This window comes from Amblyomma americanum, chromosome 3 (genome assembly GCF_052857255.1).
Source record: "Amblyomma americanum isolate KBUSLIRL-KWMA chromosome 3, ASM5285725v1, whole genome shotgun sequence".
Lineage (NCBI taxonomy): Eukaryota > Metazoa > Arthropoda > Arachnida > Ixodida > Ixodidae > Amblyomma > Amblyomma americanum.
In genome coordinates this window covers 110,660,768-110,732,856 of record NC_135499.1, presented here as the reverse complement: position 1 = coordinate 110,732,856, position 72,089 = coordinate 110,660,768, and the positions used below count along the sequence as shown (strand labels likewise).

The 72,089-nt window shown below is 45.9% G+C and overlaps 1 protein-coding gene across 1 annotated transcript; it reads right to left on the bottom strand.

Annotated features, from left to right (window-relative positions):
- Positions 1-17,329: 17,329 nt before the first annotated feature.
- On the bottom strand, positions 17,330-62,627 carry LOC144124813 (uncharacterized). The gene is made up of 7 exons (XM_077657711.1): positions 62,610-62,627; positions 53,959-54,002; positions 34,636-34,721; positions 28,125-28,294; positions 26,372-26,439; positions 19,217-19,294; positions 17,330-17,634 (listed from the first exon to the last, which is right to left on the bottom strand). The coding sequence occupies exons 2-7, from the start codon at positions 53,981-53,983 to the stop codon at positions 17,462-17,464; spliced, it is 600 nt and encodes a 199-aa protein (XP_077513837.1). The 5' UTR covers positions 53,984-54,002; positions 62,610-62,627; the 3' UTR covers positions 17,330-17,461.
- Between the last annotated feature and the right edge of the window lie 9,462 nt (positions 62,628-72,089).

Below are 72,089 nucleotides of genomic sequence, written 5' to 3'. Positions count from 1 at the left end.
GCTTCCTTCGCACGTGTGCGCGACGGGGTGCCATTGGGGACCGGAGCAGTGCGGGGACCCTCCCACTTTCTGGAGCGCCGGTGTCTGGCCCGGGATAGAGTTTCGACGACGGCGCCCGGGGGAGGCGAGTTGGGCAGCGGAACGGCCGGATGCAGCTGAAAGCGGCCGGGCCCCTCGGACTCTCGGCAAGACAGTGGCCTTTTAGACGGCAAGGAAGAGAAACGTTTGTGCCGGGTGTTCCGTCTGACCACTCTTTGTGTATCCGTAAAGTTAATACAGTTTTGCTTGTCTGTTTGTTAAAGAATACGCCTCCGAGTCGTCACTGTTTCCTGAATTATTCACCGTCGCACGATTCGATCGCTCTCCCACACGAAGTTTTTCTCACAAAGACAACACCCCTCGAGGCCCTCGTGGACTGGTGTCCACGTAATGCGATGACGTTAGATGCGGCATCATCTCTAGAGCGGGTGGTCGGCCTGTCGTATAATCGCTGTTCGTTTCTTCGCTTACTCCTCCCCATGTGTATGCGCTCGGCCCATACACTTTTCGATAATAGACTTGTAAATTTTGAGGGCACCGTATTGCACTGTGGCCGAGCTACAATCAGAGAAGGCCGATATCTTTGATGATAGGAAAGGTGGATTAACCGTCTCACTCTCAGTGGACGCATTGCGAGGAAAACATGAAATGGAAAGTGAAAGAAGGCAGAGAAAGTGGTAGTTAGTTTCGGGCTCTGGATGAATTTCGACTATCTGGTGCTCTTCTCCGCGTATTCATATAGTACATCATAGAGGCACTTTTGGCATGTCCCTTTGATCCAAACGGCACTGTCGCGGCAAGGATGTGATCCTGATCCTATGTCCCCGCGCTTCAGCAGCCGAACGGATTATCCCCTCAGGGAGGGATGAGGGGATGGCATGCAGAAATATAAGCTTCAAGTGAAAGCTGTGCGCGAGGAGACAGATTACGAGATGCGGTTTTAGGAGACCGTCGGAAGAATCCGGAGGTAGCTTGTGTCTTGTCAGCTTTTTGGTGGCGGGCCACACGACCGGTAAGCAAAATGCCCATTTCCACACACACCCGGGCTCACACCAACGGAAATTTTCTTATATACAATGAATTTATGTGAACGGTGGATTACCGTGCATTCATTCTCCTACCGGCTTCAGATGCTATGTCTGCTCTATTTAACTAAGAAAGATTATTTTGTTGTCACACTAAAGAAATGCGCTGCAGAAACCTTACATAACCGAGAGTTATAGCATATCGTTACAGTGTTCAAGTTAACGTTTACCGTGTCACCGGACGCCGGACTTACCGGTTAGCGCTGTGCACGCCAGAAGACGTTTTAGCTTGCCGTCCCTCCCGTAAAAAGTAACCGTTAGGCAAAAAGGAGTGATGATGATGGCAGATGCCCCAGCTGTTATTACACAGATACATATGCATTGCAAGCATTGCTATGCAGCGAGATGCTACATGTACATTAATATTTTTCTCTGCATATAACGAGCAAAACGAGCGCATTTTAAAACCCGCTGAAGCGGCTTTTCAAATGCGTCCTGCGTACCTTGGTCAACAGCCAATTTTACTAAGAATAATTCAGTAAGCTTGCGTACGCAGAGCTCATGGCGCTGCGCACGGTGTACAAACCGCTACTAAGACACCTTCCGTTTGCCGTGCCTCAGCGTCGCTTCTTTGGATGTTTGGATGCATGTTCTTGACCTATATACATTGGTGCCATCTAGTGAAAATAAATCAAAGCGCGTAAACTCTGTGGTGGAGAAGCTTCTTTTATTTTCTGCACTTACGGATGAATACGGCAAGGGAACTACCGAACTTTTTTTCAATAAAGACAGTTATAAAAGCATAGGAAAATGCTAAAGCGGACACAAAGCCGAAGAACTGCATTGTTGTCTTTGCTATTTTGGCTATAGACGATACAGCACTACTTACACGATCTATAGTTAGGCTTAATTGCTGGCAAATCGTCACATTATGTCAAACATGCGCTAGTTGTTGCTCAAGCTTCGACGTAGATGTGAGAGTATGGGATTTAAAAGCGAATGCCTTCATTTATAGCGAGAAATGGCGCCGAGGAATGCGGCGTCGGTGCTGCATTTGGTACGAAGCGGCCTTGAAATGCGCCGCCAGGTTTGTTTACGATTTAACGCTAACTCTCTTCAGCGCTAAAAGATGTCACGTAATGTGCTAACGGCCCTGTAACGGTAGCGCATGCGCAGATGTCGATAACCAGGCCCGGTGAACGGCAACGTAAACACGGTAACGACATGGTATAACTCTCTAATATTTATGCCATGCGTGGTGACCTTCCGATCCCAGACAACGTATTCTCGTAAAATTTGGTTAGCATATTTGATCCTCTGACAATGCAAATTGATGCATTCCCTCAGTTTTTCTGATCGCTGTGAGATTCTTAAGCAAATTGTAATGTTTACATTGTAAAAAGAAAGCATGTGATTAACGTGATTCGAAGTTGATGGGATAGCATTCCTAATATTAGAAAAAATAACGTTTTGCAAGGCACACTGTTGGAATTTTACGAATTTTGCACGGCCTCCTTCGGACAGATGTAAGAAATTTCTTGAGACTGGATGCAAAGCTGAAAGTAAGGAGCTGCTTTTTTCCCAGCTTATCCAGTGAGAGTCACTCACAATCTCAATATACGGTCAATATCTCTCTTCGCTGGCCTGGTCAAATGGGTGCCCCGGTTCCTGTGTTCTCAGCTTTGTGCAAATATTTACTTACCTCTTCACACCAGCCAAGCTTTCAATACTCTGAGGTGGTTTAGAATAGTTACCTTTTTCAGCTTGGCTTTGGGATGGGGTGTAGCCTCAATATACATGTCTGCTAGCGCAAGCTTCATAATTAACCTACAATATAAATACAGTTGAAACAACCATATTTGTTTCCTTGCTCGCAGTAAAGCCATCGCCCGAACTTTGCTTTGCCAATGATCAGCATTTTCCGCACGTCCTCATCATAGTTTCTATCACTACCTACTTGACACTCAAAACGAACCTTCCAAACAAAGGCATAAGCGCACAGCAGCTGCATGTGGAATGGCAAGCCTGCGATGTTTCTATTTATGGAGTCAGTGAGACACGTTCAAAGTAGGCGCTTCGTATATGCATCGTCAAGGATGACCTCGTAAAGGTCGCAGCTCAGCGTACCAATAAACGCAAGAAACCTGGATAGCACAGCAGCAGCCGTTGAAACATGCCTGTATGATAGCTTTGAAGATCACATGAAGGTACTACATAGGAGCTGCGCTGAGGAAAGTGCTAAGAGATTGGTATGCCTCGTGCGTTACGATGCTACCTTAAGAATGCGATGTAGCGCGGAAATCAAGCTGTAGCACGGATTACATTCAAGTTTCTAGGGATTGAAGTGACTATAGCACATTGATTCCAGAACAAGAAGCTATTTGTCAAACTCCTTTTTATACAATTTAAATTTCGCTGTTCTGCAATGCACAGCCAGGTTATCTTTCTGGTATTTACTCATGTTCATATGCAACGAATAACACTTTTTCCCAAGGCTGAATCCTAGGTTGCAAACTAGGAAGCGCAAAATGCCGGACGTCGAACAGAGTAAGGGACACAAAAAACAGGTTCACGAGCGTTTGTGTCCCTTACTCTGTTCGTCGTCCGGTATTTTGCGCTTCCTAGTTTACAACATGCATCACCAACTAGCCCGGCAGCTTGCTCTCCTGAACTGAATCTTTGGGGTCTGTTCGTTCAAGAAATTGCGCAGAGCTTCACTATTAATCTTGACTTTAATGCTAATGATACGACCTTTTTGTGCTCGGATAAGCACGTTAACACATTTAGATGAAAATCTTCTCCATGTCGCTGGTAGCGTTGCTGAACCAGTATTTCTCAGTAGGGATCTCAAAGGCTCGCGAAGTCTTCAGAACTTGGCACTGCACTCACGTGCAAAGAGGCCGCCGTTTTACCATTTAGGATCGAAGAGCAGGGGCTTCGCATTGCTGGGAGGATGCTCTGAAACCGAATGTTTGACAATTGGCCACCACTCGTTCCTAGCATATTAACATCAAATATACAAGATTCATTGCTCATAGCAGGCGCAACCTAATATCTAATATGGCAGCTCGAGAGATGATCAAGCTGTAGTTCTAATGTGCTGCGCTGGGCAGAATAATGCTCATTAAAATGCCCGTTTAGCATTGCGATGCACTGCGCAAGAACTACGACGTGGACGGGCGGCCGTCTTAGCGGAAATAATCTCTCAGTGCAGCTATGGTGTGTGCTGTGACATGGAAATATCTATAATATGGTCCATCACCGTACATGCCCTATCCGTGAAGACATGGGTGTTATGATTGAAACAGCGCTATGGTTTTAGCAGTCAGAAGGCAAACAGTTTGGCTGTTACAAATTATGAAATACCAGGTGTGACATATACCAAGGTGACTGTTATTGCGAGAAGAACCGGGGCTGAGAAAGATGCCACGCGAGCGCGAGAAATAGGTAAATGCACTGGACAGAATGGGCACCTTGACCCAACAGGCTCCGTCATTTCAAGGCGTGTTTGCCAACAAGGCCAGGCCTATTCTGAAAAGGTGCAAGAATTACCTGTGCTGGTTGTCGAACATCAAAATTTAGGAACAAAACTTTGCAGGACTGGCACAACGGACACAACAGTGTTGGAAAACAAACCTGCAGAAACATAGATGCAGAAAACAAGTTGGGCATTAAGATAACAAGGCTGCCAGTAGACATTGATTTTAGTGCGTTCTTTGTTAAAAGCCCTCGATATGCGATTTGTTTGAGACGTCTATACAGGCGTCTAGCCTTTTCGATGAAACTGCGGCCGAGTGGCTGCTGGCTTGTTGCCAGCGACTGTTTTACGCTTAAACCATGTTCGTTGTTCCTTCTATGACAAATGCCGCGACCCCTGCTCTTAGCAGAGCGACGCCTGTGCTGCTGCGTGTATCTGAAAAAATCCTACCACCGCAGGTTGCCGAGCGTATGACAAAAGAGCCGGTATTTATTCGCTCTCCCGTCACTTTATTGATAGCCACATGAACGTGTAGACACCGTCATGGCTGTTCGCGGTATGACTTGCAGTGCTTCCCGCATGCAGTGAAGTTAAACCCAGAGCAGAATGCCATGCAGTACGAAAGAAAATTCACTGTCTGCATCTTTCTGAAGCATAGCAAGCCAAGCATAGCTGACTCATTTTTCTTGCTTTCATAAAACGTTCAAGTTCTTACTTCATGGTAGCATCACAGAACAGCTGTTGGTACTAGAGGTCTGCAGCGGAAAACTTAACACTTGCTTGACTCTCTGAAGGTCTTTTCATTACACTTTATAATCATTCTCTGTTATTTTGATCGAACTGTATAATTGCACTCAGTTGAGTGAAGTAGTCTCCTCGGCCTCTTAAATTGCCGTATATGTGTCCTCCAAAACGATATTTATGTTTTCTCTGTATTTCGCGTCTTTAGCCACACTAGAAGATCAAGAGAAGTTCCTATGTGGGCATAATTTGTATCATACATAGGAAGCAGCTTCAGTTACTGGGCACATTCCGAAATTCATTTGCCCTGTTGCACTGCTTGATTCTTGAATTCTCCCGAATGATGTGGCCGTCTCCAACCGTTACCTTCCGCTGAACCTCAATTACTGGCGCATTTCACAAACATTTTTTTCACACAGTAGTGTTGTTTTTTGGTAAAACGTGATAAATGCGTTTTGCATTCTGTAAAAGCGTGTGCTCTTTCATTTTCTGCTTCTGTCTTAAATCCGCTTCCGCCGATGTTTTGCTTTGCCTGACACAGTTACTACCAAACTTTTTGAAACAGCCCTCAGAGTTCATTTCAGCCATATCCTGCAAACCACAGTCATCCGCCTCCTTGAGCATGGCGTCAGTATTTAATTAAGAATTAGCCTAAAATTTCATGCATACTACGTACACCAAATTCAGAGCGTTTATAGGGATGTTGAACCAGAATTTTACGCCGACATTTATGCCGAAATTATAATTGTGGCACTCACAGGGCAAAAAGTAAACGCTCTAAATCAGAATTCAGACGGAAAGTAATTATCGTAAATAAAATTTTCTAAACCACTGCAACTAGCGGCTGCCTGTGAAAGCTCCGTCAAAACAGGTTGTAATGTATACTCTGCCCGTCGCACCTTATTGCCAGAGGAGACCGCATTCAAGGACGAATATGACGTGCTTTCAGTTCGTTGAACACTCCATTTCGTTCTGATTCTTCATGTCCACGCTTCATGGTACACTGCCTGTATCTCGTGATTTTATACTTGGGTGACTGCATGCCAGACACAGTCAGAAGTAATCTGGAAGCCCCATTGCCGGCATCGATTTCGAACTTTTACTAAACACCGACATCTTGATAAAATGACACCAGTAGCGCCATCTCTCGTGCAAGATTAGAACATGGGCTCACTGGTTATGAATAGGCGCGAAGTTGCGACAAGGTGCCTGACTCGCAGAAACCGCATTTATATGGCTCTACGTATGATATCGCAGATAAAGCACGGATTGTTTCTTGAAACAAATTTAGGCTTGAACAAGAGGTTATTACCATGGCACCACGGAGGGGGAATACAGTGGATCGCCAACGTTGTTGGTAATCCCCTGCATAATAAGGTTGCACATTTGCCGTGCGCACTCCGTTAGGTGGTCGCTCATCGGAGTACTAACATCCTGTTGTGCCGTCGGCCTAACTTCCACTTCACATTCCACAGCACTCGAAATCACTACACGAGATAAGGCATCGTCAGCTGCGCACTGCTACCAAGCTTGTCTACGCCGCTGCTGAGGGCAAGCGTGACGTCATGCCGCGCTGCTGGCAGCCCGGAGCGCACTGAGTGTACTCGGCAGCCGCTAACTGAACGTCAAAAATACCGTCATTCGCGCAACAATAGCCAGAATGCACATGTATTTTAGGGTCAAATGGCGAGCTTTCCTAAATATTTAGAATTTTTGTTCAGCATCCGTTTACCGGTTTTACAAGCTTCATATTGTGCACCATAGAGAAACACCAGGTGAGGCGGAGTAGCCACACAGCGTCACCGAATTCCTGAGCGAATATTCAGTCGGCTCCTTACTCCTTACTGCAAACAGTCTTGTTATGTCAACGACACATCAGCGTTACACAGGACTAGGCTCATTCGTGCGAGTGAGCGGAAGTTCGGCCGATGAGAAAAATAAATCGTTCACCCCTTAGTGGGCATGGAATACCTGCAGCAGTCTTTGCAGAACACACGATTGAGCCCTGGGAGTAAATTCTGTCCAGCTCCGCACCGAATGCTCAGCTGGAGCTGACGGAAAGCGCAAGAGCGTCTGCAAAGTTTAATGTACTCCTGGTTTTGGGGGATGGACCACCAGTGTTAGTTACAATTAAATTGTTTTCATTATCATCATCGACCAAATAACTTCTGCTTTTTCATCCAGCAGCCATCGCCGCCAGCACGTGCCTTCGCGCCTCCACGGGAGCATCGGAGCGAACATCTACAAGCTTTGTGTGTCCATTCCGGGATTCTATTCCTGCCATCGACCGAGGCCCGGCTTCTTGTCTGCTCTAAGGAGCAACACTAGAGCCGCGCAAGATTGCAGTTTTGATATCAACAAAAACATATCTGGCCTTATAAGCACCTTGTCTAAGCCGGCACCATTCATTGTGTATTAAATGGCAACACCAATGTTTGTGACTAGAACCGCTTCTGCATTTTTGCCCAAGTGGCTGCAGTTCCAGCCGTTTTCGAAAAATGATCCAAGGACGTTTACCTGCAGTTATGCTCTCGGCAAATATCCTGGTTCTGGATTGTTCTGTTCAAATCAAAAACATTCTTCGAAGCGGAGACTTCTAGCTAATAGCCTGCCATACACTGAAGTTTTATCTGCTATCTGTGCCCTTTAATCGGGCGTCACGGCGAGGGGCATGATAAACTTTTGAAATCTATACTTGAAGGTAAAAAAAACAACATAGGTCCTCGACTGTAAATTGTTTGAGTTGATGTTAGGGTTAAAAGCGCTTGAAGAAAATGCTCACGGCCATGAAAATTGCAAAGACATACCTCATTTTTAAGAATTCGTATGTACGGTGATTCGCAACGAGACAGTCGTTCTAGAATCACACTCGTCTCTCGGTCGACGCTTAGTCCCTCGACTGAACGGACGCTCGAAGGCGCCGAAGCGAGTTCCTCTGTGTCCTAATGCTTGGTTTGGTTTATGGGGGTTTAAGGTCCCAAAGGGACTCAGGCTGTGAGAGATACCGTAGTGAAGGGCTCCGGAAATTTCGACCACCTGGGGTTCTTTAATGTGCACTGATACCGCACTGCACACGGGCCTCCAGAATTTCTCATCCATCGAAACTATACCGCTGCGGCCGGGATCTAACCCGCGTCTTTCGGTTAAGCAGCCGCGCGCCGTAACCACTCAGCCACCGCGGAGGCTATGTCTCCTGCTACCAAACGCGCTCGTGATGCCTTATGTGTAAACGTTGGAATTGCCCCAAGACACAAATTCAGATGAATGAGAGCGCACAACTTTCGCATTTCCGCTCGTAAGGAGGCTTAAATGCACCTCAATTTTAATGCCAATTCACCCAACGTATGCAGGGTATGTTGCTGGGAGAGTTGGTGGTGATCGAACATCATGAAATCGCAGCGCTAGCAGACAGGGACACAGGGAGGAAACAAACACACACTTGCGCTGAGTGTCTGTTTGAGTCCTCCCTGTGTCCCTTGTCCTTGTCTCTGTCCTTGTCTGCTAGCGCTGCGATTCCATGATGTTCGATCACCCAATGTAGTACACCCGAGGGCTATGCTCCAGTTTCGCGTTTCCGCAGTAATGTTGACAACGACAGCGTGTATTGCTGTGTGCCTTGTATCTGCCGCAACGTTTCCCACGCCAATGCATGCAGCGCACATCTCTGTCACTACCGCCACGTAGGTAGCTCAAACCGCGACTACTAGATTGATAGTGGTGTTATTCGATGAATAAGATGTTGTGGAATATACAGCATGACAGCATATATGTTGCAATTTAACCCGAGTGTGTTCGGCTACGGTGACAGCTTAGTGGTCTGCCGCAAAGCCGAGCGAAATTGACCGGTTCGCACCATCGGGCTCGGAATCTCACTCGCGGATATTTACTTGATTTAAATTTGTTCGCCTCTTTTCTTTAGAACGAACCCACAAACATCGCAAGATCTTGCTGGCGGTTTAGCCATCAGCTTAGTGTTTTCGCACAATGAAACCCGACGTCCTGTTCACAAGGATTGACACCAGCATAGGTGATGTGATACATACAGAAATTCGGCTCTCCGCTAAAATGACTCATAAAGAAATCGCTCGAGAAAATACAAATTTTAAGAACATTTTCAGAATAAACTGTGCCGTCGATGCTGCCGTCCAGTAATCACAAATTTTGAAATGCTGTTTAGAGTTACAAAAAGCAGATCGAAATATTTGCTTCTCACAAAACCCTCGTTCACAAGTACAGTTTGTGTACATTGCTGAACGATATGTTTCCTTATCCTCTCTCAAGGTACGGTAAGCAAACTTTAATGGATCTTCTAAGGAATTCGCGGCTGCAGGACCCGCGTCGTCCTCGTCTCAGGCGGTCCCGGGTCCTGTCCTCGCAAGGTCGGGCCCCTATTCCAGGGCTCTGCTGAGCCGCGCTGCCTCACAAGCGTGCTGCACCAAGGTCCTTTGGACTGTGATCTCGCTGCTGACGAGCCGGCTCTCCCATTGCTCCGCACTCGGGTGTTCGTGTTGGTGGAATGTTGTTTCGCTCACACTCCCACGTGATGTGGTAGAGTGTCGGCACCGCCCCGCACCAAGAGCATGTGGCTCTGTACTGTGTTGGAAACATCTTGTTCAGTAGGTGTAAAAAAAAAAAAATTCCGCCAATCCCCTTCTTTTTGCTTGCCATTGTGTTTACCCATCTATGGATCCTGTAAGTAGAAACTGGACTGAATTATGCGAGTTAGTACATGAAGTAAAGCTGTCTTCTTAACCAGGCGATGACGATATTAAGCGCGGATATCTGGAGAACACTGGAACATTATCCGCGATATTGGTGTTAGAGATTTTTTCGCAGTCTTTGTTATGTGGCTAACTCCCGCATGAATGGAAGGTGAGAAATATGCTGTCTCTACCAGTTACAGACCTATGACATTAATAAGCATGCCTTGAAAACTACTGAGTGATGTCTAAAGTCATAACTTTTCATGAAATGAACTCTTTATTTTGCATTTAACAACACGGTGTTTGGAAGCACGATTTTTTAAAAATAATTTGATTCATATATTATAGTCTGTATTTAGCTCGCATAAGCGTCGGGTAGCTTTTGTGCGAAGCTGGGCTATCCAGGTGGTCAAAATTATTCCAGAGTCCTCCACTACGGAACATCTTTCTTTCACTCCTTCCTTTATCCCTTCCCTTACGGCGCGGTTCAGATGTCCGTCGATATGTGAGACAGATACTGCGCCATTTTATTGCCCCAAAAACCAATTTTTATTTTCTGGGCTGTCCAGCGACATTGCAAAACAACTTTACCAAAAGGCCACTGTGGCAAGTAACGCACACGTGTACTGGCAAGCTTAGAAAATAAATCTGTCTATCGCAAAGGAAGGAAGAAAATTGCACGCGTGTACTGGCAAGTTTACAAAATAAAGCTGTCTATCTCAAAGGAAGGAACAAAGACACGTATTCATCTTTCTGAGAGAACAAAGAAATAATCTAAATGAAAAGAAGACACATCAAAATTACTTTGGTTGGTATAAACATCATCGCAAAACGAGTTTAACAATGGTGATTGCGACAAAATATAAGGACCGTGCAAAGTTAACACGTGCACATAGTTCGTGTATTGAGAAAGATGTTTATCAGATAGGAGAAAAAAAAAGCATTGCGCATAATTCACTAAAAAAATTAAACAAGACACTTCAAAAAGATATTTCTCGAAATAGACATCATCGCTAAGAATCCGAAAGAAAAAATCAGTGAAAACTCAAACTTGAAAAATGGTATGTCGGCTGGTAGACGCATTCTTAGGAGGTTATCCGAACTACCAATCTCGTCTTTTTTTTTCTTCAGCATAGGGGGAATGTTGAATTGCTGATAAAAAGATCGAGTCAAATGCTTTGGGCACATATGATCGAATGATATAAGGCAATCGCCACGTGTTATTCGTTTTAAGACAAAGCTTTCTCATATTACGCAGTATAGTTCATGGGTTCTCTGGTCGGAGCTTCGACTGACTTTCGACTCTTTAGCTGTTCGTGCTAAATACTGTTCCTTTTCGCGACATAATATTTTCTATGCTGTTTATTTTACTAGATATTTCTGGAGGATTTCCTGGATAACAGCTGCTATGGCAGCTTGACAACATGCAGGAAAACACTGAAAGGCATAACATAGAGAGCAAGCACGACAGCTAAATACAAAAATATACACAAAATCGTTATTTAATAGAGCACAATAAACTCAAAAAGGAAGTACAGGAAGAAATAAAACATGCAAATAACAACTGTACAGAGAACTAGCGGTGATACAGTAATGCGGTTAAAACAAAATTAAATGATACTACAGTACTGGAAATAAAAACAAAAAAGCAGCACAGCCATCTCTACGAAAACAAGAAAATAGATGCAGAATTCATCGTCGTTACCATCATAATCAGTCTGACAGCGCCCACTGCAGGGCAAAGGCCTCTCCTAGGTCTCTCCAATTAACCCTGTCCTTCGCCAGCCGCGCCCACCGTATGCCCGAAAACTTCTGATTATCATCTGCCCACTTTTCTGCCCCCCCCCCCCCCCGCCCTGCTAAAATCACGTACAGATAAATAAAAAAGTGCATGTATAACCACTGGCAGCTTTACAAATGCCTCCACAGTTCTTTTCTGTTTTAGCGATCAGTGTGAAGAAGTTATTTAAAGTGCGCAGATGGTGATGGGTTAAAGGCAGTAATCTGCAATTGCTTCTGAAATATGGCATTGTAGATACATCCTGATCCCTTGAGTTCACCAACGTCTAGCGGTTATGTAGAGATGCCAAAGTAAATAAAAGATTTCTGAACTGGGCAGAGGCAAAATACTTTGTATGCAAAAGGTGAAATTAGTAACTAATGCCTACGCGAATAATGTTATGTGCTTGGAAGGCAGCTGTAGTTGGACACGATCTTTTAGGATTTGCCCTATAAATAACTATTCTTTTCTGTACAATAAATATTTTAATCATCTTTGTCTTAATCACTGCAGCCCTACCAAAATGAGTACCAAAAAAGTGCGAATGGATACGTGCGTATAAAATATGAACTTCTGAACTTAAATTCTAAATTCAAAATGCTTTGACATCGTGACAGTGCACCTTCAACTGACGAATGCTTTCTACAAAGGTAATTAACGTGTGCGGCGTAATTAAAGTTCGCAATAATGCACTAAAAAATGGGTCCCTTTCTAGGGATCCAAAAGGACAGCATATTCAACGGCGCTGCATTGTCCTCTCAATAAAAAAGTATGTTTTCTTTAATTCCTGAGATAGCCTATAAATAAACGGCCTTAGCACAGCTGCGGTACTCCGCGGCAGACCCTGCTGCGGGCTTCTTGCCCTCTGCACGCAGTGTTAAATGGTCAGCTTTCTTTCTAAACACTTGAGGAAAGGGCAACCCTCATTAGTGCTAGAAAAATGTTGCACCGGACTATACCTCCCCGCAAGCAGTCACTTGGAAGAGATTCCTCCCCCAATGTATGGGCAATAAATCCGTCCGTATTCATCGATCAGTCTTTGACCTGCAGTTTTAAAACTAAGCCAATAGCGTGCACTCACATGGTAACATTTTTTGCAACAGCTAGTGTATTAAACAGTTTTTAAATACGTGCAAGTTTCGGCCGGCCAAGTGCTCGGATTTCACAAAGAATATATGCAAGGGAGATGCTATAGGCATGCAGTAGATGAAAGCCATAGCTTCTGCTTGAGTGGAACATTAACTAAGCATCTAATTTTGTTTATAACGCTCAGTTATTACGTTCAAAAGACAGGATACATTCTCTACAAACTGCGTCAAAAGGGACGCTCCAAATTCCTGTAAACCAAGGCTAAAGGCTCTGTTCATAGAATAAGGAATAAACAAAAATTTTTGCCATCGAAATACTAACAGCACTTCACGTTTACAGAGTTGCAAATTTTAAATTATATCTTTCTTTCTCATATAGATGGCGCTTAATGCTATAAGGCACGCGTTCGGAACAATGCCTTTATATGAATATAAATTCAATATCTGATGTGTATGTATATGAATTATATAGAGTACTATTCGGCGGATATGCATAAATTCCTTTTAAACTTGGGGCTTAAAGATCTTTTATAGAGGAGGCATGAACGCAGTCTTAATAGGTCCCTGTACAACTAGCGTCTGTAGATTATGAATAGTTGAAAATCCGGTATGCTCCCAGTCGACTTTCCCGTATATACTGTAGTCTGATACACTCCTTATCACCTTTCATAGTCTTAGAGCCTATAGATTATGTGAAGGCGACTATTTATTAGGCGCCCAGTCAACTTTCGTAGAGTCTATTCCTCAGTCCAGGAAAGGTAAATGCCTGGCAAAGCTTCGCAAAAGAAATATGACAGTATACAAAATACACAAAATACACAAAATCAAACGCAGAAATTTCGTCGTCCACTTTTCACTTTTTCACTCTTCACATCGCAAAATCACTGAACCGAGAGCAAAGTGCAGTTTTACATCGCACGAATAACGAAAACCTCCGTTGGTATGCCGGACCTGTTTCCGCGGTTGCTCGCATCTGGCTCTTTAGGTGGCTATACGAAATATCTGCAGCTTTGAAGAATACGCTATAAACAGACGAAGCGCTGATAATCTATCTACTGACTGCCGTACATATTGTTAGTGTAAACAAAATGAAATACGTCTCCTAAGGCATCAGTCTCTAAAAGCGTATAAAAGTCTATCGGCCATTTTTACACGGGCATACGCCACTGATGTGGCGTGTCAGACTTTGAGAGTATCAAGAGATACAGCCCGCTTCTCTGCACAGAAAGCGCACCGTCTGAAATCGGCGGAACATGAAGCCCAAACAGTGGCGAAGGACGCAAAACAGCAGCTGTAAGAGAACGACGTCAGGAACAAGAAGATTGCATCTAATGCACTTGCGGAACAGTTGGAAGCCGCGACGCACAAAACAGCCAGGGAAGAAACATCAGTCATCGCAAGAGAAACGAATTGGGTGTCATGTAGATATCGTGAATCCCCAATAATCCAAACAGAAAGAACCGCTAACCACAACGCAGGCAATCTCTCGCCTACGTACGCAAGGTGCTTGGAGCGATTACAGCGACGCACTTAAGTATTGTGCTTTGGGCTTTCTGCCTAGTGATCAAAGCTCCCGTACGGAAGCCTAAACGTTTTCGTATTAACAACCTTTGGTCGGCGTTCCTTTCTTAATACATGCAGCTGGAAGAGAAAGGGCTCATGACAGCTTTCGCTCAAGCAACAAAAAAAGACAGGCAGATCGAGCATGCTGAACAGCTGAAAGACAATAGCGGCGGCACGCCCCGAAGCAAAGGAGTTGACCATTTCTATCTCTCAGCGAGTCTAAATTATGCAACTTTTTTTGAAATGGGTTGCATGCTAGCACGAACTCAACCAGAAGATGGGTAAGTATTTTCAGAGCAACTGTGCACCACCACCTCGTTGATTAGTGAGTTGAAAATAATCATGCTCTAGCTTCAAGCAATCTTGGCTGGTCTGAAAAATCACAGACGCGCTCAATGATTCATGCTGGTGAAATGAGCGAACCTCTTGGAACACATGCTGCGTTCATTAACAAGCTAGCTTACAAATATTCATACGTGACGGTCTCAATTATCATTTCTAAGGGTCGCAAGGATTACCAGTTACTCGAGGCTTTTGCACACTCTATCTTGGTCACTTCATACATACTGCTGTAGAAGTCGCCAGGAAGATATGAGGAACACTCTTGATGTATCGGCGTTTTGCATGCTAATATCTTTTAAGGTTCACCGCAAAAATTTTCACTTGCTTGAGGCCAATGTCTCTTTTTTGTTGCTCTCAACAAAAAGCCACCGCGAGAGCTAAGAGAGCACGTTGTTCGACGAATCGGTGGTTCATTGTCACATAGCTATCTGCGCGGACACAAGCAAGGACATGAAGGTAGCACAAGAAGCCCGAGTCGCGAGTTTGCGCTCGTGTTCGCTTCATGTCACTGTTTTTGGGTGCGTTGTTAGTGACATCATATTTGGCGAAAGAAGTTGAAAGAAGATACGTAAAACTTTTGTGCAAATTGAGATACAACTTTAATGTGCGGAAGGGGGAGAGGTCGGAAGGAGTAAGTCTCTGCCCTGCTACTCCATGTTGAGAGAGAAGAGAAGGGGAAAAGACAGAAACAGGTAGAAGGTGAAGATGAGAGGCGATGAGAGATGTAGGGTAGTTGCACTTGACGGGTCCTGCCCTCGGCTATCCACAAGTGTAGCTTCTATATCTGGGGAAGTGAAAACACGCCGCCATGACGCTTAGCGCCACTGAATACGTGCCAGACACTGAGTTTGCAGGCACAAGCGATGGCTTGTGCAAAACTCCAGGAACCTCTGCACGTGTCGCTTGAACGTTTGCAGTTGCCGCTTTTTGCTGCTTCCGTGACCGCCTTCTGTTCTCGGAGCCACTTCTCACTATTTTCTTGAGTATTTTCATTTCCATTGTGCACACAAGTCAATCGTACGTGGGTGCCGGCAAACACAGAGATGCTGTTCGGCTTCTGCCCACAGCGCTCCCATGGCCAAGCTTCTGACACTCGCAGCACTGCAAAAGGAGTGGCACATATCGGCATACAGTGTGCCTGACAGAGCCTATCTTGACAAAGGGCGGCATCCTTTCCCCTTCAAACACGGCCTTCACGCACCTTGTCTGTCGAAAGCGGTTGTCAGTTATGTGCGCATTGGATGAGAACTGCTTGGGTAAGTCGTCTTGTTTTGTGTTTACCCCGACGCCGGAAATCACACCTGTCATTGTGCTCTTGTCGGCTCAAAATTAACAAACAGGAATACTGCTGAAACTTGATACGGCCTTTAGGTTGTTCCAGGTTTCTAGGATCGACACATCAAAAGAGAACATATTCTTCTCGGAGCTGAGCGGACATCCTTGGCTCGCTCAGGAATGAGCTGTGCAAAAGATGCTCCAAGGGGTTATCTGTTTAGAGAATTCAAATCTTCTGTGGCCGTTACAGGCACATAGCATATCTTGTAAGAAAGTGCTTGCTCACTGCCAATGGTCGTCCTGGGATTCTCGATGACTTGAAGCTTACGCGCTGTAGAAATCCTGTGCAGGTTCCTTTTGAGCCATCAGTTCACGTCCTCAGTGAATCCACCATCGCGCTCTAGGTCTTCTGCGCCGGATGAGGTAGATGTCGTCAGGAGTCCACAGGTGAGGCTTTCTTCTCCTGGTCGCAACAACAGCATGCATGTAGAAGTCAAGCCAAATTGTGGTAGACACATTGGGGCTCAAGCGAGTTCGCTTTGAACACACATTGTATTCAGGGACAAGAAAGGTTAAAGGCTGGAGTTGAATGCAAGCGTCAGAAGTAAAGGCCGCAATGAGGCTGGAGGTTATCTCTTAGACTATATAAAATTTCTTTTCGGTGGTCCTCTGTTGAACGTTATCCAAACGGAAGCACTGCTTACTGTTTGCAGCGCTTGCTGTAGCTTAGTTTTGCTTGATTTGTTACATTCCATTTATTACTGCGCCCATGCAAGGAACATTCACTGTTATTTTGCACCATGCACGATAATTGTGAGCATAATGGCTCAGTGAGTCAAGATAAATATCTAAATACACTCTATGTGCTACTACTTCTGCATCTAGCTGCGCGGCCATCAGCGAATATTTCTACAAATCAAGGGGGCGCTTTGTCATAAATATCCAAGAAAAAAAATTATAATATCACTACTTCTGTACAGTGTATACAAACTACCAACAGAGATATCAATGACTTCAGTTATTAGCTGTGTGCATACTCATTACCAGGAGTTTAGGAATTGCCAGCCAGTGCCCCTAAGGCTAAAGGCCTGTCATGTTTTTTTTTGTGCAGCCACTCGGACACTCTCTTTCGTTGTTGCGGAAGGGAAGATATCGTCGTACTTTTTTGCGTGTTGAAAACCGTGCGCCATGTGTTTGCAGGCAAGGAAACTAGAAGCCTTTTCCGAAAAATCCCTGCAATGACGCTGACAGAGTAGCTTGTACTATGCTACTTCCCATGAACTCTCCAGATTGCATTAATAATCAATGATGTTTTGAAACTGCGTTTATTTTTTAGTGTAAATTATCCTTGTCATTGTCCTACTGTATCACTGGTGGCGCTTTTGGAACTTACAGAGAAAGAAAGCCTGCGTTGGTTTTGGTCATATTCACTGAGCTCGTGACTTAGATACACTACTAATTATTTCGCAATACGTTTCATTGTAAATTGTTATTTTCTCCTCTCCACAGGTTTCATTGTATGCCTTCTCGCAGTCCGCATTCCTGCCGTTGGTGCTTCCCTCTCGCACCCACACTTCGCAAGCAGTGCAGTTAGTGGCAGCTGGAAAGGAATAAAATCAGGTGACAGCAGCCATTTTCAGACACAATGGTTTCGAATAAGCAAGAAGTGTGCGCAGACTCACAGCCATTGAAGTACAAAGCAGTCTTCAGTGATGCGAGTGTGAGCCCTCTCACACTTTACGAAGCGAAAATTGGGAGGTGGTTCACAGATACATAAATGAGCAAATGACATTGAAGCACTCAAGAGATGGCTATATCTTATCCACATAATGCGTGAGACAAGTTAAAGCGCCATTGAAAATGAAAGCAGTTAAATTGTAAACTAATGTGAGCTGTGCTTTAAATGCTATCCCAAATGATGAGTGCAACTACAACATGACGATTGACTCAAGGATCGCTCTACATCTCAGAGTATTGAGGAAATTCGTTTATTCTAGGGAAACCCTGTACACGGCAGAGAAAACTGTACAAGGCAGAGAAATTGAAATTCAGACTAACCCAAGTGACGGGGGAGGCTGAGCCGAATTCGCTATAAAAGATAGACGTGACAGTGCCATCACCTACGCTTGCCGTGCACTGTTGAAGGTTAGAGACAACCTTCTGCTGACAGAAAGTGCTTTCCAGTCCTATGGGCGGCATTAAAGCTCAGTCTTTACAATATAAGGCACGCAAATGACAGTGTCATTTGGTTACAGTGCTCTGTGGTGGCTTGCAAACATGACACCCACCTGGCTACCTTTTAAGCTGGAGCTGGACGCTCCACGAGATTGAACTAACTGTAATTTACAGGTCTGCAAGGCTCTGGCAAAGGCTCTCTTCCACGAGAACCTGTTCACCCACCACTGCGAAAAAACTCCAACAGCCCCTTCCTGTGCCCTATCAGAGCCTGTACTTTCTCGCAGGAGGAAGTAATAGGTGTTAATTATGCAGTCTCTTTAAATAACTAAAGTAAGCGCGTTTCAGCGTGCGCAATTTCCAGACTACGGTTGTTTTTATTCCGTGTGCGTAAAGGCGTCCCCTTACAAAGAACTTCACAACAAGCATGTCTGTAGCTGCTTTTGCTTCTACATGCGTTCTGAACGATATTAAGCGCCTCACAGCGAATGAAAGGCACGCCAACCGGGATTCACTTGCGTGCTCAATAGTAGTCTTGAAAACTATTAATTTCATCGTTTTCCGCTCGCATTTTACACTTTGTGTCGACCTGCCATAAGTTTCTCCGCTTACGCAAGGCGCCCAACTGGAGCCTCTTGGCTCGCATCGAGGCCTTTCTAGCAGATCGCGGTGATTATATTTGCCCTTTCCGGTAAGAAGTCGATAACTGCGGCCACCGATAATACAGAGTTGACCTTGTTGTAACGAAGTCAAAAAGTTCAGAGTTCAGAGAAAAGGAAGCCAGAAATCGTTTCCTGTCTCATAAATTCATTCGATATTTAATGGGGACTTATTTTGTTGCCTGATCAAGGTAATGCAATCTTTTATTGTACCAGAAACCCTGCGTGAAGGATTCACGGTAAGGGGCGGATATGTATATGATTGAAAGCATGCCTGAAAAAAGCCCAGATACCTTAATGAACATGTGACATGCAAGTCGGATAACAAAAACCTGTCAAGCAAATTACCTGCGTCGTAGTTTGGCACTAATGTTACAGCGCAGCGGTCATCACTGTACACAAAAGTATAGTTGTCAGTTTCCGTCACTGAAACACAAAGAACATATATGGGCAACGTAAGAAAATTCAGGAACTTCATTTCAATGTTAGTGCACCAAGGCGCGTCGAGCATTGCTCCAGTAGCTGAACGATTTTGAACACTTTTTATACACGCCTACAGTGGCAATCGGGAGGTTTTTAAAAGCGAATGTGGCACTCTAATGACAGACTTTCTTGGCCGTTGAAGCCCAAGTTCAATAAATGCGCTCATTGCACAGGCCTATTGCTTCAGTTACCACTATAAGTAAGTTCTGCTCTCCTATCACTATAAAAGGAATTTCTTCAATTGGTGATAAGTGAGGAGCGCCTAAGGCAGACCACACCTCTTGCTTGTAGTGTGCCACAGCGGCCATTTTGTGCACCGCTTACTTCCGTAGACACAACCAGCTCAAATTGGCTGTACACGCTCAATGCTCGCCACACCCACCGTTCGCTTAGAAAAACTATTTCGATCCCAGAACCGCGCTACAGCGCTCCCCGCAAGCACAGTAGACAAATGTGTAGAAGTCTGTACAAAAACTCATGTATTGTTCCTAATTAATTATCTCTTTCAAGCCTTTCGCCCCCATTCCTCTAGGGTATCCAGCATGCGAGTTCCAGAAAATGAAGTCCAAAATTCACAATCTACGTTGGGTCTCTCCAGCTTTAAAAACCGACCAGCATCCGGCCACTGAAAGGAGCGGGTCTTTCGCCGAACCATTCCTCCTATGGTGCCTCGACAGAAGGACTATCATTGGTCTCTCTTCGGCTTTATTCTTTCAGACAACCTCATTTCATTTATGTTACCATTCCTCATGATTCCTTAACATAGCCATTTGGATCTGATGCCTCGAAGCAATAACAGCAGAAAAAAAGACGTCAGGTCTAATGGCAATTGCTTGCAGAGACTTCAAAACCAGATAGGTGAAGGGAAATTCAAAGAAAAGATCCCAAGGGCGACTGCGCTATTCCTCAGTGCGAAATTTGAGGGAAGCTCTCCTGGTGTCTGAGGCTCTGTAGGCTCATAATTTTCCTTTTATTGGTCGTAGGCACGTCTGGCGACGATAATGATGCTGATGATGTCCTCAGGATGAATGGCACGTATCCAATGCGGGGGATTGGCCAGGCTGCATTGGTGATACTAAAGCACACATGGGTAAGGAGTGGAGTAAATGAATAATTTTGTGACGAAGACCTGAATTTGGATTAAAAGAGGCTTTAAAAACGGAAATGAAAAAGCTGTGAATTCACATTTTAGCATAAAAATCTACCTGATGCAATTATATATCCACGAATAAAATCGCACACTGGTTTCAAGGCATATCCTTTGGCCCTTGCCCCAAAGGAGAGGAGGATCGGAATAGAAAGAGGTAGCCGCAGTCGAGCGAGGAGGATCTCAAAGTATGTTCTACGGAGAAAAGCGAACCACCGGCAAAAGGGGCAAAACTGATCTATTGACTCAATTTCGCCACAAGACTCACAAAGGTGTGTCAGCGATAACCCTGATCGACATAAATAGAGATTTAGTCTCGGTATTGTGTAGCGCAGGAGGGTCATGGACGCCTCACAATTAATTGAACTGCACGTCCACACACTCCAAGGAAATGCCAGGTGTTGAAAATCTGCTACAGCTAAGAGAGGCTCGTGGCTCAAGTAGTGGAGGCGCCGGAACCATCGGAAGCGAGCTGCAGTCAAGAAGACGGTATTAGGAACTAACGGGACAATAGGTGCCCCAAGGGCGAACTTAGCTAAACAATCAGCCCTCTCATTAGGAACAATCCCACAGTGTCCAGGGACCCAGTGAAAACGTAATTCTGTAATATGTCGTGGAATAAAAAACCGAAGGGAACGGCTTATAAGAGTACCCCACGATTTTTCGAGCGCTGTCAATACGAAAAGGTTGTCTGAAAATAAAAAAAACTTCAGTGATATTGCAGGGAATCCTTATTAAGGCCAACTCAATGGCCAGAAACTCGGCGATAAAAATGAAGGTGTAGTCAGGGGCCCGAAATGAATAACTCCAATCAAGAGCCATTGAGGAAATGCCAATAGCTGCCTTTTCATTTTGCTGGAGGCGTCTGTAAATACGGCAATATGGTTATGAAAATTATCCAGGCGCTCCTGAATAAGCCCATTTAATACACTGGGAGGCAGATTTTTAGCTTATATGGGAGTGTTTCATCAAAGCAGACTACAGTATCAGCGCGGCAGTGAATAACTGGTAGTATCGAATTTATTGAAAAAGAAGTTTTGACAGCAACGAATTGGCGTACACAACCTGTTAAAGCTTATACCAAGGCCAGAAAGTACAAAAGAATAGAGATGGGCTCGTTGTAAATAGGGGGTTAGCTAATCCAAGAACAGGCTCCAAAGACCTTAAAAACGTCCGCACAGTAAGAAGCTGAAACCGCAAATTTAGATCAGGTATCCGCGCCTCCAGGCACAGCACAGCATTCGCCACTGATTTAGGCAGACCTAAGCAAAGGCGCAGAGCGCGTCACTCCACATCAAACAAGGATTGAAGTTTGTACCTGGGCACCCAGAAAAGAGAAAAGAGTCGAATTCAAGTAATGGCCGAACATAGGCCTTATAAAGAAAGAGCAGAGCGTCCCGACACATACCGGATTGTTTGTTGCTGATCCTCACCAACTGGACACGGGCACGCTAAATTTTAAATGAAATGCTTCTAATCTGTTGCCGCCAGTCTAACTGCATGTCATATATTATGCCCAAGTATTTAATAGAATCAACTTGCGCGATTAGGATAGGGTGACACGACAAAGACAGGCAAAGAGGGGATGACTGTGGAAAAACAAGGGCGGCACACTTATTGACGTTTAAAGTTAACATCAGGCTGTGGAGCCAAACTTCTAGAGCATTTAAATACTCCTGGAAGAATTGATACAGGATGTGAATATTTTTGACAGAAGCGAAAAAAGAAATATCATAGCAATAGGGTTATCACGCATAGGGATGTCACGCATTAGTATGCTAAACAACAACGCGAAAAACGGAGCCTTGTGTGACACCTCTAGACTGGGCGTATGCGTTAGAATTTAACGTACCCTTAGTGCAAAAGAAAGATCGGTTCATCAAGAACTCCCTTATCCACGCGAAGAGGTACCAAGGAGGTTGTACATCAGCTAGCTTTTGAAGTAGAATGCTGCCGTCAACGCTGTCATACGCCTTAGAAAGATCTAAAGTAACCAGAGCAGATACCTCTTTTTGCTTCATAGCAACCCAAATACGGCTCTCCAAGTCTATGTGCGCGGTCCAAATGGAGCACACACTGCGGAAACCAATCTGAGCCTCATTGAAGCCTTGAAGAGACAGAACATGATTCGTGGGGCGGCTGAAGACTACGCGTTTTACAATCGTAACCAAATTTGATGTGAGAGCAATCGGCCGAATATTGTCGAGAACAAAGCCTTTTTTCTGATCTTTTAGGAATAAACTTATTTTCGCTGTTTTTCAATTTTATGGAATCCAGGCTTTCTTTTGAAGCGTCACCACATGGACTGGCGCTTTGTAAAAGGAAGAGGTGCCAGGCACGCGCCGGTCAGAACGTTAAAGGGGGAGTGGCTGAGCGGACGTGTTGCTTGCTGGCCGTCGGCGCTCATAGTAAATCAAGTCTTGGGCAATAAATGTGCGGCCGCTCTTGCGCCCACACTCCAAGTACGAATTGAAAATCTGCGCCCGGTCCGGGGCAAAGTCTTGTATTAGTATCTTCAGCATGCCAACAGTTACTCTGTCAACCCCAGGGGCAGCACACTGCAGAAAATTTACTACAGACGCTATATCAGATACACAGACCTCAGTGGAGTCTGCACTCAAATGAAATGGGTTCGAAGCAAAGGCAGCGCAAGCATGAAAACGCGCAGCAAGGCCTTGAGCTATGAACTTCAAATGGTCTTTTTCTTCCCGAGAGGGCAGCACTGTGGATTGAGTGATATGAGAAGAGGGCAGCTGGTTAGTACGTTTCGTGTATCTGTATAGAGATTTCCGGTTGACTGGATTGGACAAATAGGTGTTCAGATTTGCATTGTATTCATCCTTAGCCTTATATATGGCTCTTTTAAGAGATGCCGCAAAGAATTTATAATTTATCCAGTCCTTAGAGCACTGGTTATGCGCTAGGCATTTCCATGCGGCTTTCCTGTGACGATAGGTTTTTTCGCAGGCTTCATTCCACCAGCTCGAATGAGTCTTATTTTTAACTCTTGACTGAACCGTAAAGACTGATCGCCGAGCGGTGTCTAACGCGGAAGCTAGAACTTGAGGTCCCCGGTTAGATTTATTCGAGGGAACAACCGACCAGAAAGACCCACCTAGAAGTCTCGTGAACAGCGTATTATTGACTAATTTTTGTGTGTAACCAGTCGCCCTAAGCGGGCTGCATGCAATAGTGAAAGTTATTAGGTAGTGGTCGCTTTACGCACCGTGGTCAATTGTAGACCACGAAGATACTCCAATATAATTGAGAGCTAAAGTTAAATCAATAGCAGGCCGAGAATTCGCCCTCATGTAAGTTATGGAGCGACTTTTGTAACAGCACACACCATTTGCTGACATCCAAGACCAAAATAACTGCCCGCTGTAGTCTGTGCTGAAACCCCGTAAAACATGATGCCAATTGAAGTCCCCAGCAAGAACTACATTTTGCTGTTGCGCAGTAAAGCATCTAGTCCATCCGTGCTACGGACACCGGCAGGGATGTTGATATTCGCTACTGCAACAGGAGCACACTGCGGCACAAGGATGTGAACTGCAAGAATCTCACAATCAGGTTGCACTAATTTATGAGACACTTTAGGACAATGGAAACGTTTTGTTGAAATCAATGTTACCAAGCCCCACCTCTGCCGTTTGGGCGATCAGCTCTAAAAATCGAGCCGATTTGAATTGTAAAAGGACAATTTGGAGAGAGCCACGATTCTTGTAGTAAAATATTGTCTGGTGAAAATTTAAGAATACGCTCCTGTAAATCGAGGAAAGAAAGTGCGACAGAGCGACAATTCCACTGGAGAACAGAAATGCCTGTCATGATTACTGCTTTAAAAATGAGGCAGCAACAGCCTCTCAAAACACGTCCGATTTCTTTGCAGTTCCTGGCGAACCTTTCTTGGGCTTGACATGTGGACGGTCTCATTTAGAAGGAGAAGAGGAAGCACGACGCTTCTGATATTGAGTCGTCATTTCAACACCTGACTCACAAGCGATAGAGAGTGTGGACTGGGTCAGAGACATATACACTCACAGGCGAGGAGGCAGAAGGAGTTGTTGGTTGAATATTGTCAACAGATACATAGGAGGAAGAAGCGGTAGACGAGGTCAGGTTACCTAATGCCGATGAAGCAGCCTGCGCGGCAATTGCTTGAGATAATGCATCACTGAACGTACTCATCATGCGGTCAAGTACATCAGCAACAGCATTCTCCACCGCAGCGACGACCCACTTTGCTATGTTTGTCTTCACATCGGCAGTGGTCGTGCGGGCAACATCTGAGTACAAGCTCTGTCGTCTGTCAAGAAGGGCATAAGCATCCGCGCGTGAACATCGCGCTGAATAATGCCCAAGACAGACTGTTCATCGGTGCGCTTCGGTAGGTGGGGCCGTCAGCTGTGTGATCAGAGTGGCAAAGGCAACAACTAAACGACTCACAAATGCGGACGTCTGAAGCATGATCACCGCCGCAAACGCGGAAGCGCGTTGCCGACTTGCAAGATTTCCTACTGTGACCAACACGCCAGCAGTTCTTACATTGTAATGGTCGGGGCTGCAGTGGGTAAACACGGTGTACAATGAGCCAGACTTTTATTTCACATGGGCAAGAGGCCCCCGAAAATATCGCTATAATTGACTCAGTTGGAATACGAGAGCCTCTTGCCTCTCTGTTGCAGCGGTAAACAGAGAGGACGCCAACACCAGCATCATGGAGATCTGCAAGGATTTCTTCTGGCTTAACGGAGGGGTCCACACCGCGAATTATTCCTTTTACGCAGGCAAGCTGCTCAGGAATAGACGCTTTCACCGGGAGGCGAAAGAAGTGCACTGCAGCAAGTCTGCAACACAATCCAAATCAGGTGATTTGCACAAATGTCCTCTTTTGCCAAATGGTCGAACCTCAGCAAACTCAAGATAGTGGCTGGTCGCCGCCTTCAGCTGCTTCTGAATCAGACGCGAGTTTTTGATCGTAATGAAATCATCTCCTACAGGGCCCAGCGCCACAGGAATGTGCTTGACACCGTTTTGGTTAAAACACATTAGCGGCAAGTTTTCAGCCGGCAAACTGGCGAACCAGGTTACCGGACCTGTGCCCGAGGCAGACATAGCCATTGCCCTAAGCCTAATGAGACATGACGCCTGCATCCAAAAAAGGAAAAACCTGGCCAAATCCCCCACTCGCGGAACGGCGTCACCTGGAGTTGACGACAGGCCAAAAGAGAGAATCAGCAGCACGAAGACACACTTCAGCACCAAGGCTTCTTTGAAGAACCCAGGAACCACCAGAGCGTTGCACAACCGACTCAATCGCCGCTTCCTTTTTTCTCGGTTGGCGACGATATTAGATAGTAGTTTTAGTTGGTGGCTACCATGATGTACAATTCACAGCGCGAGAGCATGTCGCAGTTTAACACGAGACGTGATCGGCTGCGGCGATAGCTATAGTGCTCTCATGCAGTGGCGAGCGCAGCTGATCTGTTCGCGGCGCCGCGAGATCAAACCCGAGTTCCGGCAAATTTCAGTTTAGTACAAAAGCACAAATATGCTCACAAACACTGAGCATGAATGTTGTCGTCTTTGAATTTTGTGCTGATCTTTGGATCTCGTGCCGTTGCTTAACAACAGCGATGCAACGTTAAGTTAAAAAGAAATCAAATTAATTTGCACTACTGGGAGTCAACCCGCGGCGGCACGAACTGATCAAGATTCTCTTGATTTTGCGTTCTCTGCCTCTTCTTCGCTACTTCTTCACAAATGCTAAATTTCGCAGCTCCAAAAATTAATAATATTTATCGGATAAAGGCTTTTAACAAACTTAGCGAAAGCACTAGCAAACAATACAAGTACTAAATTGGTCTCACTATTTCCGTAGGTGTGCGTCGCTGATAGGACTTCTCCGCTCGTTATATACGAAGAGGTGATTGTGTACCTGCAAGAATTTAGGCAAAAACGCAAAGCGAGCATTTTGCAAAGAGTAATGCGCCGGATAGCACAACTTCAAAAATCTCTGAGTGGGGTAAGTGCTTTATAAGAACAATTACATGTGCGGATTCCCTCTGCTTCACTTTTCGTCCAGCGTGACACAGACGTCACGATTCCCGCAGGATTTAAGATCATGAAGAGGTGTGTGTTAGAAAAACGTAATATTTGGGGTGATTCTGTCGAATGTCCATAAGAGTCATGAATAGATATGTGAAATGAAAGCAGTGCCAGACAGCAGAGCTGCCAAAATTATTAAGAGCGATGTAAGTGATGCAGGGAAGACCGCTGAGAAGAGAGCACAGGGAAAGTATGTAACCTGTAACGAGAAAACTGATCACGCTAGATGAAACTACATATCCGCAATAAATGGCAATGAAGGTAATGTGATGAGCAGCTTGCGTATAAAGGCAAACTAGGACTGAAATTACTATGAATTTTTGCAGCAGAAGAATTATAGAGGTCAATATTTATGGCAAATATTGGCTGATAGGAAATCAAGATTTCGGCGGTGGCGACAGGAAATATATTGACAGCCTGTAATATATAGCGGACAAAAGTGACTGGTGAAGTTCGTATTACTTCGCATCTCTTCAAGAATGGCGGCGTGGCGCTAGGAAAGCCTGTATCCTTGCATACAAAACTCTAGTAATTGAACTGTTTGTAGAAAGATGTAGAAATGCTTAAGCAATACAAATTCATAACAAACGTAGTGTTAAACAACTGAAAAAAGTGGTAGGGCTTCAACGCTGTTAAACGAAGTGGAGGTGTTAAAGTATTTCTTTAAACTGCTACGCTTATGGGTTTGCTTTGCTCGGTCGTAGGCATGACTGGCGCCGATATTAGTTCGATAGTAGTATTAGTGGATGAATATGACGATGCGCAATCCCCAGCGCGAGAGTCCGTTGCAGTTTAACACGAGGCGTGATCGGCTCTGATGAAAGCGTAATGCTCTCGTGCAGTGGCCAGCGAAGCTGGTCTGTTCATGCCGCTGCGTGTTCAAATCTCTGCCACCACAATATTTATTCAATTCATTAATTTATGGTTTGCCCGAACTCACCCTCAAGGTCAAGGTTCGCGCAGACTCGGTGAGGTGGTTAGACCTGGTTAAGTAGTGTTTTATCCACTGCAATATGCATCATTTGTGTTTTTGCCCGTTTTTAGGTGTTAAGTCATTACTAATACTTGCAGAATGGGAGCGCAAAGTTAACATCTATTTTAATTAATTTAGAGGGAAGGCTGGTTCAGTCAAAACATGTAGAAAAAACTTCGTGGACGCAGTAATTCAAGTTCTATAGAAGTGTAAGAAAACGGAGAAATATATATAGCTGGCGAGACGCCAGTTATTCAGTTGAAACATGATGCAGCCATGCATCCATAGCGTTAAAAAGGGGTAAAAACCATATATAGATACGCTTTAACATAGTTGCTGATATTAAACAGCTACCTTACCCTTCCATGATGAAAGTTGGCTAACACAACGAAAGAGAATATCGACAACCTGGGGCTTGCAATCAACTTCGCAGCCTTCTAAAAGGTATATATTGTAACTACATTAGGTGCCAGAAGTTCTTGACAAGCTCGCCTGTTTAAGAAACAAATGCGTCACATAGTAATTTAAAGCCCATAACTTACGTTTTGTTCGCTGTAACATTGTACCACGTTGTTCCGTACATAGCGGTTTGCGTGCTCTCATTCAGGCACATTTTCGTGGCCACGGTACATTTAATGTTATCGCGCTTTTGAGAGTCGGTCATAAAATTTCGATGCAGTAAATACATGTTGGTTCCATTTCCTGAAATGAACTAAATAAATAGAGGAAAATACATAATTGAGCCGGATAATTCTTCAGCATACTTCTCTCGACTCTCGTTGACTGGAAGTAAAGGCGGAACGTGGAATTCTTAAAATGTGTAGAGATTGAAAGAAGAGAAAAAATTTGCGTGCATCTCATATCTAAGGGATCAAACCGTCGTTTCGTATAAGCAGACAGTTCATATTAGGCCAGTTCGCATTATTCACCCAACTGTATCATCTGTTCCTTGGAAGCGAAGGCAGGTGTTACAGATCAGATAGGAATAACACTTAGCGTTGTCGAAAAAAGCCGCATAGCTTTTCATAGAAAATGACGAGACCAAGGAATTCAACGGTATGACTCCAAGAACTCTTTGATTTCAGAGTTTCAAACGAATGCAATGAATAATGAGAATAGAGGCCGAGTGTAAGTAAAAATAAACCGCGTTAATGCTTCCTAGATTTAATTTCGTAATGAGCGAAAACAGAACACACATAAAACCGCTACCTGGCTGCAAATTACTGCCCGATATTTTTGAATGCAGAACAATTAACGGTAGGTTTCGGTACCGACTTGTGGCATTACTGTTGGTTTCGTTATTAATCGTTAAAATATATAAAGGCGTGAAAATTTACTGTCGACCTTACAAAATTTTAAAGCATTTTTGTTAAAGTTATCTCGTGGCTGTGTTTGGACTCGGTTAAACTAGAACGGTTTCGAAACAAGGTTACTAATTCGTGCATGTCGTAGGTGTAAATTGTAGCGGCAGGAAGTGCTGCGATATGGAACAGGCGGCACCGTGACGAAACATGTCAATCGGGAGCCTGCGGCTGTTGTAACAACAGGAAGCACACCTTGTCCTGCTATTTTCGGGTCCGGTTTAGGAAGCTGATGCACCTATGAATGCTGAATTTTTGCTGTGGCTTGTATTTCGTTCTCGAAATTCGAGGCTGTTCGCCTATATTAATCAAGGTTGTTAACGTTGTAGGCACCCTGTCGTGCTTGCGACAGGCCGTTCCTCTATGGCTTAGCTTGGAAGCGATGGCCTGCGCTGCCTTTAACATTCGTGCCGGCAGTTTCACACAACTGGGCTGACATTTTGTAGTGATAGCTACATGACGGTAGTATTCCGAGCCTTCAGCGTGGAGGTGGCACGTGACTGTGGCGGCGCAGCCTCGGCGTGGCGGTGGCACGTGACGGTGGCAGGCCCCGTGGTTGGTCAGGTGACCAGCCATGTGGTGCGGAGCAGCTGCTGATGCCGGCGAAACCGAGCTGCAACAGCTGTGCACATGCGCCGTGTCAAGTGGGACGATGATAAAGAAGGAACGCCCAGCGAAACTGAGCACTGAAAGACTGACTTTGCAATTCAACTGAGCAACTTAGCCAGTTGCAGCTATCGCGTCACTCCAGGTCTAACCAGAGCTAAACCACCGCCAATTTTTTAAAAGTTCAAGCAGCACACAGGTGTACAGAACTGCAAGTAAATGGCACACTTGCTGAACAAGCACGGCTATATTTACAAACGCAGTCCCATTACACGAAGTGTATTGCTACATGATTTCTATTTATCTCCTCTCAAAGTGCGATATAATGATTTGAAACATATTTTAGTGTGATTACAAGCAACCGATCCAATTTGTTGCAGTACGTTACCTCCTATGCATTTCTCTCTTTCCAAGGTTTGAAAATAGGCCGCAAATCATGAATACCAGCAACTTGTTCAGAAATATATAAGAATACAGTACAGCCCTCATAGGCGTGTCTTGGAAGAACGAAGCCCGCTCTTGCCTGTGAGCAAGCCACAAGCTGGCTTGATCAGCGTAACCTCTCCGGTGTGCATACGCAACCTTAATTCGATTAATAAAATCTTCTTTGGCTGCATCTAAAAGACTGCCATCATATATTATCATAAAAAGCCTCCGTACACTGCTGGAAAAACGCCTCTTCAATGGACCTAATTGCCCGCCATTCCGCCAGCTGCGTCCACTTTATCCCTCATAACTTGCTAATCTCATACACGCGGTGGACAAAATTATTCTCTTCTATGTATAAACCAATAACCGTCGCATATGCCTTGGCTAAACTGCTTGTGTTCTGTCGAAACCATACGCATGGCGTCTTTAGCATTAAAGCGCGCTGCATGAGGACCACTGCAATTTTGTTCATTAAAAAAAAGAGAGCTACAATTTATAGCTTTAGAAGCGCGCCTTTTGTAGAGTTGAGAGGTGCGTTGCCCTCGAGTGCCCCGTCCAACGGCAGTTAGTGCCTCGGTCACCTTCGACGTGCGGACATCGCTCAACACGCGCCCTTCCTTTTAGCACTTCCGTGCCCAAGTCGACCGGGCGAAATGCATTTTAGTGATGAGTGCAACCCGCAATGACCATCACTAAAGCAGTAAAGCTCGTGGTGTGAAGCAGATAGGACAGGGTCCGATCCCAGCCGGGCCACAAATTACAAAGTTATGTCGCCTCTGTATATGAAAAAGCATATACTTGCTAAACAAGAGGCGGCTAACATGTTGAAGCACGTTTGGCATGAACGATCTAATTAAGAGATCACGCAGTTTTGAGCAGCACTTTCGTGCAGTATTGCGAAAAAGCAAGCAAATCGCTAGTCAGTTCTCGCGAAAGCCTGAAAATGAGAAATGAAAATATGAAAATGCAAAATGAAGATATATCCGATGCATACGTGTACGTCCTATCTGGGAATGCACGTCTTCCTTTTCCTCTTAAGTATACACGCATCAAAAGTCAAAGCAGGAATGTTACCTCCAGCGTGGGCTGTGTTTCATAAGGAAGAGTAAACGCGTTCTGCAGCCGTTCGTGTGTGCATTTTGCTAAGAAAAAAAGCTGCCCACAATGAAGAGCGCGGGCATCGTCAACACCATTCTTGTTTATAACAGAAAATATACGTTACCAGGCAATCAACTTATTGGCGGGAATTCCCTGTACGCTGAAAAAACCTCACGCGCGTTTTGAGGGAGAAAAAAGCCTGGGAGTTAATTATCTGAACAATGCTCCTTTAACCCAAGTCTTGCTTTCTTCATTTGCGCGTTGCAGGTCACAAGGCTGGTCTAGGTCCAACTCAGTGCTCTAGTTAAGGTTTGGTTAAGTTAGCTTAGTTGAAAGAATATTCAAAGAGTAAAGATGTGGCAGAACCTGACGCACATGAAGGCAAGCGAAATTTTTACAGTTTAGGAGAAAACTCGAAAATTCAGTTTGAGATTCGGAAACGTTTACAGTTTGACAGAATGGGGGCCAACAAAACAGACAAGTGTAAACAAAATGGCGTTAGGCGAAACATTGCGGGAGGTAATTTTACGATGCGGTCAATGTTTACTCTGACTTTGATTTAAACAGCCAGCGTTTATCGAAAATTACAGATTTTAAATATATCGGGGTTCGTTTTCCTCCTGACCTGACAAGGAGAAAGCAGACTTAATATATATCGGCAAAGGCATCAAGAATGCTACATTTTTTAAGAAGGAATTTCCGGGACACTCCTCAAAAGGTTAAGGAACTTTTATACGTCACTTACATCAGACCAATCATGGATTATGCCTGTGCAGTTTGGGACCGTCACATCGGAACCTATTGTGATACGCTGGAAAGCGTTCTGAATCGTGCGGCGCGGTTTGTCACCAACAAATATTGTTTTAATTATCGATGTAATAGTATAAAGCAGGAGCTGAACTGGAACTCCCTGGAGGAGCGACGTTTGCGACTAAAGTGGGAACTCCTTTACCGCATTTTTTTCTAGAGAACTCCTATTAACCCCGAAACGTATTTGCTGTCACCTCATATTGTACCCGGAAGGCGCGACCGCGACCGGGAAATACGTGAGATAAAATGCCGTACTGATTTGTTCAAACTGACTTGCTTTCTGCACGCCATCAAAGAATAGAACAAGCTGCCTCATTGTATTGATGAATGCCAGTCCGAGGCAAACTTCCTACCACTGTTGTCGGAAATGTGATGTGCGCGCATGCTCAGCTGCTGTTTTTTTTTCTACGTTTCGACTTCTTTCGCTTTCTTTTTTAAAATCTTCGCCTTTGATGTGAATTCAGTAATGTGAATGCGCTCTTGACGCTCTTTTTTATGATCTGCCGTAGATTCTTTCCTATCCTGTACAAAAGGTTCGCAAATGCTGTACGATTGATCGGGGGGGGGGGGGGGGTATATATGTATTCCTCCTGCAATTACACCCTCCTGGCGCTGCAGAAATGTAAACGAAATAAAATGAAAATAAAATAAAACTTTCGAAGTAATATATTCTACTGGGGAGTGCAGCTTGCCGATAGCCTGCATGCCGTAGGATAACTCCTTATTTTCGTGCTTCAGACAGAGCCTGCAAGAGGAGGAGACTGGAGGGAGTACAGGAAAACGGACGCTGGAAAACACCGCTAAAATAGTTGCGTCTCATCGTGCTTCCGATTTGTACGTGTGAATTGAGCGCTACTTGTGCATTGCACAGCCGGTAATGCTCCTTAAAATCACTTCACGGATGTACTACTGGGGACAAAAGTTTCCGGGACGCGAGTTCTAGGAAAATCGTTTATTGGAGCTCCACCTCGAAACCCGGTCGTCTGATATTGTTAAGAGAGGAAGGAGCATTTAGGCTTTTCATGTCTTCCAACAATATCAGGAGACTGGGCAGCGAGATGGAGCTACAATAAACGTTTTTCCTAGAACTCCCGTGTCGCAAAAGTTTTGTCCATCATGCTCTTCATATAACGACGTGAGAAGGGATCATCGCCGAGACTGTATTCTAAATCCTATTGCGTGACGCGTCAGGAATTGCGTGGATGGTGAAATATATTTTTCCGTGTTGGGTGAATGCAACGCACGCACACGAAGCGAGAATAATTTAAGCAAGAACTACAATAATTGTTCGCTGATATCAGTGGCCTGACTTCGTTTCTGTCTGGAAGTTTTCGTCGCTTCGTTCTTTGTCGCTAGTATTGAAAAATGAAAGCTCCAACTACATAAGTACTTGGATAGCGTTAACAACGAGGCATCAAGAGCCTGAGAAATGCCCATCTCTTGGAAAGGCGTGGCAACTGGATGCTTCTGCATAAGGACCAAGTAGGGTAGCACCAGACTAGCGCAACTCCCTACATCGACGAAATACACGTGACCCAATCGGAAGGCCTTCAAAATATGCTAAAAAAGCAGATACAGTTGGCAGGGCAGTAGCCAGAAGAAGGGTGCATAAATAACAGAGTGATATTTATGAAATTAAATTGATCACTGCTTCTTGCGTCATAAATGCTGAGAGTGCGGACCACAGCTTTTCTGAAGTATTGCTACGCACGTAAACAAAACGCATAACATAGTGGATTATGTAAGAATTCTTGCTGTCTACATTAGATGTAATGTATAAATAAATATTTATCCCCTTTTCATGGCTGCAACGATTTACGTGCGGAAGATGTGCGTGTACGACCGAACAGGCCTGGAGTTTCTCGTAGAGTTCTCATCGCTCCTTTCGTGCGGGCCTTTCCACGGCAATGTTTTATATCTTAACCTCGAGACCAATGTTGCTATTAGGTCGCTAGCATGTTTCTGTACACAGTACAAGGTATCAGTCAACTTAGCTTTAGGACAGATACGTTCAACGTTCGTGCGATCTCATATCCTTCCGCCCCTCGAGAATCAGCAGTTCCTTCCTACAATGTGGCAACTGCAATTTTTGCCGACCGCTGTCTGGCCGCTTCAATTCTGTACCAAGCAGAGAGACACTAACACGGTGAATTCTCGCTGCCTTGTACCTAACTTATATGCCTTAGGAACTGAGTAATTAATCATTACCGTCCACATAACCCCAGACATAAGCTCGACACGGAGTGACTGCCAAACTACAGCAATAAACCTGTATCATTACATTTACCTTAGACCGTGTCTTGCAGGAATATTGCAGACATGCGCTTCTGTTTTTTTATGCTTCTCAATTTAGGTTCTGGTATATAGCAGCCCGCGCCTGCAAATTATCTTTACGACAACCGACAAAGTAAATTATGCCATGCATCCGCGACAAAATTCTTTGATTTCAACACTGTTCCTTTCTTTGTGATTTTTTTGTAAATCAAGGTGCTCGTTGGCGTTAATACCGCACATAAAAAAGGCGTACCGCAACAATCTCGACAAGAGCAAAAGCATTAAGTAGCGCAGAAACAGACACTGACATTCCCAGAAGGCAACGATGCCTCTCATTGCAAATATTTTGGGCGAAGTTCATGTATTGAGTAACGCCTAGTCCAAAGCTAGGCGTTATCAACAAACCTACGCTAGAGATTGTTTCCTAGTGCGCTTTTCCAAGCTCAGACTGCCTGAAAAATCTTCCCTACGTTACCTTCCAGGCGATCTCGGTTACGTTACTTGAGCTGTTTTCTCCGCTGGAAATCAGGAAAGGCCCCACAGCGAAGACTGCAAACATGGCTGCGAAAAAATTAAGCATTGCTGTAGTGCAGGAATATCGGCGGGCACCACACAAGTGAGAGCACTGGAAGACGCTATATAGACTAACTCAGCTATTATGAAGTGAACAGCATTAAATGCGTACTTCTCATATAGAGAATTTTGACAGTACAATGACAAGCTCTGCACAATAGGTGCAGGTTGATCGATTAATGTATATCTGAAGAACGTGCGATGTTTTCTTAGCCTCCGCGCTGCATTAAGTTCAGATGTTGAGGTGAGGTAGGACGTTCTTCTTCCCTTTAGTTCTCCAGCCAGGCTGTGTACATTGGAACACTCTCCGTGCTGCACTGGTTAAGCTGTTGCAACTGCTCGATGAGCTCGAAGGCGTGGCGCTCCCTGCTGGGCGGATCTGGCCTCTCACTGTGAACGGCACGTGTGGCTCGAAGGGAAAGCATGTTCTGAGAAACGACAAACAAGCCGAGAAACGACGAACCGAGAAACGACGAACCAGCCCTGTAGTACGTGACGTTGAACGCTATTTTAACGTCGGCCTGAGACACGATGGAGTAGTTTCGTAGAGCGGCCAGTAACGCAGCAGGGATTTGTCCTTCGATTGTAGATTCGGTGAAGTCAATTTCAGGGGAGCATTTCGCAAAGAGCAAAGAGGCTCAGAGAGGAAAGTGGGTAAAGGAACAAACTCGAGCAATTGACATCTCAATAAAAATAAAGAAGTAATTGGGACGGCCATGCAAAGTAATGACGCGAAGGGAACATAAGCTATGCTCCGTAAGCAAAACGTGGTATACAATAAGAAAAAGCAAGCGCAGTAGGTGGAGGCAGCAAGTCAGGTGGGCGGAGAAGCTTGCGAAGCCTACGAGGATAAAGTGGCCGCCACTGCAGTTGGAGAGTTCATAGAGGTTAGTGGGATCGGCCTTTGCCCTGCACTGGTTAAGCTGTTCCTGCTGGTGATGATCACGAGCTGAAGACATGGAGAGCATTGTTGTCAAGCAAACATACTTTAGTTACAAAACACATGAAAAACACATATAACAGATAAAAAACGCGGCAGGCGTATAATAGCTACGCCGATGAAAAAGGAATTACCGTTGCCGATAAAAGAGAGGTAAACGAAGGCTTAAAGGAAGTAATGGGGCACCCTTTAGGGCCTCGTAACTGCAGACCTCTTTATATATGATAGGAATCATGTTTTAAGAAACTCTGCAGCCCTGTTTACTCTATTCATTACAATTTTATGCTTTTGAGAGCAGTAGAAATATGTTAACCCATTATGGATCCAAATCAATTCTCACTTGCCGGTCTTGGAAAATTGAAGGTAGGTTAACTGATGGAAAACTGTTCCTAAGGCATTTTCTAACGGAATCACTGACGAAAACAAAATGACCATTAGGCCTTCATTGATGAAAACACAAGGCTTAGTTTTAGGAAGTTAAGATCATAACAGAACATTGCCAAAGGATGAAAAAATGTTCAGAAAAATAAACACTACAGGACCAGCCCTTATGCATGGGATTCGTGCATTAAAGGAAAAGCATTACTTGCCACCAGAAAAAAAAAACAGGTTCATGCAGTCATGCAGGTGGTGGAAGCACATCGAGATGTATCACAATATATAGGGCCTGGAGATGACAGTAATCTTTCATGGAAATATTGAGAGGTTATTGGACAAAAAAGGTGTCAAGCAAGGGTTACATCTTCTCTTTGTTATTCGCTTACAATATGTATTCAAATCGAATGGAAAGATATTCGAATATGAAGTAATAGAAAAACTTCCCGATTTCTGATTTGGGGATGGAGCTGAACAAGTAAAATTCTCTCTAAAAGAATGGCAGCGCACGCTGCTGATGCTTAGGGACATATGCAGGCAAGTTAGAACTGCCCGCTTTAAAATTACTCTAAGAAAAGACAGCTTTCAACCGTCTTTGAACACAAGGAGCAGTTTACATTGGCGATGAAGCACAGCAAGCTGTAGGGTGAAATGGTGAAAGCAGATTAAGACCCTAAGAAAGTGATTTCTAGCAAAATAAAGATGGACTGGAGTCTATTCTGTAGACACTCAAAGACGAGACGATGCATACCACACCTCTAATCTATCTAAAAAGGAAATTCTGTATCTGTTGTGTCCTGCCAGTCCTCAGCTGTAGGCTACCTGCGACTGCTGAAATGAAAATGAGAACTTTGCAGCGGGCTCTGGCTAAACTCATTAAAAATAGCGTTTTTAACAGCAGATGGAGAGCAGCACGGATAATAAGGAAACCAGAAAAAAATAATAATAATAATAATAATAATAATAATAATAATAATAATAATAATAATAATAATAATAATAATAATAATAATAATAATAATAATAATAATAGTAATATTAATAATAATAATAATAATAATAATAATAATAATAATAATAATGTGACTGGTCTTCGCCTCCGGAATCTTCACAGGCTGGCGCATAAAGAAAAAGACAATGACGAGCGCCGAACGCTCCGACCCTCCTACGTGCTCTGGACTGAACGCTGTCTCTGGACTGTGCCTGGACTGTACCGCTGGTTGCTCGCTACGCTGTGCTTTGGAAGATGTTTCTTATTACAAGTGGTGGAGGTGCCAACAATCCCCTCGCCCTGGAGCTTCGCACCTGCGCATTGCCTACCACCTCTGCAATGCCTGAGACCGTCACCCAAACCGCTTCACCTTCTCCGTCGGCTGTCTTCTGTTCCCGCGACACGCGGCAGCGTGATCCGGCCATCTTCAGCGGCACTGCAGACACGGACGTGGAGGATTGGTTGGCCTCCTATGAACGCATAGGCGCATACAATAAGTGGGACGATACCGTCATGTTCACCAACATTATCTTTTATTTGAGCGACGTAGCCAATCTCTGGTTTCGAAACCACGAGGCTGACATCTCAAGCTGGGCAGCTCTAAAAAACAGCCTGACAGAAGTCTTTGGCCGTCCCGCAATGCGTAAGCTTCGCGCCGAGCAACGCTTGCGAAGTCGGGCCCAGCAAACCGGTGAAAACTTCACCAGTTATATAGAAGATGTCGTCGACCTCTGCAAGCGTGTCAACCCTGCTATGAGCGAGGCCGACAAGATCAGACATATTATGAAAGGCATTGAGGATGATGCCTTCCAGATGCTTGTCGCCAAAGATGCCCAGACTGTCTCCGGTGTCATCGGCTACTGCCAAAGCTTCGATGCGCTGCGCAGACAGCGCCTTTGCGCCCTGCGTGCTGGCTTTCAGGAGGCCACATTTTCCAGCTCGGCTCTCCGTGAAGATGGTGCTTTGGAAAAACAGTCGCTCCTCCAGCGCATCCAGCAGTTTGTCCGTGAGGAAGTCGCACGCCAGTTGTGCTTGTCTACCTGCCTGCCTACGCATGCGCCGTCACTTACTCCCAACCTACAGGTTGGGAGTGAGGAGTCATTGAGGTTTCATTGAGGAGCAGGTCGCTGAAGTCCTGCCACCTCCTCCTCAGCCACTCTAATCGCGGCTCCTCTGACGTACGTCGATGCCATGGTGCGGTGGTGGCCCTCACCTGCTGGCCCCATTCTACAGGGCACCTAACCGACTGTTCGGACCCCAGCTACCTGCGACCCTACCTTATCGTCCGTTTGCCAGCCCCCGATCACAGTGGCAGCCACTCAACCCCATGGCGCATGCAAGGTTTATGGTTTATGAGGGTTTAACGTCCCAAAGCGACTCAGGCTATGAGGGACGCCGTAGTGAAAGTCTCTGGAAATTTCGACCACCTGAGGTTTTTTACGTGCACTGACATCGCACAGTACACTTGCCTCTAGAATTTCGACTCCATCGAAATACGACCGCCGCGGCCGGGATCGAGCCCGCGTCTTTCGGGCCAGCAGCCGAGCGCCGTAACCACTCAGCCACCGCAGCGGCTCAATGGCGCATGCAAGACAACCGCCCTATTTGCTACGCCTTTGGCGTTACTGGCCACGTGGCTCGTTTGTGTCGCGGTCGTTACCGCCGTCCTTACGATTATAGGCGTGAGCCGACGTAAGAAATTCTTCCCTTCATCGCCTGCGTCACATGAGCCGCCTCCGGATTCTTCTTTTGCTAGTTACGATCTCCGCTCCCCGTGCTCGCCGTCTCCTGGCCTTCGTTCCCGTTCTCCGATGCTCCGCCACCAACCCGCCGTCCACGCGTAAAACTAACGGCCGCAGTTCCGGAGATAAGAACTGCGTCACCAGCGACTCACTCAAGACCTGTTTCTGTGCCTGCCAATATTATTACCGTGTTCGTTGAGGGAGTCGCCGTCGAAGCACTTGTTGACACTGGCGCAGCCGTTTCCGTTCTCAGTCACATCCTCTGTCGCAGACTCAAAGAAGTTATGACGCCTAGCTCTTCCTACCGTTTATTTCCGCGTCGCCAGCGCTCAGGACATTCGGCCGTTAGCTGCCTACACCGCCAGCTTGCTTTTAGAGACGAACGTTCCCTGCAGAATAGAGTTCCCCGTCCTCGCCCGATCATCTCACAACGTCATCCTTGCTTGGGACTTCCTCTCTGCACATCGCGCCGTTATTGACTGCACCCGTGCTCAGCTCGAGTTGTCGCCCTTCAGTGAGGCTCCCTTGGACGTACCCGGTGCTGCTGCCGCTAATGTGGTCGTATCAGAGGACACAGACGTTCCGCCTTTCTCTTCAGTGCTGCGCCTCTTTCTTGTGCTGCTCCCTCCGGTGCAACTGTCACTTAAACGCCCTCTTTACGATGCGCTGACCAGAAATCTGTTTTGCTGCCTCATGCCGTGCTGACAATTATTCGTGGCTCAAGCGCTATTTATGTGGCCAACCCATTCTCCTGCCCCACCGCTTTACTCCGAGGCCCATCGCTCGGTAGTGTTGCCTTGCTCGATCCCGCCTCAGCATAGCCCCTCGTCGATAGCACAGCCGGCCTTAACGTCAGCGCTATTAGGACTGTTGCCATCGCCAAGCCGTCTTGTCTCGATATTTTTCACTGTTCCGTCGACACCGCACTGACATCTACCCGATGAGCCCAACTTGTCGCCGTCCTGAACCGTTTTGAAGATTCGTTTGACTACCAGCAACCTTCTTTCGGCCGCACAACCACCGTTACCCACTGTATCAATCATGGCACCCATGCCTCATTGCGCCAACGTCCGTACCGCGTGTCAGCCGCTAAGCTCCGCATCACTGATGAACAGGTGACCGACATGCTCAAGCGCCACGTTATACTGCCGTCGCACATCCCGTGGGCATCGCCGGTGGTACTGGTCAACAAAACGTCTCCATCTGGTTCTGCGTCGATCACCGTTGTCTGAACAAGATTACACGCAAGGACATCTCTTCCTCGTATCGAAGACGCCCTCGACGGTCTGCAGGGCGCTGAGTTCTTTTTCTCATTCGTCTTGCGCTCTGGTTACTCGTAGGTGCCGACGGGAGAGGCCGATCGCCCAAAAACTTCATTCTTCACAACCGACGGGTTCTATGAATTTAATGTCATGCTCTTCGGCCTCTGCAATGCACCGGCGACAGTTGAGCGCATGATGGACAACCTACTTCGCGGGCTTAAATGGCACACATGCCTTTGTTACCTCAACGATGTGGTGATCTTTTCCTTGGATTTATCATCTCACCCCCAGTGCCTTGAGAATGGTCTTCGCTGCCTGGCCGACGTTGGCCTCCAACTCAATTTTAAAAAATGCCGCTTCGGGGCTCGGCAGCTCACCATTCTCGGACATGTCGTGTCAAAAGGATGGCGTTCTCCCGGATCCGGCAAGATAACGAGCTGTGGCAGAATTTCCGAAGCCCACTTCTGTAACCGACCACCTGTCACATGTGATAGGAAGTTTGAAATAGAAGTATGAACCAAAGAAGTTGGAGAAGACGACGAGGTTGACGGTTAGCATGATGTGTATTAACGCAAGAATACAGAAGATGGAGAAGAATTCGGTGAGGTGGGGAGAGGTGATTGGTGGAGAATAGGAGACGAAGACGATGACGACAAGGATGACGTGTGCCAAAGCCAAGGTTATAAAAGCGCGAGGGATAGCGTGGTGTGGGGGGGGGTAGATCTAAGAAGCGGAGGTTCCGGCGGGTCAGGACCGCCTCGGATGGAAGAGAGCAACGCCGGGTACTGCAACGGTGATCTCGAGTTCTACGGCATCGCACCGTGGACTTCCTGCCATTCCTAAGCCCGTTCCGGGGAGTCAGTGGCTGACGCAACCACCTGCCACTGCCAGGGGTGCCTCCAGTGCTGTTGCCACCCATCCCGGTGGTGCCCACAACGCCAACATCTACAGCATCACCTCCACGGGCACTTGGACCTGGAGGTCGCACGACGCCGTCAGCGACGCCAGCCTGAGCACGTCGAACTCCACCTCGACGCCTGCTGCCTATATGCCACTGACTGGAGCCATGTAACGCTTCATCAGCACCGAACCGTGAGCACGAATGCCAAACGCTAGTAAACTTGGGTGTTCCCGGGTCGTGTCACTCGTGTTTATTGGTAGTCTGTGTTTTGCGCTAGTTTTCTCAGTTTTGTGTGGTAGTGTTTGTGTCACGTAGGGTGTAATAAACGGTCGTCTCTGTAAATACACTTGTCGCTTAGTCCATTCTCTCGGCCTGAGTGTTCTCCAGGGAACCGTAATAGGCCAGCCTGCCAGGATTCATTCCCTTGTTTCTGTTCGTTTTGTCTCGGATCTTTCCGATCTCTCCATGGCAGGAAGTATGGATTGGCAGAAACGTTAGAACTGGCTCTCAAGCTAGGGTTAAGCAAGAAATAGACGATGAGTCTCTATGACGAGGAGGCAAAAAGACCGAGAGAGGAGGCAAATAGGCAGAGAGAAAAAAGTACTCAAGCACGCGCACATGATCGTGATGGAGAAGAGCGGGAGGCTAAAGGAGCTCGCGAGGCAGAAGAAAAGAAGAAAAGAAGGATAGAACAGGAGGAGGTTCCTTCGTGGAAATAGGCGCATATCGCGGAGGATATGACGAGATCACGGACGATGGTCAGCGTTTCTTAGCGAGTACAGAATCTCCAAGCATCGCCTCTACCCGGCCCCTGCAAAGGGACTAGGGAAAGCAAACGAACGCGTTCTACTCCGATTATTCACGAACGCAATGCTCTGTCCGGCAGTAATAAAACACTTCAAATTCCGCGTTCACTGGCAGGTGCAAGCACTGTGGGGAGGTGGCTGGCACCTACCACATGGTTTGGACTTGCCAGCGCAACTCAGCTCTCTCTCCCCACCCCAACTATACCAGAGAGGAATGGGAGGCAGCCCTGCTTGGCTGTTCGCACCTTCAGGCCCAAAAGACTTTGGTCAAGAGGGCTAAGCTGGCGGCTTCGACCAATGAGGTCCCAAAATAAGGACTCCACCATTGCGGGGCTCTTTAGAGAGTCTCACCTCTTTCTTTCAATAAAGGCTTTTCACCACCACTATCACCTACCAGACGGGCCAGCGTTTGCCTAAGAAAGCTGATGGCTCCTTTTGATGACAAAATAGATGATGTGGACGCATATCTGCAAAGATTCGAGCGGATAGCTTTGGGGCAAGGCTGCGAGCGTAGTGAATGGGCCACGGCATTGAGCATATGTTTAGTCGAGAAGGCGCTAGATGCGTTTGGGAGGATGCCTGCTGCCGATTCCATGGATTACGAGAAAGTCAAGAAGGCACTCCTCCAAAGGTTTAGGCTTACGCCAGAGGGTTTTCGCGAGTATTTCGCACCGCGAAACCCGAGTATTCTGAAACCGGTAAGCAGTTTTCCAGCAGGCTTATCAACTATTTCGACACGTGGCATGATATGTCAAACACACAAAAGAGCTTGAAGGGGGTGGGGGGGGGAGGGGCGTGACAAAGTGGTGACAGAGCCGTATTTTGCATGTTGCAGTCCAAAGCTAGCGCTATTCCTGAAAGAAAGTTGTGTTCATTGGGAGAGTTTGCTGACGTTGCAGACTAATTCATTAAGGCTCAGTGGCTGAGAAACATGAGTAAGAGAAAGGACGCAACTGAAAAGGTCCTAGAGACAGATGGGACAAAACCAAGTGCCCGTGCAAGTGATGCTGGTGATGTTGGCGTTTTGGGCGCCACCCGGATGCGTGGAAACCGCGCTGGAGGCACCCCTGGCCGTAGCAGGTGGTTGCATCAGCCGTTGACTCCCCGGAACGGGCTCAGGAACGGCAGAAAGCCCACGGTGCGGCGCCGCCGAACTCGAGATCACTGGAGCAGTAGCCGGCGTTGCTCTCTTCGATCCGAGGTGTTCCTGACCCGCCGGAACCTCCGCTTCTCTGTTCTCCCCCCCCCCCCCTTGCTTGCCATGCTATCCCTCGCGCTTTTTGAACACTTTCGTGGGTACACGTTATCCTCGTCGCCGTCGTCCTCGTCTTCCCTTCTCCACCAATAATCTCTTCCCACCTCACCGAATCCTTCTTCATCATCTTCTGTAGTCTTGGGTTAATACACGTCATGCTTATCGTCATCCTCGTCTTCTCCAAACTTGTTTAGGTCATACTTCTATTTCAAACTTCCTGTCACATGTCACACCTCCGCAGCTTCGTCACCAGCTGCTCCTACTTCCACCGCTTTGACCGCCATTCCGCCACTATCATCGACCCCCTGACCAAGCTCCTTTTCGGCCACGACCTTTCGGCCTGGTCGCCAGCCTGTGATGATGCCTTTACGACACTCCATTGCCCCCTGACCACTCCGCCAATTCTGAGTCATTTAGACCCTCGTTCTCCGACGGAACTCCACACCGATGCCAGTGGCGTTGGGCTTCGGTCCAGTACTCGCTCAGCGCAAGCCTGGCTCTGAAGAATACGTTGTCGGTTACGCCATCCGGACAGTCACAAAAGCTGAAGCCAACTATTCTATCACCGAGGAGTGTTTAGCCATCCTTTGGGCGATTGTCATATTTCGCCTTTCTTGTATGGGCGCCCTTTTGACGTTGTCACTGATCACCACGCCCTCTGCTGGTTGTCCTCTTTGAGACATCCCTCTGGTCGACTGGCGCGCTGGGCTCTGCGACTGCAAGAGTACGACATTCGCGTTGTCTATCGTTCCGGCCGTAAACATGTCGATTTTGATGCCCTCTCACGTTCCCCTGTGCCAGCTGAGGCAGTGCCTCGTATATCCGCCCTGGATGGCGTTTGAGTCCGCTGATATGGCTTCCGAGCAACGCCAAGACCCATCGATGGCCTCTCAGATTTCTTATCTGGCCAATCGTCTCGACCTCTTTCCCGTGCTCTCCGTCGTCAGTCCCACCATTTCAAAATCAGAAACGAGCTTCTTTACCGGCGGAACTACCTTCGAGATGGTCGCAAGTGGCTACTTGAAATTCCGACACATCTGCGTTCCTTCATTTGCTCTTCCTACCACGATGATTCCCAGTGTGCCTATGCCGGCTTCTTGAAGACTTTCACCTATCTACGACATCGGTATTACAGGCGTGGGATGTACCATTATATGCGCCAGTTCTTTCAGTCCTGTGACGCATTCCAGCGTCGAAGAAACACACCTCGCCGACCCGCCGCTCCTATGTAGCCGCTGCCTTGCACAGCGCAACCCTTCGGACGTGTTGGCATCGACCTCTACGGCCCCCTTCCCAGCACATCAACCGGGAACCGCTGGATCATCGTTGTCATCGACCACCTTACACGCTACTCTGAAACGCAACCTTCACCATCCGCTACAGCCCAAGACATTGCATCCTTCATTCTCCATCACATCATTCTTCGCCATGGTGCTCCCACAGAGTTGCTGAGTGATAGAGGTCCGGCCTTCCACTCTGAAGTTGTAGAAGCTCTCCTTCAGGAATGCAACATCGTTCACCGCACCAGCTCCACCTACCATCCCCAGACAAATGGCATAGTTGAGCGTTTTAACCGCGCCCTCGGCGACCTGCTGGCCATGTAAGTTGCTTCCGATCACTGTAACTGGGACCACGTTCTCCCTTTTGTCACATACACTTATAACTCCACTGCTCGAGCCACCACCGGATTCTCTCTGTACTTTCTCCTGTATGGCCGTGAGCCTTCTTGCACAATGGACATCATTCTACCTTACCGCCCTGATGCTTCCGAATTTACAACTCTTTCTCAAGCCGCCACTTATGCCGAAGAATGCCGACAGCTTGCCCGGTCCTTCAATTCTCACGCCCAGCAGCAGCAGAGAAGCACCTGTGATTCCCCTGCACTTCCTCCCCCTTACCTTCCTGACTTTTTGGTCTGGCTCTGGATACCCTCATCAGGTCCCGTCCTTTCCGCCAAACTTGTTAGCAAGTACCAGGGACCCTACCGTATTCTTCAGCAGACATCCCCCGTCAATTACCTCATCAAACCCCTTACGCCATCCCCTGATCATCGTCGCCTAGGCCGCGCCATTGTCCACACGACCCGCCTCAAACCACACTACGACCCCGCCGTCGTCACATCGCCGTAGGCCGCCAGGATGGCGCCTTTTAGATCGGGGGAAGATGTAAGAGTGGCCTTCGGTTCCGGAATATTCAGAGCCTAGCGCTTAAAGAAAACGACAGGCGCCGAACGCTCCGACCCTCGTGCGTGCTCTGGACTGGCCGCTGCCTCTGCTCTGTACCTGGACTGTATCACTAGGTGTTCGCGACGCAGTACCTTGCAAGAAGTTTATAATAATAATAATAATAATAATAATAATAATAATAATAATAATAATAATAATAATAATAATAATAATAATAATAATAATAATAATAATATAATAATGTATATTTAAACCCAAATGTGTACACGGGATAAAGAATCAAAGCAGAAAAAGAGGTAGTGGTGGCAGCATGACAAAACCCTGGGACCACAAACAATAGCAGCGATAGCTTCATATTCACACTGCAAAAAATAGTCACAAAAACCACAGTAAATTTAAAATTACTTTGCAGCGAAACACATGCCGTTCCTGAAAATGGCAACAAAAGAACCCAAATTAATTACAATCCTGGTGAGGACATCTCTATTGCGCGGCTCAAGTGATTCGTGCGCAGAAAAAATAAAAATGACATATTCGCTAAAATTAATATGAGCAAAACATTTCGGCAGGTTAGCTGATTCAGTGAAGCAACCATCGATGAAATTAAGAGCTCTCCAGTTAAGGACTGCTGTTCTTTAAGGAATGAGGCGCAATGCACCAGTATCGCCCAATTTAGGGCAGAGCTAAAACAGCCTAAACGGAGAAGACTTGCATGCTCTGCAGGAACTAGCGGAGGAATCCTGGATTGTTTTATTGGCCATTTCAACCTGGACACCGAAGTTAGATAGCGCGCAGGCTGCAGCTTTTGCGTGGCTAACCGACGTCACAGGTTCTCCGGAAGGTAAAGTTGAGAAAGAATAATTTTTGCCTGGAAACGTCGATCCTATAGGCTGCTTTATAATGTTCCGATGAAGGATGGCCTTTTACAATGAATAGTTGGAAAGAGCAGGCAGGATGCTCACTTATTCTTCAGTATCCAAGGAAGTTCAGTCTGTTGATGGAGTCTCGCTCTATGAGCGGGCGACGAGGGCTGTAGCTGTCGTAACTAGTCGTCCCAGGTGTTCCTCCAGTTGTCTCGTCCAACCAGATGCAAGGCGAAGTGCATAGGAGCGTTGAGGCTCTGAACCGGTCGATCCACCATAAGGCTGTGAAGCCTCACCAGAGAAGATCGCTATGCGCTGGCCAGCGAACATGGGAGACAGCGGGGTAGTCTCTGAGGACCACTGATTGAGGAGGATCATACAGCACGCTCATAACTGCTTAGCGTGTAGGGAAAATGCTCTCCTAGACATAGAAACTTCTCCGTGATATAAAAGATTGTACTGCCATGGGTCTGAAAAGCGCCCGCAGGTTTCGTGGACCAGCGGCGGTGCCAGTGTACCGGTACCGGGACTCCGCCCTTGTTTGTCAGCTTAAGCCGCAAGGACAGACGGAAAAGGCGCTTTGACCTCGCAAACGTAGTCGGGGAAGGTAGCCAGATAAGACATCCTTATGACGAATGCGAACACAAGCACCAATTTCACGGCAGCACGTTGCTACTGAAGAAACAGCTTCTTGAGTAGTCCTTCGCTGGTCGTTCTGGCTAGCGATCTATGAAGGTGATGCGTGTGCTTGTGGAGCTCAGAGGGTTGTCGATCTCCGAGTTATATCTTGGGTAGGGGCTCCTGTAGCCATTACCTTGATGAAAATGTCATGCGCTTTTGAATGCGTCCGCACAGGAGTCACGGGTGCCAGGACACCGGCCAAGGCTGGAAGCAGATGGCCATAGCGAGTCTCCTAAGGTGTTACATGTGGTGGATGAAAACTGGCTTACAAATGCAGCAAATAATGCTCCCATGAGACTTTTGGGGATGATGGATAGCAAAAGGGGAGCGCGGTTTCTCGGACTGTGTGAAAAAAAGGAAGTTGGAGCGGCCGCGCAAAAGTAATGGTGGTAGGTGTTAGATATTAGTAAGTCGCACCGACGAGACGCGATTCCGTCCGACCCTTGACTACAAGGTGGTAGGTGTGTTACGTTGGTTATTGGACTACGGAAAGGTGCGTGTCTGTAGCTACCAGTGCAGGTCAGCTTCCACCCTAGAGAGTAAGAGGTTAGGTGGCTGATGCAGGGGATTGTATATACGACCAATACTGTTAAAGCATAATTGTCACACCTTATGATCGCTTGTGCGTTTTTATTCTTTTTTTGCCATCGGCGTACCAGGACATCAAAGAGGGGAGTTGGTGAAGCCTAGTAGGGATTCAAACAATCCGGGCTCACATGAGTCAGCGAATGTAACGGTAACAAAGAATCTAAATAAAAAGGCAGCATACAAACTGCCAAAATGATACAGACTATAGGAGACTGTATTGAAAAAAAAACACCAATTAAACACCAGGCCAAAAATAACCGATTTAGAAGCGCTCAAATTTAGTCGTTTTTGGGGTATCTGAAGACACTTATTAAACTGTGTTGTCACATTCTAACCAATTGCGGTGGACACATTTTGTGAAAATCTTAGCATCACTCGCAGGTCCATTACTAGAATTCATTCCATTTTCAAGCGAGACAAGCAAAGAACCGTGGTGGTCTCTCCAGGGCTGCCGCAAAAATAAAGTTACGCAAAACTTACTGCAACTTAAAGGAACAAATATATTGTTTGAAAGCGATTACTACCGCGAGCCGATACCAAAACGAAAGTTTCTTTGGGGCTAGGTGTAGACACAAAGAACAACAAAAATTCAATAACGTTCGCTTGGGCGACACTACGGAAAGGCATGAGCGGTCGCCGTTACTAACTATACTTATTGACCACTGATTTAGTTTCCACAGCGATTTATTTTATTTAATTTTTCTGTCCTGGCGTCTTGTTCTTGTCGTATTCTTTTAGCGAAGCGACATCGATCATTCTCTACATTTATAGACCCCTGCCGTCTCCATACCCCAACTAGCGTAGTGGTGCAGGGGTCAAACGATGCGCCACGGCCCTATGGTGGCAGGTGATGCCACCGGAGGGACTTGTGAGACAGAGGTTGCTCTTCCCAGGCAACGTCTCGCGATCAGTCATTGATTTAACTGACACCTGCCACGGTGGGGATCTTGCTCACAATCCGGTCGGCAGGGCTTCACTGCTAGGGCTTCGCCTGGGGCTTCACTCTTCTCCGTCACTTTCTCGGTGACATGTCTCCTCTAGTGCTCATGCATTAATAATGAACGTAATCTTAATAAATCATAAATTGAAATTTAAAGATAAATGTTATGCGTGTCCCGATGTCACACGTGCAAAAGGTGAACTTTTCAGTCATCAGTACGGTTCAGACCGCGAGTGATGCAAACCTTCCTGGTAAAATAACCTACACCAGCCGAACCTTATAGCTCGCTGTATAGTAAATAAAGGCGGTCAACTAGAAACTCTAGTCATCGACAATAATCTACATGTTAATGCACACTGGCCGTTAGCTAGAAGACGCAATACGTTATGCAGTTGTTTATCATCCTTTCTAGAGTGTGATTAGCTGCGATAGACACTCAAGATGTGATAGTTCTGCTGTCTTGTTGAAGTAAGATGTTCAAGCACTTGGACTTCCGCAACCTTATGATCACGAGAGCCTATCTAGATCGCAGCGATGGGCTAGTGGTCTGACCAAGCGCCTCGCATGCGGGAGGTGTGTGGTTCGATCCCCGAGTGCCGCCGGGTACCCACCGGTGATGCAATGCATACAAGCTTTGCCCTGGGCTGGTGCTCTGATTATTTAGGGTTAAATTCTTGGGAAATAGGTCTTTGTCCTCAGCTTGAATAGAAGAAAAATGCATTGTGCCATGGCGCTCTTTGGCCACAGATGCCCTTGCGCCATAAAAATACGTCATCATCATCACTAGCCTATCTTTAATATTGTATATGCTACAGGCGCCGGATTTTTTTTTGACTGAGGTGTACCCACCACTTGATGCGACATAACGATTTCTTTCTGACTTAGCTGATCACATGACCAAATTCACTAGTGATAAATATATTCTTGTTGTATACTTCAGACTGCCGGGAATAGATCGGGATTGTTCTATTTCTCAGTGTGACCTTGGCAAGTCTTGCCTATTTGATATTATGCTAAAACACAACCATGAACCGCTCCTTAAAAAACCCACGCGTGTCCAGCGCACTTAGCCATCTATGGTTGATCTGGTTAACCTGTTTGTTAGTCGATCCACTGGTTTCTTTTTGTCGGTTTGACTAAAAGCAGCTGAAGAAACCCAGCAGGTCACCTCTTGCAAAGCCTATTGGTGTAGAACACTTTCTGCGTGCCACGAAGGAAATAGTACTTGATTCTCTTGACCTTAGCAACATTCAGTTTGAAGGAAATGATATGTGTATACTGAAAAGAAGTTTAAAGAAATTTGCCAGCTACACCTTCACACAATTTTCCCCTCGACAATGTCAAACAAAAGTCGCCAAAATATATCCCTCGATTGCTCCTAAAACCTTATATTCCTGAAGAAAAATAAAGAGAACAAAAGTTACTTGTCTACCAAACGCTGCACAAGCTTCATTTCGTCAGGCTGCGGGTTATTCAAAGAGTAATTCGTTTGAGCGCGCAATGCTGATGTCACCATTTAGCTCACGTAAAGCGTACGCGATCTCCCAGACACCCTTAGAGCATGTGGTGGTAGCGGTCTCGGTAACAAAGAAAATACTCTCGACTCAGCGTTTACAGCTCAGCCGGAGACCAGCTACCAAGTGACAAGGGGGGTGGTCGTTTGGTGCCCAGCTTTCGCCGGTCGCAAGCCAGAGAATCGGTCGGAGCCCGAAATTCACGAAACAAAACAAAGTTTATACTGCAAAAGAGACGATACAGAGGATTTCACAATCACTCGTACGAGCACATACAACGTGTTTAACAATACAATGCAGCTCATGCAAAGGAACACTCAAGAGGAATTGCAATACGGCCAAACATTGCAACCTTAAGTGCACTTACACAAGGGAGAGACAAGCAAACAAAACACAACTTCTTCACCGGGCACTGCGACAGTTCGACGACCTGAGGAACACGACGGAGCGGTCCCGCAGGTTGGCGCAAGCTGCCTCGCTGGGCCGTGGCTGGGCTAGTGGTGCTGTCCCGGGAGTCGAGTGGGCGCGCTTCTCTGGAGTTTGAACGGCGGCTCGGGCTGATAGACAGCGGTCCACGCCCTTTTTTACAGGTGACCTATGCGTCTGTTCGTTCCTCGCGCCAAGGCAGGCGCGCACATGCACTCAGTATCAAATGCTAAATTTCCATCTCTTTCTCACGCTGGGCGCGCGACCCCATTGGTCAAGCGCCGAAACCAGTTTCCTGGACTTTCCAGCGCCTTCTCGCGACGCGCCGCCGCCAGCGCGACAGCGAAGGGGGGAGGACATCACTTATCACGGTCAAGGCTGCGCCCTATCAGCCTCGACATTCAGTAAAAATTACTCAGACGTTCTGAAACAATCGACGGTTCGCGCGGCCATGTTCCCTTTAGGAAGTGTCACTGGATGCCTGTGGTTAACAACCAGTGGATAAGCTTGAACGTGAAATATAGAATAGCCGCTGAGTTGGGCCGCCTGCCTATGGTATATACGCCAATGAGGAATCTTGGTTGGCTAATACTGAATAGCCAAGAGATGCCATTCAAGTCTATCAGTATCATAGAATGCCATTAATGACTGCTGATTGGAAAGCCAGTGGGGTTCATTGGCTCGAACACTGGATCGGGCAGCGCTCCAGTCAGATGCCATTGTAAACCTTTATTGGAGCCAATTTTCCGAGGTATTCGACCAGTTCTGGGCCATTATCGGCGTGCTGCTTCGGACAAATTTCTTTTCAGTTGTGTTTATGATATTGGCGTAGGAATGAGAGCACACAAACCGTTAGTTAATTTTGCCAAGCGCTTAGGTCACTTTCACATGCGTAGTGAACTCTCATGTAAAGAGACATTCAGACATTTTGGCAATTTATGCTAATTGTCAATCCAAGGTTTCTGTCGAATCCATTCGAAGTGCGATTTTGCGCAGTGGAGCCGGGGCAGCGAACGGGATAGCTGCAAGCTCATACTTCTGCATGCATTCCCAGGTTCGGATATTTTAGCTTTTCCTTTTTTTTTTGTTTCTACTGCCCCTGCTGCGAATTGTCGCTTGAAGTTTTGCGTGAGGTTTTGAAGTTTTGTGTGTGCCTGCGGTAAATCCTTTTGCTATGGGAGGACCCGACATTGCTGACCTGAAGCGCGAATTTCGCAAAGAAATTCGGGAGTTGAAAGCTCATTTCGATTTGTTAGAAAACAATATGAAGACCTCAAAGATGAATGTGCAGAGGTTAAGAAGGAAAATTCCGCACTAAAGGCAATTTAAGAAAAACTCACCCAGGAACTTGAAAGAGTAAAGAAATCGATGCATGAAAATTCCCAAAAGATCATGGCTCAGAATCAGTATTCCCGGATTAAGAACATTGAACTAAAAGGAATTCCACATGCAAAAGAACAAACCTTTTCAGTATTCTAGGCAAGGTTAGCAACTTGATTGGAGAACCGATTACGGATGAGGATATCGACATACGCCACCGTGTTCCAACACGCAATGCTTCTGCCGAACCGAACATTGTGGTGGTGTTCAACAGTCGAACAAAGCGTGATGAGGTACTCGAAAAAGCACGCAAAAAACGTTTCACGGTGGATAAGCTAGGATTTAAAGGTGAAGACCCAGTGTACGTGAAGGAACACCTGTGCCCACAACTAAAGAAATTGCTCGCAATGACCATGAAAAGGAAAGACGAAAGGCGCTGGCGGTTCGCATGGGCGCGTGGTGGAAAGGTGTTCGCACGGCAGATTTAAACGTCTAACGTGGTGCATATCACTTGTGATGCAGATCTGGAAAAGATAGTCTAGTTGATATTTTAGGAGAAACCTGAATTTTTTTCTTTTCCGTTGCAATGATTCCATCGAATGCTATCGAGGAATCAAAAAACGACCATTTTTCCTTTCTGCATTTCAATGCACAGTCCCTCTGGAACAAATACGACGAATTGACGACATTCCTTCTTGAATTCCGTTTTCCGTTTCATGGTATTATGATAACTGAAACTTGGTACACATCTGCTCATGTATTTTTCTTAGCTGGTTACCAAACATTTTTCTTAAATAGATCTTGTCGCTGTGGCGGTGGTGTGATGCAGCTTATATCACAACGCCTTTCATGCAGCCTTGTGGAATATTTTTCCCTAATCACACCAGAATATGAAGTTTTGATAGTTCAGTGCTAGAAATTCATGCTTGTTGTTCTGTACCGTCAGCCTGGTGGTGAAATCGATGCGATTTTGGAATTTTTAGACGGACCGCTAAATTTCGCTTGCACTAATAAGTTGTGCGTCACTCATGGGGGTGACTTTAACATTAACCGATTCCACCATACATCCATTGGTCGTCAATTAGAACTTCTTCTTGATTCATTTGGGTACAAAAATGTCATAATAGAACCCACATGAATAACTTCTATGGCCAAAAGTTTGCTTGACCTTTTCATAACAAACCGTACGGATGAATGTGTGTAATCGGGTGTTATTGAGACACATATCAGCGATCACTTATCAATTTATATGTTTAGCAAGAAGACTGAAATATTGAAAACATCGAATCACTGTGAGTCATACGTTGCACAAGAAATAAACGTTAAAACGCTAAATGCTTTTCGATCTTGAATTCAAAACGAAGACTGGAGCCGGATTTTTGAGAATAGCAATCCTGATAGCACTTATCATATGTTCATGGCAATGCTGATAAGTATATATAAGGACCGTTTTAAGTTCAAAAAGGTTACGAAGAATCGCAAGATACGTAAGCCATGGCTCACCAATGAGTGCCTGGGAATGATCGAGAAGAAGAATTTTTTGTTTTCAGGACTTTTCAGAATTCAGCACATTTCTCTACTTTCAAAAAATACCGCAACTTTGTAACAAAATTTTTGACGTAATGTTAAAAATAATTATTTTGAAAATACATTGAGTGCAAACAAATCTTGCAGCGATGTATTATGGCGTAAACTTAAACAACTTCTGAACCGTGGTATTCACCAAATGGAAAAGTTAGAAATAATAATATTAAATAGCAAGCGAGTTAAAGGCAAGGAGTTGGCAGACATATTCGATCACTATTTTGTTCATCTAGCCAAGAGCATTTGTTCTAATCTTTAAACACAAAATTTGGGTGATCTGAGTGTGAATAGCGCTGTTTTTCTCCCAGCAACTCCAGAAGAGGTTCGTTTGGTTTTTATGTCGCTTAGGTATAGCAAGGCACGGGATATACACGGCCTCCAGATTGGGCCGATAAAATTTGTTCTACATCTCTTGGTCCCAGCCCTTACGCATATAATTAATGTTTGCCTCTCTACGGGAATCTTTCCCGAAACTATGCAGCGCGCCAAACTTAGTTCTTTTTAAATCAGGGAATAAAAATGAGCTCTCGAACTACCGCCCCCTCTCGGTTCTACCAATCATTCAAAAGGACGAGAAAAAATTATTTGTAAACATGTCACTGCGTTCTGCGAAAAATATGCCATTATATCACCACAGCAGTTTGGATTCTGTAAATTAATGTCAACTGAGTTGGCTCTGCTCACTCGAAAGGAACTAATATTGAATGGTTTCGAGGAGAAGAAATTAACCCTAGGCTTTTTTGTACACTTTTCGAAAGCTTTCGATAGTATTGACCACTCCATATTGTTAACTAAATTGCAGCACTATGTACTTCGCGGCGTTCCTCTGACACTTTTAAAATCTTACTTACAGCATCGGAAACAGGCCGTTGACATTGGTGAAGAGCTTTAATCTCTGCAAGGTTTAACAGCGGGGGTCCCGCTAGGTAGCATTTCAGGGCCGGTATTGTTTAACTTATATGTAAATGATATAATTAACATCAGTGACAGCGCACATTTCATAGTTGGCGCAGATGACACAAGTATCTTTCTGCAGTCAGATAATATGCCGTACACCTTTGGCGTTTAGCCAATAATAAGCTCGCATTGTTGTCTGATTGGAGTGCGACTAACTCGCTAAAAATTAACACTTAAAAAAACCGTTTTATTTGCACCGTCACAAAAGCCTGTAAACTTTGACATAAACTTATACCTTGGATATGCTAGGCTAGACGTTGTAAAAGAGATAAAATCGTTGAGAGTAATCTTTAATTAACACTTAACCTGGGATGCTCATGTAGGCAGGATAAGAACAAGCCACGCGAAGACTTGCGGTATACTATCTCGACTTCGCTACACTATTCCTCCAAGAATTAAGGTTTTATTGTAAAACTCCCTATTATCTCCTAATATAAATTCTTTCACCCTTGTATGGGGCACAGAATCCCAAAAGAACTTTCACAAACTATTTCTTATGCAAAAGAGAGCTATCCGTTACATCGCAAACGTTTCGTACCGCGCCCACACAAGCGAATTATTTCCACTTCTTGATATTCTTCCTGTCAAGCATATATACGAATTCAACCTTTTGATAAAATACAAACACAGCCTGAAAAATTCTCTCAACTACTTTCTCACACTGTGCGACCTGACAAAAACATCGCAACTTTCCTACGACATCAGACACAGAAACAGTTGGACGCTGCCATATTCTAGAACTAACCAAGGGTGAAAGAGGATAGCAAATCATCTTCCAAAACTGTTAAATCATTTAGAGGATGTAAATCTTGGTATAAAGAAGATCTCAAGAAAAAACTGGAAAAAATATCTCATTTCTAGAACAGATCTAGCAACTTAGCCTAGCAATGTAATTAACTTCCGGTCTTCAATGACAAATTGTTGCGATGTTATCGATAATTTCTGTGTCCTTCGTCTTGTGGTGGATTTATATGGTTTCCCTTATATTTCATTGTATCAAGTATTATGTAAATTTGTTTATTTTTTTCTGCTGTGAGATTACAGAAAAATGAATGTGGTGCGTTTTTTATTATGTGTATTATGGTAACAGGACATGCCAAGTCCTTGAGTAGCATTGCAGTGTGTAACATATGCTGCAATGCATGTCCAATAGTGTCATTACTTGTCGTATTGCTTCTAATATGTCACCAAGTACGCATATGAAAATTGAGCTTGATTGCGTCCAGTGAGAATGTCTACAACATATGTATAAGTGATCCCTGCTTTTAATCCAGACACCTGTATTTGTTTAATGAGAGGCTATATGTTATCGCCCTTCAACCCGTCAAATATACGGGCAGCAACCTTCGTCAAGCTGCTAATCACCAGCGTTTTGTTGCTTGCCCTCGAATTTTTGTACTCTTGTAAAAAATGTGAAATAAATTGAAATGAATTGAATTAGTTGTTAGCCGATAGTGTTCAAAGTTTCGAGCAGAAACAAAAATCAGGCAAAGAGTATTCCACGGGCACGCTGCTTGAATAGAAGGACGCAGAATTATACCTATTCGTTTAGATGGAGTCTCAACCTCCTGATGGCAAGCTTCTTGCCAGCGTTTCTTCGGAAAGATCATGTAAGGGCAGGCTCAGGGCAAATTTTGAACTGAGATAAATTCATTTAGTTCACAGAGCTTCTTGGGTTGCTCTAAGTTTTGTCTTTTCTACCAACTTAGAGTTGTAGGACTGAAAGCTTTGTGAGACCACCCCCTAATTGTGCTACGGGGTGGTTTGACTTTGGCGGTTTTGAGGTTACAGGTAGACCACGACCATGGCCGCGAATACTGCTGTCGGCACAAAATTAGGAGTTCGATTTTTGCTTATAACGTATCTTTATTGCATAACAGCCTGGCGGATCTCGGGTGAATTTCTTGCACTTCCTGGGGATTGGCACTATGTCGAGTGTTTGGCTACGGCTAATGCCTCCATTATGCAAGGTTTAGGACTTTGTTCTGTGCTCGCAGAGAAAATGAAGAAAGGCATCCCACGCCACAACCCAAGCCCATTTCGAATAGGCAAGCGATTGTGACCACAAGCCGATTGAGATTTTCCCGGCCGTGGAGGAGCTATCAAGAACGGCGTCAGCAGGTCTCGCTTGGAAACAGCCAGCTCACATATCCCTCCAGGGTGGACGCGAGTACCTTCTGTCTACTCAACGGCGATTGCTTCAAGCCCTGGTGTAATGGACCACCAGGAGAGGGTGCAGCCTTCATGTGGCTTCAATCAACGTGCTTTGCTGCGGCACCCAAAAGAACAACGGGCCGAAGTTTGAACACAAAGGCGCCCAATTTTCGGTGTGGCCTCATGCGCGTAGAGAGATTGCGGCGAGCAAGCGGACGTTATCTATGACGGAAGTAAAAAGGCCTCGTTACCTCTGCCTTTTCGGCGCGCCGAGCACCGCGGCGCACGGGCGGGCATCTTCCCCAACCATCGCGAACATCTCTAAGGGCTAAGAACCACTTCCCGCCTTTTCCCGACTTTGCGTTCCAGCCTTGCTCGTAGGGTGTCTTCTGCTGAAGAATAGATGCCAGCGGAACGTGAGAACCATCAGCTGGCCAGAGAACATCATCTACTGCAGCCAACGTTACCTCTGTGGCATCCTCCTCTACCTCAGGCTCAACACGTGAAGCTGGCGTGTCCATAAGTGGGGGGATGTCAGTTTCTCCGCACAAGTGAAAGTTTCTGGCCACTCCCAATCGGGCGAGGGTGTCCTAAGCCTATGTGAATTGAGGGAATAAGAACGTTATAAAAATCGAAAACGAGTGCAGTCGAAAAGCCTATTTGATCTTTACATTTGCAAAAATCTTAATGATCCCATTCTCCTTGCACCACCTACCAACTCCTTTGATCCGCGGCACTCCTGTCCTGGTGGTGGGAACGGGTGACGTCTTGACCGTGGTTCCGTCGGTCCCCAACACCGAACCCAACCTACAACATCGGTCACTCACAGCGTGCGCTTTCTGGGTGGTGTGGGAACATTTGAATCACAATTTATCTGTCCTAGAAGGTAATGGAACATCTCATAGTGCCAACTTGCGCGCTCGGAACCGGTTCTCCGATATAGCACTTTCGGTCTGTGCATCTCCGCCATGCTATTGCTTTCCGATAATAAAACGAGAAGGCTCAGCGGTACAATGAATATGATGTTGACTTTGTTGCACCTCAGCGGCTCAGCTCTCAAATTGTCGTTGGCTACATGCAAGGGAAGGACAGCTGGATTAATCAAATGGCGAGTCAAAAATTTCGCAACGACGCAAGGCAAGGCTTTGATTGCATATAAGCTTTGCACTTTTGTCAGCTTAAGCACTGTAAACAGCCTTCACGTTAAACATGGCGCGGTGGAAACGACTTCCAATGATGTGTTGTTAGTGCCGCCAAGTGATGGCCCTAGATTTGTTGCTTGAGCGTGCAAAATGTAGGTGATTGAGTGTGAGGTTTAGTTCGTTTGCCACGTGCTAGTGAGCTTAGCCTGCATGGAGCGTTTTTTTCACGCAAAAACTCACCGTATGTGAAACGCAGGCGGACTTACCGCCAAACTTGCACTACTGTGGGCATCGCACCCGTAGTTGGGAATGTTTAGCGTCACGGCGGCGTGAGTATCACAGGCGGCATGTTTTCACATGTTAAAAGCGCTCCACGCAGTTCAGGCATCAGGTCACGAATAGTTGCTTGCATATGTAGTACCTCAAGAGGAATTCGTCCATAAGCAGACGCTGAGAGTTTACAGCAGAGGTTCGAAACTGAACTAACGACAACATTGCAAGGTGAGGAAATATGGAAATTGCAACAAATGACGAGATGGCATTACTCGTGGTTAAATCAACAAGCTATCGGCATGGGTAAGACATCGATGAGAAGAAAGGATAGCTAATGCTCCGTTAGGGGTACGAAGTAAATTCGAAAAGAAAACGGCAGAAGAGGGCGTTACGGAAACAGGGGAGGGGATGAGGCCTGGATGCGCGCAGGGATATAATAGACGTGATTGGCATGGGACATGTCCTGATCGGAGCTGAATGGGAGTTCGCTTTGAACTGCAGTGAATCCGATAGGCTTACTATGTTTATATTGATGGTAACGGTGATGAGTGGTCTTTACAAAAGTGAGAAAATTACCCTCTCCAACTCCTTCCTCCTGATGGCAGCAAAGCGAGGGCCCTGGCACTAACTTACGCGGCTTGCTTCCCACGCTCTGGGTTCATTGCCTTTGAACTACGTAACTAGAGACAACCATGCATAGAGCGGCCTCGCAGTTGGCGGCGTAAACACAGCCCGCATCTCGGGAACGAGGCGAGGATATGAACTTCGAAGGTTTTAATAAGCACTGAAGGAAGGCACTGTGCGGGAACACCAAATGACATGACAAAATCACCGTTATGAAAGATACTGTGCTTTTTTTTTTCTTTTTCGGGCAGAGGGACAAAATGTACCAGTGCCTCGATGACACATTGCATTACAGAGCTGTTTTTTCCCTCTCTAGGCAAAATAGTACAATGAATATCGACTGCGGCTTAGCTAAGCTATGCTAGAGTATACGTACCGTGAGCTACAGTTACCCCCTGGTTAGGGATGCTGTCGAGCTCGTTGTTGTGACTATGATGTTAAGCATTGAAGAAGTATTCGTAGAAACACGTCGTTTATTTATTTACATATTTTGAAAAAGATAAACACTGCCCGGTGATCGGGAAAGTAACACGCACCAAATGACAAGACCAAATCACCGTTATGAAAAATACTGCGTCTCTTTTTTTGGGCAGAGAGACAAAGTGTACCAGTGCCTTGAAGACCCCCTAGCATTACTGAGAGTTTTTTTTCCTCTCTAGGCAAAGTTTAAAAAAAAATGAATAATTTAATTCTCCACGCTAAGCGACAGGGGGCCGCACTTTACTTCGATATGGGGCTAAAGAAAGGGTGAAAAACTTTCACTCGCAAGTACAAATCTCCGCTGCTTACGATTATGACTACTTCGTGCATTTGTGAGGCAAGTGTAATCTTGCATATTTATTTGAAATGTTTGGTTTATGGCTCGGATGGTTCACAGTCCCAAAGTAATAAACCTATGCTCTGCACAACGGCGGCTAGTAACATAATGATACACGTCTATATGTCAGTGAAAGAACCCTTTTTGAGCAGAGTAATAAAAATCTCTGTAGCTCGCTACAAACCTTTTGACTGCTTTGGAAACCATAGGTCAAATATTTGACATTTCATGCCGCAGCCGAAGCTACCAAAGGAATCTGGCGTTCTTGAAATCCTATTTCTAGGTCTTCTGAGAATAAAAAAACTGCGAGTCAGCTTTCGGTGTGTTGCTTATGTCTTAGAATTATTTAACACCACCGGTGCCACTGCAATAGCATATGAATTTATTTCGCGTTGGTATAAATCGGAAAAACAAAAGCGATGGAGCGCTGACGTAGCCATTGTTTTATATCGCCACAAATTTCATCCTTTATGCGCGGAAAACAGCTGAAATGAAAAAAAAAATATGATGTTCTTAGAGATCTCAGAACACTCTAAGCCTATTTCAGCAAACAGCCCCAGCTGCAACTGTGGTGCTTAGAGCCATCGAGCACTGACGCTATCGGCAATTCTTCGCCAGTAACTGTTTTTTCCGCAACGTGAGTGACCTATGGACCTCCTGCATGTTTGTAAACAAACGAGGTGGCGCTGCAGTCGCTAGCGAGCTCGTGGTAGGCAAAAGGTCGGGGAGTGGCGTCGCGGATAGGTGTTGTGCGCGGGTTTTCAAGGCTTGTAGGCGCGTTTCCAGTTTCTGCGAATCATAGCAATGGTCGATGCTTCCAACTTAGTAATTTGTCGAAGTACACGAGCTCGCGTTGTCCACGTGCGGCCTATAAAGAGAAATAGTTTGCCACTGTGTATTGTATATATGGTTAGTAGTAAACATGTAGAAAGCGTTCCAGCCGTTTATTTATGCGCTAGGCATTGAATAAAACAAGTTTTGACACTGTGCACTAGCCGGAATGATTTTACTTCGGGACAGTAGTGAGGGGAAGTGCTGGCGTTGTTTCGCCGGAGCAGACATGCGCTCATCGTCTGCTGACATACGTACGTGTCGCGCTGCGCGAAAAGTGGGGACAGCGCCGTGTCCCCGATCTCCTGTCTCGCTTAGCGCTGTTTTTAGCCGCATGACCACGCACCAGCCAGGCCGACCTGTCCTCTTGTTGAGCTGGTTGATTTGGTGAAAATTTTTGATTTCTATAATTATTTTCTTTCCTAGCTCTGAAGTCTAGTTTCGTGACGAAAAATTATAGCAAAATATTGAGTACAAACTTATAAATTACGCTTTTTAGAAGTGTGGTCGTCAAAAATTGTGAGGTAATTTCTTTGATTTCAGTGCCGCATTTCTTTGACCAAAGCGAAAGCGAAGATGCCATAAACGAGGGAATAAACTTTAAGGTTCGTTTTCTGACCTCTCACATTTTCTGCGACTGGATCACTCACCTTCGTAATTTGCATGAAAATCAAATGATTCCATTTGTCGCAAACTATTCCTGAGACGTTGAGGAGCGTAATAAATTTCTCGATTTTTTTCCCTACCTCTTGCAGTATTGTGTTAGTTATTTTTTGTAAGAAACGTTTTCATGTAACTATGCATGCATAAGTACTGATCATATAGAAAAACAACTAATCGCGTCATCATACAGAACAGGGCTTTATGCACATGCTGGCATAAAAAAACTGCGCACTATCTACTCAATTATTTGAGACCTAGCTTGGTAGACTTGACGACGGTGTTAATTATAATTACCCAGAAGTGCACCAGGTATAGCTATAAATAAAAGGAATGACTGAAACTAGCGTAGGAATTTCATATTTGCACCAAGTTTAGTTACATATCGCATGCATGAATAACGAAAACACTTTTCATGCCGCGTCCCCTCTCAATCTCGCCACGTGTCTGTTAGTAGCACGCCTGCGGCTGCTCCTTTCCAAACAAGCTTCGCGATCATGTATCACCTCTTGAAACATAACACATGCATGATGCAATGAAAAAGCATATGGCGTTTAGCACACTTAAGGTACGCTATTCTAAGCACACCAACGCGACCGCGCAAGATTGACACAGCTTACCAGACTTCTTTCTACTTGAATGAAATAATTACGTCGTCATATCAAGAAACAGTTTCAAGTAAATATTAAATGTCACAAAACGCGCCATTTAAACATGGTGTGCTATTAACAAAAAAACGCATTCCTTGGGGGCGAGTGAACCTGTCGGCGCCCCGTGCACTCCGGCTCAAGGTGATAAGTACGTGTGCAGCTACATATGTCTCTTTTTTTCCTTGAGCAATTGTCAGCCTACTATCCTGAAGTTCAGTTGAATGAACGCAGTAACTTGCATGCTATTAAGTGCATTGAGTGGCAGTGCCTATCGACTCCCAGACTTCGCGCTTTACTACCGTGGCCCAATGCCTGTTAGCCAGTTTCCGAATGCGGCATTTATGCGCGAGAAACCTATCGAGGCTAATTTAATATTTTTATCCTACTACGCGGATCCAGCAGTGACGCAGCTGGTCAATATATGCTGCTTCTGCAGTGCACAGGCTTGAAGCAGCCGCTGGTAACTGCGGCAGCTGCGGTAGGCACGGGCAAGCGGAACCTGTTTTGCCTACCATGCGAAAGTCGCTGCTAACATCAGCGCCACCGCATCTTCGTGACGTCGCGGGGTGAAGGAGGTCCATAGGTGAAACAATCCGACGCCGTATTGATTCAGTAATTTTGGCTATTTTGAAAATTGCTTTGCAATAAGCAAATCGACATTTTCATGTTAGTATAAACTATTTCACGTTACATGAACTATTTTTGGCGTGCATCTGGAAGTTGTTGTCCTACCGGCGTTTGCCAACAACTGGAACGAAACATGCATTACCTAAAATTAGGAGAAAAAGCTTTGCCACGTTGTAGCAGCCGCTGGAATGTCCGGAGCATTGCGTATAACTAGAAAAAGTTATGCCTACTTATTAATCTTTAAGACTCTGCAGTAATTCATTTAAGTAATTCATTACGCTCAAAAATATATCATTGCTTTTCAACAACGCTGAAGCTTTCTCGAAAACACGAATCACTGAAATACCAATAGAAGCGATAAAATGAGTTTGCAGTTTTTTAGCACAAGGGAAAGAAGTTCTAAACCTTTATCACATATAGAACCACCTTGAGCCTGTACCTAAAGCTTACAGCTGCCTAAATAACACTGATTTCTGCTAGGAGCACACGCAGCACTGCGCGGCTACAACTTTTTAAGTAAATACGCAAGCCCTCAGAAAATGCGGGTATTTTATCGTATTGGCAAGTTGGAAAAATATTGACAATAATGGGTTAATGCACTCGTAGGGCTTAGTTGCATGGATGGGTTTAAAAAAAATTAAATAATGCGATAATGACTGTCATTAAAAACCGGAGGAACAAACGACCAATATCGTAGTCGCGGGCAATGAAAATTCGGAAAGGCTGTCGAGTACAATTTAGCACAGTTATCTCAGATTCTTACTCACATCTCTCCTTCCGAAAGTACGGACAAATGACTGCATATACAGAATGCAAAAAGGTTTATTCCACACTTTTTATATTTGCTGTAACAGCTGCGTCTTTTTAAGGATGCGCCCTCTCTGCTCGACACGCGGTTTTATTTTTCTCGCTTTTTCTCGCATAGGAAAGAAGGCACTACTCTCTAGTAGGGTGCTTCAAGCTGAGTGTCGACGCAAACCGCTGTGTGCATTGTACAAAGTTCAGAGTTCATAGTTTATTTTTGCCACCAGAAGTTGCGAGTAAAGCCAGGGAAAACCTGCAGAAACAGCTTGAAGGATCCTGACTTCATCTTTACCGAACAGCATTGACGGTGACAAGGGTGCCCGGTAAAGAGAAAAGAGGGGAGCAATAAAGTAATAAAGTAAGTGCCTATGATGGACTTTGAAAAGCATAATTCGCCTGCATCGTGTTATGCATATAATACAAATGGCACACCCAAGAGGAATATGGGGGAGGAGGGAATAAAACAATGAAAATGACACGTGTTGGCAAATAGGTAACAGAAGCAAGAAACTGGAATGTAAATATTGGGCGAAGTTCTTTGAACGACATTTCATGGAGAACAAGGCGGTCACGGCCGTAAAGTTCGTTCAAAAGCGGAACATAAACTGTTGTACCTGTGCTTCGCTGCCGTCATTCGATGGCCTAATCAATCTGATCGGACTTGATCCAGCCGATGAAAAGTTAACTCACTGAATTTATTTAGAAGTTAAGTACAAAGGATCAACAGCCAACAACGGCACATCTCTCGGAACGCTCGAGCAGTCAGCACAGCTAGCTGCTCGTCGTTCGGAGTCCGGAGTACAACTGAACTCTCCCCACGCCGCCCAAAGCCCCCTCCAACCGTGGCACCTCAGGGAGGCGCCGGCGCTCGTGCTCATACAAAGGACTTCCATTTTGGGTGGGCCGAAAAGGCTCTTAACTGATTTCTTGGGAAGACCGCAGCGCGAGCCTCCAAACGCCTCTCCCCCTTCCCGGCGCTCTCCGCGGGAAGCACGGCCAGAAGGTCATCTGAAGCGGCGGAAGGGGACAAACTGGTGACATACTGTTACGAGGCGGCCAGCGAAAGAAACAGACGCGATTGAGCGGAAGCAATGAGGTGATTTTAATGGCCGCTGTGCTAGCGCGCGCGCTGCTTGTAGTTGTTGTTGCCTCAAATACGATGGCGCATACCCACGGTGGGGGATTGGCCAGGATTTGGTGTCGATCCAAACAGGGAAAATCTCATCCAGGTTTATCTCAAGCGGCTCATAAATAGAGAGGACTCACAGAAAATGAAAATCACGAATTTTGAGAGACGTTGAGGAAATCGGAATGGTAATCTAGGAAACAAAGCGGTGCGAGTATAATAACTAAATTTTAGGAATTAATCAGAAAGAAAATTATTTTGAGCGGAAAGTAGAGGCATCGAGAAGTTAACACAAAAATCTTCCGGTTTCAATGATATACTCGTTAAGAAGCTGACACACCTGCCTAATGGCATGCCCTTTGACGGTTGCACCGAAGGAGAGGAGGACGGGAAGAGTAAACGGCAGCCCTAATTGAGCGAGAGGAGCTCTCCTGCCCGCGCCACTGCACAGTTCGCTGTCTTCTTCATCACACTACTCGGGGCCAACGAGCGATCGTCCCGATCGGTGAGGTGCTGGCCGCCACGATGAATGAGATGGCTGAATGAATCATGGTCCACGAAGCTTCCGGGCCACTGGTCGCCAGTAGCCGGCGGTCGAGGTCCCAGGACGCGCCGAACGGCATGGGCAGGGGAACGATGTCTTCAGATGTAAGCGGCGTCTCGGGTCGGTGGGGTAGGTAGATCAGGTCTTTGCGTCGGATTCAGTTCGTCGTATTGAGTGGTCTAGGCGGGGGACGGGGGTGGGGGGAAAAACGGCGAGGTCGGTTCGGGTCTGAAAGGCTGGGGCACGGCCGAGCGACGCAGGTTAAGAACTCACGACGACCATGACTGATGCAAGAAGCCGAAGCTCCAGGACCGGGATGTTGATGATACCACGCAAACTCCACCAAATGTTACGTGGCGGCCAGCCGAAGAAAGAGATGATTCGAGGTGATTTTAATGGCCTCTGGCCTAGCGCGAGCGCTCCTGCCCGCGCCACTGCACAGTTCGTCGTCGTATTCGTCACAATATTGACAAATGGCAAAGAAAAAGAAAAAAAAAACAAACGTTTGGTAGGGGTGAGTCCATCCTAGCCAGTCACGCTGCAAGGTCGCAACATATGCTGCATCATTTGTTGGCCACAATTGGTTACGGCATTTCGTGACATAACAAGGCTCTGCTGCTGTTTTGTTTTACTACAGATTTACGCTGAGAACATTCACCAGCAATGTTTACAAACTGGGACCTATAAGCAGATATTACAAAATTACCCACAAGGCTTAACCTCTGATACCATAAGCATCCAGTTTTCTAAGCAAAATGCGATGAATAACAAATTCAAAGGATTTTGAGAAATAAAAAAAAATAATCCTGTGTGTTTCAACTTGTGTTTCAAGTTTTGCAGTATGAATTCTTTCTGAGCAAGGAGAGCTAATACAGTAGAATTGTTCATAACGAAATCATATTGAGCAGTAGTGACAAGGTTATACCGGTCGGCGAGACAGGGCAATCGTTTCAGAATTCCTTTTCCAGGCCTTGAGAAAAAACTGCCAAGATAGATATAGGGAGGCAATTTCCTCTTTCATTTTCGCTTCCTTTCCTAAAATCTACCACAACTTTCGTTGTTTGCATGATACGCGGGAATATTCCGCACAGCAAAGAAACATTACATATGTGAGCGAGACAAGGCGCAATGATATTGATGACCATGTTTATAGGGTGTATTTGTAAAGCTGACGCATCTGTGGGTTTGCACTTGTTCAGTTATAAAAATGTCGTTACGATTTCCTTTCTGGTAATCGGCTCTATAAATATTGTTTCATGATTTGGGGCAGTCACAGAGGAGAAATTAGTTTGGTTACTTGACGTGTTAGCAAAAGACAGTAAATATTCATTAGAAGAATCCGCTTGCTCTCCTCCCTTAAAGTCTATCCTGTCTTGAGCAATTTGGGCTGTTAGATCTGGATAGTGTCTGAAGATGAAATTTAACAACTTACAGGCATTTTCAAATCCACCATCGACTGAGTTAACGCGAATTTGAATATAAATCTTTTTAGCAACGCGAAGGGCTTTAGTGACAAAGTTAATGAATGGTTTGAACCTTAGGACGCCTGATTTCTATAAACAGCTTGTAAAGTTTGGCTTGTTTTTTCATTAACCGCAGTATATCTTTAATAATGCAAGGCTTGTGTGTTTACTTAAAAGTTTTTAGCCGAGGAGTGCGGCGTTTTCTCCTGGCGAAAATCAATCTTACGCAGGCAGATGTGAGCTCCAGGCACCGGCTCTAGGGTGTTCTATATGTGATGAGTTTAGAACTTCTTCCCTTCGTGGTAAAAAAACTTATTTTATCGCTTTTGTGAATGTTTCAGTGATTCGTGTTATTGAGAAAGCTTCTGCGTTGTTGAAAAACAGATATTATTTGAGCACAATGAATTACCTAAGCGAAGTGCATTTTATACCTAGTCTTAGACCTTAATAAGTAGGCATAACTTTCTCTAGATGTATACAATGCTCCAGACATTCTAGCGGCTGCTACAACGTGCGACAACTTTTTCTTCGAATTTTAGCAGATGCATATTTTTTTCCACTTGTTTCCAAACGCCTACAGTCCAACAGCCTCCAGATAAACGCGAAAACCAGTTTATCTAACGTGAAAAAGTTTATCCTAAATGAAAATGTCGGTTTTCTCATTGTAAAACAATTTTCAAAACAGTTAAATTATTTAATCAATACGTTGTCGGACTGTTTCATCTTTTACCATAGCGAGGTCACTCACGTGGCGGGAAAAACAGTTACTGGCGAAGAAATCCAGATAGCGTCAGTGCTCGATGGCTGTAAACACCAAAGTTGCAGCTGGGGCTTTTTCCCGCAATACGCATACGGTGTTTTCAGATTTCTAAGAACGTGCTAGTTTTTTTTAAATTTGAACAATATTCCCCGCATAAATGAAAAATATCGTGGCTATATAACAAACACCATTGCTACGTCAATGCTGCATGACTTTCGTATTTTTGGTTTATTGTAGCATGAAATAAATTCATATGCTGTTGCCGTGGCATCGGTGGTGTTAAATAATTCTAAGACATGATCATAAGCAGCACTCCGAAAGCTGACGCACAGTTTTCTTCACTGTCAGAAGAGCTAGAGATACAATTTCGTAAAATGCCAGATTCTTTTGGTACCTTCGGCTGCGGCAGAAAATGTCAAATATTTGGCCTATGGATTTCCGAAGCAGTGAAAAAACAGTTTGAGCAAGCGAGAGAGATTTTTATTATTTTCCTCAGAAAGGGTCGCTTTCACAAACATATAGACGTGCATCTTTAATGTTACTAGTCGCCGTTGGGCAGCGCCTAGGTTTATTAATTTGGGGCTGTGAAGCATCCGAACCATAAAATAACGTCTCAGATAAATATGCAAGATTGCACTGGCCTCACAAAGGCACGAAGTGATCATAGTCGTAAGCAGCGGAGATTTCTACTTGCGAGTTGAATTTTTCATCCTTCCTTTAGCCCCGTAGCGACGTAAAGCCCGTCCCCCTCTCGCTTAGGGTTGAGATGTAAAGGATTCCTTTTGTAGGGAAAGCTACAATACGAAGCCAGAGAGGAGCAGCAGGTGCGTGGGCTTGACGTCAGAGTTCGCCGCCGCCGCCGCCGCAGATGAGCCGCGCCGGCCCGACTACGCCCGCCGGCGTCACGCGTTAGGCCACATTCTCATAGCCGGCCTCCTCTACGGCGCGGCGACGACTGAGCCGAAAACCGCGGCAGCAACGGAGCGGCGCGGTGTTCTAATCGAAATGGGCGCCGGAGACCGGCAAACCAGTTAGGGCGGGCGCTCGCTCCTCCCCCGTTTCTCCCGCGAGGAAAAAAAAAACAAAAAAAAAACGGCGGTGACGGAGTCCGAAGGAGATGCCGAAGGTGCGGTCAAAGTACTCTGTCGTCTGCTTGCGCGTTGCTTTGCTTGACTATTATCGCAGAACAAACATGCGATCTCGCAAGCGGTGGCAAAAGTTCGAAGTCAGTTGAATAACTTTGCGCAATTCCACATTTTTACAGCGAAACACCACGCGTACAGCACCAAAACATATTTATACGAATATAGCAAGCTACTATTAAAGCGCTGTGCGCACTGCAGTCACATTTTGCTGGCCAATGTGGACGAAATCGAACATATGTCGGGGGTAATGAACTTTGTTATCAATACAGGAAAGGTTTGTCAGGGCTTGCTAGATTGTTCTTTATACTAACGTTCGAGAATTAGGCTAGCAAAACAGTTTGGAGAATATTTTATCAGTATTGGCTAATTGAAGCAATGAGACCCTAAAAGCTAGCAACAAGTAAACGGGCTTTCAACGGAGCTTTCATCGCAGGAAACGGCTAAAAGCCGTCAGCTCGGCGGGTTGGTGGCGGCCTTCGACACAGCGCCCGTGTCGTCCTGTTTGTTCCGTCCTCGTGTTTTTGCATGCTGTTTTACCATTGATAGTAGTAACCAACTTGCTCAGCTTTCCGTACTTCTTCCAATGTTATTCCTATGATACGCTTTTTTATTACTCCGTTGTTTTCATCTCGCGTTTCTTGACTCTCTTTACTGTGTTTGCTTTGTTTTTATTTGAGTTTGTTTTTCTGCTCTTTATGTTATCTGCCCCGTCACCTCTATCCTCCTTTTTGTCTTCTTCACCCTAAGGGTTGTTCTTTTCATCAGCCATCCCCTTCTCTTCGGTTTAAACCTCGTAACAGGCTTTCTGTCCCCCCACTTCGTTACCGTCCCGAACTCCCTCTGTTCGCCATAGTCCACGGGCCGTGTTTTTTTTAGGTTTTGTCTAAGTTAAGGTTCGTTCTTCGGGCTCCACAACAGGTGCCCCACAGTCCGAGGCGGTATAACCGACGAGATGAGGCAGCACTTGACTGAAGGAAGGCAAAATGAATCTTTATACAGGAATTCACATATTTACAACAGAATAAACGGCGAGTGATTACGTGGAAATGGCTGAGGGAAAATCTTCCCTCCTTGGCATCGCCGAAGATGAAAGGAATCGAAATCCAGCTCAGAACAAATTTCCAGGCACCGGAGCCCGGTTTTGAAACCTAGGAGCCTTTCCCACATTTGGCACCACACAATCACAACAAACACATGATTTGTAAACAAACTGGATGGCATGTCTTCCAGGTTCCGCAAGGTTCAAACCCCTCTCCCTAATATACTCAGCACGATAAGCACATCAAAATTGCTTTTAAAAAATGGCATTCCGGGAACGGGCCCTCGAAATGATTGGCCCACTAGGATTACGTGCCACGCCCCATAGTTCCACAGTATTACTCAAACTCTCTCCCTTACCAAGTAAAAAGAGAAACACGAAAATACATCAAAGACACTCTCACGTGTCGCCGGCTTCCTGAGAACCCGTGACCTGGCGGCTCCCAGCATTACGGCAATTATCGATCTCAACCGAGCCGCTACAGCCGCAAGAAACAAACTACTCGTCTTCGTGCCGACTGTTGACAGGCGTCCCCCCAAAATCTGGAAAGCGGCGCCAGCCTGTCGTTGCTGCCTCTGAACGTGCGTCCGCATCCCTTTTGTGAGTACACCTACGTTTCGTTAACCCGGCCCACTTCTTGAGAGCCGTTAGTATGCACCGTCCTCGGGCTTCGGCTCGGCCGCGGCGTCTGCTCGCCGCGCCCGCACCTGACCGTACGCTACGCTTATTTGTTCTCAGCATCGCGCGAGCGTCCAGACCCGTCTCGCCCGGCGGTGTGCACCCCTCAGACATAGGTGGGGACCTCTGTGGGGTTCCGGGAAAAACGGCCCCCCTCCTTCCCTCTAGCTCTGTCTCTGTCTTGGCCGGTCAACGCTCGCCTGCGCGTTGACCGGTAGCGCGAGAAATCCAAATACACAACTGTGGTGCTACTTTAGCGCAACAGATGCAAATTCTCTTATCGGATATCCCGCGCCCAATGCAAACACTAAACTCATCGCAGACTCGTTTACCTGGAACGCCTCGTATATTGCCAAATGAAATAAAACCGTCATCCGCTCTCTGTTCCTTGGCAGCGGGCGCTTTTCGGGGCGCAAGACACATGCATCTAACGACGGAGAAAAGAAAAAAAAAGGTAGAGGGGGGGGGGGGGGGGGGCTCTTTTCTTGTGCCCGGTGGTGGAAACTATATTAGACACAGTGGAGTTTAGGACGCGCAGGTCCTTGGGCACCCGCACGGCCCCACTGCACTCAAACGTTCATGTCCCGGAGGCTCATCACGCCGGCAGCCTGGCCTGTGGCGATGGCTTGCTTGGCCGGGTACTGGGAGCCCACGCATCCACGCATCGCCGCCGCCGAAGCCGCGACGCTCGCCAGCGCCATCTCTCGCTCGCAGCAAGCAAGCCGCGGGTCACGTGAGGAGAGCTCGCGCTGTGACTGGCACGTTTTCTGTGGAGCGGGGCTCCGTCGCAGCCGCTCGACGGAAACGTACAGCAGGACCCAGCAGCACCGGCCGCCCGATTTGGGGGGGAAACCGGTCCAAATTCGTCCCCTACGTCGGCTCCGGCGGCGACGGAGGTGACGGAGGAAGCGAGAAACCGGCTGTGAGAATGTGGCCTTAATGCGCATGCGCGGCAACCCGAGATGCGTAGCAGGTGCGCGGCGCATGACGTCAGAGCTCGGCCGCCGCCGCGGCCGCGTTTGGGTCGTGTGGATAAACTGCGTATGTGCGTGTGTGTGTAAAATACTGAGGTGATAGGACTCGGTGTATCGCAATCGCTTCGTATGGAACTACCGATCCTCGCATTCAGACTGCGCAGTTGGGAACTACCGTTGACCTTGAGTACTGAGAGAAACCAAGCAGTCCAAATACTGTGTAGGCAGCATTGAGACAACTGCGTGTCATTTTACCGATCACCGGGCAGTGTTTATCTTTGTCAAATTAATTAAATAAATAAACAACGTGTTTCTACGAATACTTCTTCAATGCTTAACATTATAGTCACAACAACAAGCTCGACAGCATCCCTAACCAGAGGGGAACTGTAGCTCACGGTACGTATATCCTAGCATAGCTGAGCTAAGCCGCAGTCGATTTTCATTGTACTATTTTGCCTAGAGAGGAAAAAACCAGCTCTGTAATGTGTGTTGCGTTGTGTTGAGTTTAGTGGCGCATAAGCAACAGCTCTGTAATGCTATGTGTCATCGAGGCACTGGTGCACTTTGTCCTTCCGCCCGAAAAAGAAAAAAAAGCCGCAGTATCTTTCATTACGGTGATTTTATCATTTAATTTCGTGTGCGCGCACCGTGCCTTCCATCAGTGCTTATTAAAACCTTCAAAGTTTGTATCCTTGCCTCGTTGCAGAGATGCGGGCTCTGTTTACGCCGACAACTGCGAGGCCGCTTTAGCATAATTGTCTCTAGCTACGTAGTTCAAGGGCAATGAACTCAGAGCGCGGGAAGCATGCCGCGTAACTTGGTGCCAGGGCCCTCTCTTCGCTACCATCTCAATTTTTTTTTAAATACCACTCATCACCCTCAATATAAACATCATCAGGTCAATTGCATTCACTGCAGCACAAAGGGAACTCCCATTCACCTCCGATTAGAACAGGTCAGAAGGTTGAGTCTATGAGTCTACGAGAACAGGTCCCAGGTCGGTCACGTCCATTATATCCCTGCGCCCTTTCAGCCCTCATCTCCTCCCCTGTTTCCGTAAAGCCCTCTTCTGCCGTTTTCTTTTCGAATTCACTTCACACCCCTAACTGAGCATTGGTTATCCTTTGTTCTCATCGATGCCTTACCCATGCTGATAGCTTGTTCAATTAACCACGAATAATATAATCCCGTCATTTGTTGCATATTTCCTATCCCACACTTCTCTCTTCCGGACTACTTTCCACAGCTTGCAACGTTGTCGTTAGTTCAGTTCCCAGCCTCTGCTTCGGCCTTATTACTAAGTTCTTGGCCAGATAGAACTTTTGTATAAATTTCCTCTTGAGGTACGTATGCAAGCAACTATTGGTTACCTAATGCCTGAACCGCGTGCAGCGCTTTTAACATGCGAAACCACGCCGGCTGTGATACTCACGCAGCCGTACAAAACTTTTTCCACCACGGGTGCGATGTCCATGGTTACGCAAGTTCGTCCACCTGCGTTTCACATACGGCGAGCTTTTGCCTAAAAAAAATGACGCTCCATGGAGGCTAAGCTTACTAGCACGTGTTAAACGAACTAAACCTCACACTCAATCTCCAACCTTTTGCACGGCCAAGCAACAAATCTAGGGCCAAAACTTGGCGGCACTCACAACACATCGTTAGAAGTCGTTCCCTTCTAGTTTGACTTCTTTACGTCCGAGGAATCTCG

Coding starts and splice junctions, on each gene's coding strand:
- LOC144124813 (XM_077657711.1), bottom strand. CDS start 53,983: ATGTCAACGGCCTGTTTCCGATGCT. Junction 28,295..34,635: donor TAACCGAGATCGCCTGGAAG/GTAACGTAGGGA, acceptor CTATTTATTTAG/TTCATTTCAGGAAATGGAAC. Junction 17,635..19,216: donor AGTGCCAAACTACGACGCAG/GTAATTTGCTTG, acceptor ATTCCTTTCCAG/CTGCCACTAACTGCACTGCT.